The sequence below is a fragment of the Lineus longissimus genome, chromosome 15 (genome assembly GCF_910592395.1).
Source record: "Lineus longissimus chromosome 15, tnLinLong1.2, whole genome shotgun sequence".
Lineage (NCBI taxonomy): Eukaryota > Metazoa > Nemertea > Pilidiophora > Heteronemertea > Lineidae > Lineus > Lineus longissimus.
Window position 1 is genome coordinate 1,814,781 of NC_088322.1, and position 72,089 is coordinate 1,886,869.

At 39.3% G+C, this 72,089-nt stretch overlaps 1 protein-coding gene and 1 pseudogene across 3 annotated transcripts; one reads left to right on the plus strand and one right to left on the minus strand.

The window, feature by feature from the left end:
* Positions 1–3,782: 3,782 nt before the first annotated feature.
* LOC135499873 (CDK5 regulatory subunit-associated protein 3-like) lies at positions 3,783–33,896 on the minus strand. Of its 3 annotated transcripts, XM_064790875.1 has the most exons (7): positions 33,819–33,896; positions 32,740–32,825; positions 32,022–32,116; positions 31,006–31,054; positions 30,231–30,325; positions 29,828–29,965; positions 3,783–4,084 (listed from the first exon to the last, which is right to left on the minus strand). In XM_064790875.1, exons 2-7 carry the CDS (start codon positions 32,753–32,755, stop codon positions 4,079–4,081), a joined length of 399 nt encoding a protein of 132 aa, XP_064646945.1. In that variant the 5' UTR covers positions 32,756–32,825; positions 33,819–33,896; the 3' UTR covers positions 3,783–4,078. The 3 variants fall into 3 exon arrangements, 2 of the variants coding, with proteins under 2 accessions (XP_064646945.1, XP_064646946.1); XM_064790876.1 differs by lacking the exons at positions 3,783–4,084; positions 33,819–33,896 and having other exon boundaries at positions 29,834–29,965; positions 30,139–30,325; positions 32,740–32,863; XR_010449361.1 differs by lacking the exons at positions 3,783–4,084; positions 31,006–31,054; positions 32,740–32,825; positions 33,819–33,896 and having other exon boundaries at positions 29,834–29,965; positions 30,139–30,325; positions 32,022–32,111.
* Positions 33,897–38,992: 5,096 nt separating this feature from the next.
* LOC135499747 (ribonucleoside-diphosphate reductase small chain-like) lies at positions 38,993–49,096 on the plus strand (annotated as a pseudogene).
* The last annotated feature ends 22,993 nt before the right edge of the window (positions 49,097–72,089 follow it).

Below are 72,089 nucleotides of genomic sequence, written 5' to 3' on the forward strand. Positions count from 1 at the left end.
ATCAGAAACTGAGCTATAAGTGTGTGGATACCTAGATACTTGGACACTCTTTTTAGGTACCTAAGTGTCCGGGTGTCCAGGGCCGTATTCACGAAGCACTCTTAGTCAGAGCACGATCTTAGCGTCCTCGTAGGCTATTCAGAAACTGAGCTATAAGTGTGTGGATACCTAGATACTTGGACACTCTTTTTAGGTATCGAAGTGTCCGGGTGTCCAGGGCCGTATTCACGAAGCACTCTTAGTCAGAGCACGCTCTTAGCGTCCTCGTAGGCTATTCAGAAACTGAGCTATAAGTGTGTGGATACCTAGATACTTGGACATTCTTTTTAGGTATCTAAGTGTCCGGGTGTCCAGGGTCGTATTCACGAAGCACTCTTAGTCAGAGCACGCTCTTAGCGTCCTCGTAGGCTATTCAGAAACTGAGCTATAAGTGTGTGGATACCTAGATACTTGGACACTCTTTTTAGGTATCTAAGTGTCCAGGTGTCCAAGGCCGTATTCACGAAGCACTCTTAGTCAGAGCACGCTCTTATCGTCCCCGTAGGCTATTCAGAAACTAAGCTATAAGTGTGTGGATACCTAGATACTTGGACACTCTTTTTGAATATCTAAGTGTCCTGGTGTCCAGGGCCGTATTCACGAAGCACTCTTAGTCAGAGCACGCTCTTAGCGTCCTCGTAGGCTATTCAGAAAATGAGCTATAAGCGTGTGGATACCTAGATACTTGGACACTCTTTTTAGGTATCTAAGTGTCCGGGTGTCAAGGGCCGTATTCACGAAGCACTCTTAGTCAGAGCACGCTCTTAGCGTCCTCGTAGGCTATTCAGAAACTGAGCTATAAGTGTGTGGATACCTAGATACTTGGACACTCTTTTTAGGTATCTAAGTGTCCGGGTGTCCAGGGCCGTATTCACGAAGCACTCTTAGTCAGAGCACGCTCTTAGCGTCCTCGTAGGCTATTCAGCAACTGAGCTATAAGTGTGTGGATACCTAGATACTTGGACACTCTTTTTAGGTATCCAAGTGTCCGGGTGTCCAAGGCCGTATTCACGAAGCACTCTTAGTCAGAGCACGCTCTTATCGTCCCCGTAGGCTATTCAGAAACTAAGCTATAAGTGTGTGGATACCTAGATACTTGGACACTCTTTTTGAATATCTAAGTGTCCTGGTGTCCAGGGCCGTATTCACAAAGCACTCTTAGTCAGAGCACGCTCTTAGCGTCCTCGTAGACTATTCAGAAACTGAGCTATAAGTGTGTGGATACCTAGATACTTGGACACTCTTTTTAGGTATCTAAGTGTCCGGGTGTCCAGGGCCGTATTCACGAAGCACGCTTAGTCAGAGCACGCTCTTAGCGTCCTCGTAGGCTATTCAGAAACCGAGCTATAAGTGTGTGGATACCTAGATATTTGGACACTCTTTTTAGGTATCTAAGTGTCCGGGTGTCCAGGGCCGTATTCAGGAAGCACTCTTAGTCAGAGCACGCTCTTAGCGTCCTCGTAGGCTATTCAGAAACCGAGCTATAAGTGTGTGGATACCTAGATACTTGGACACTCTTTTTAGGTATCTAAGTGTCCGGGTGTGCAGGGCCGTATTCACGAAGCACTTTTAGTCAGAGCACGCTCTTAGCGTCCTCGTAGGCTATTCAGAAACTGAGCTATAAGTGTGTGGATACCTAGATACTTGGACACTATTTTTAGGTATCTAAGTGTCCGGGTGTCCAGGGCCGTATTCACGAAGCACTCTAGTCAGAGCACGCTCTTAGCGACCTCGTAGGCTATTGTGCGAGGGTTGACGAACAATAGTTTGCGTGGACGCTAAGAGGGTGTTCTGTCGCTGTGTGTATCCATCCTGTAAGATGACAACAGGATTGATGTCGATTACAGTAAACTGGCATGGTCATAATAGGAGATGCTGTCTTAACTTAGTTATCAATACCATCTTTGTCTATCTTTGTAAAGGTAGTATTGCTGACCATAGTGATAATGAAATAACTGAACAGAAAATAATGCAACTCTTATGATTCGCCATACACACATATTTATTATTATCAAATATATATTAACGGAATTACTCTTAACGGAATTATTGCTTAACGAAACTAAATGCTGTTCGACGGGAATTCAATTGCCGTTCAACGGTAAAGAAATAACGTTGAACGGGAATAGGGTTATTGTGACCGCAATACAAGGGCGGGGTCATTTTGTTGAATAAAGTGTGAAATAATGCTCAAATCTATGTTTCACTTCAAGTTCAAGAATGTATAAAGACTAGTCTTGAAAGTTTATAGGCCTACTTGATGCCATGTATCACGGCAGCAGCTTGCAAAGGTGAACATTGCATCAATAACGGTTGGAGGGACAGATATCAAACCAGTCCAATGTGTCCGCAATCTCGGTGCATGGTTCGATTGCAACATGTCCATGGAGACACATGTAAACAAAGTGTGTGCTAAGGCCTACTGCGGTCTCTATCGGATACGACAAATCCGAACTTTTCTCTCAGAAAAATCTACCAAGGCCCTAGTACATGCTTTTATCATCGCCCACCTTGATTATTGTAATGCTCTCCTAAATGGTATTCCCACCAAGTTGTCAAACCGAATCCAACGGGTTTTCAATTCTGCCGCGAGAGTTGTGCGTTTGGTGGGAAAGTTCGACCATATTTCCCCAGTGTTGGTTCACCTGCACTGGCTACCAGTCAAGTTCAGGATCCAGTACAAGATCCTGTTTCTAGTATTCAAGTGCTTGAATGTGGAGGCTCCGGGATATCTCAGATCCATGATTCAATTCAGAAGGTTTGATCGCCAAGGCCTTAGATCAGGACCTGCTATGTTCCTTGAGGTTCCTCGATTCAAGTGCCAGACTCTTGGTAGTCGTTCGTTTGCGGCGGCTGCTCCAAAATTGTGGAACCAGCTGCCGCAAATGCTTCGTAACACTGATTCCCTCCAGACTTTCAAGTCAATCCTAAAGGCCCACCTTTTTGCAGAAGCCTTTGGGAAAAAAGCGCTCCAGAATACCCACTCGCTGAGTAATTGGAGCGCTTTATAAATGCCAACATTGATCGATCGATAGCTACTGAATAGGAGCCGATTTATCTTGTAAAAGCCCCCTATGGTCAGAAATTGGTAGCTAGTGCATGATAAATTACGTATTCTTTATATTTATTAGTTCTTGTTATTTCTAAATGGCGGGGGGACTTCGTCTTTGAGAAATTAGGACGTTAAGAATGTAATCCTGCTGTTAGCTTCATGAACTCCTAGGATATACATGTATATTGTAATACAAAATCGTCCTCATATTGGTGTGGTCGTCGTCACCTCGTACTCTTATCTAACTCGGAGGTGCGCATGTGCGGCGGCCAAGGAAAACCGATGAGGCTTCCTATGGGCGGGGCTGCATAGGAGAAGACTCACATTACACTGGAACCTCACTGTTTAGATAGGCCTACAGGTCATGTAAATTATACATTCTGTTTCATTTTAATATGAAGAGCAAATACATAATTGAGACAACGACCATCCTTATACGTTAAAATATTTATTATTATACAATGTGTACAGAATTAAAAATTAAGAATCTTTCTTTTCTTTGACAGTTACACAAAGTTGCCTATAGGGGTCTCTCCTATCTCTCACTACATCAAAACTGTTGTGCTTGTACGAGGAATCAATCATGACCCAGTCCGATAATTGGTCATTACCCAACAGGAAGACCACCAGTTTCACTCCCAACCTAGTCTAAAGTCCTCTTTAAAGTTGATTAAGTTAGCTAGAGGTGCACTCTTTTGGTCTTAAAGAAAACAACCTATCCTGAGTCCTGTATTATTTCATTTCCCTATATTTCACACTTCTATCCTAAATTGCCATCCAGAATAACGATATTGATGAAGTGTTGCTCAACACCACTTTAACCCTTAACTCTCCAGCCTCCTCCGTGTCATCTCTCTTCTCCTCCAAATGACCGCATACTCAGCCAGGTGGATCACGGTCGGCTACTCACCCATGTGGTATTCAAAGATGGTGGTGTTACCTCTCTGCTGGAGGTATCTGATGATCAGGGAGCGACTTGATGTTATATCAGAACTGGAAAAACAATTCAGAACTTGTGTTGGTTGGTAGTCAATAGGATATGCAGTATAACCGCTCTATTAAGGACAACCTAGGGACTGACAAGTTCTGTCCCTAATAAAGAGGTGTCCTGATTAGAGAGCTCAAATTGAATGGAAACACCCAATTTGGGACCAAAACTAGTGACCTTGATATGGAGGGTGTCCTTAATGGAGAGGTGTCCGCTATGGGAGGTTCTACTGTATGTGACCCATCACAGCAAAACCTGGTGCAGGTCTCACAGAAGATGAGCCTAAATGACACCAGGAAGAAATTGATGTGCTCAAATTTTACGACAGGTAGACAACAGAGAAATGAACTCCGTCTCAACCTGCCAAACTCAGAGCGATATGCGCCTGGTATTGACGTGATGGGCCACATTAGTATAAACACAAACATCCTGATCCCTGTGCTAATTTCTTTTTAACTCATGGCACATTTGTATGAAAATGACCTCTGTGACCGGGAAAAGTACATCGTTATAATGTCATGAAGTCTCATCAGAAGTATCCAGAGTGAAATGTCATGATTCTGGCTCTTAGAGTTCTTGACTTACTTTTTCCGGATGAGGAAATTGGGACATGCCCTAACAGACATCCTGTAGCGACACATATTTCACTTAGGATATCACCACTTGAAATATTATCAAAAAGAAATGCTGGGATTTCCAATGGTTAAGTACAAAGTATCACCAAACATAATACTTGAGAGTGATAAATGTCAGGCAAGATATTAAGCTGACAGTTTGAAATTACTTTAAAAAGGTAAGATGACATAAAGTTTTCATATTTTATTTACTTAGGTGTATAGTTCTTTGTATGGGCAGGTCTATAGATTATCAACAAGCATGCAGGACGTCCAATGACGGCATCCAGAATTATTTTGGTGGCATCCAGGCGGCCGCTGGTATTCTGGCAGCTCTCAAAGCTGTTTCTGATTCCACAACATTCTTCTTCCAAAAAATCATCAGAAAGCACGCTGCAGGCTTCTGAAACACTAATTCTGTGGGGAGAACAAACATACCCTCCCTTCAAGTCTTCACTTTGAATGTTTCGAAAGCATTTCGTGAATTTGCAAATCTTAAGATTGAAAATGTCCCACTCCCACAGCCAACCCGACGTCTTCTGAACCTTAAATTATCCAATGTCATTTATGATTTTGAGGGGATAAGAAAATCTCACAAAAATCTTCGAAAATTTAAAATCTCAGATGTTTGATATTTTGCGATTATCAAGAAAGCAGACACAACTTTTGTTGAACTTTCTTTTAGTCAGAGAAGTGACCAGAGCATGATTCCACTCTATTTTAAGATTAATAACTTCATGATTTGAAGAGATAGATTTTTTGTGACATTTTGATGAAGAATTTTACGATTGACGTAAGTGCAGAGCAAACGCTAAGAAGAAGAAAAATTAATAATGATCAAGAAATGTCCCACGTAAAATGGGTCCAACATGAGTGAAGAGAAAGTGAGACACGTCTCAATTGGCGATCAAAGGCCGCCTGGGTGGAAATAGGCTTTGTCGTATTAATAGTCTCTGGCCAGAAAGATGCCTATTTTAGAACAAGCCAGCCAAGATGAGTTTGAAAACATCAGATCACACAAACTCGGGCATGTCTCAGTACACATGTACATATTATCACTGACACAATAACATTTTCATATTTGATCAGGCTGAAGTTTGAGTTTCACTTTACATTCATTTCATTGATCAGGTTGATGGGGAATAATGATTTTTGAAGATGATATAATGTTATTACATCTACCTGTGATAAAAACTTGGTGATAATCGAGTCCCAAGTTAGCGAGATATAACACTTTTTGTGTTTTTGGTCAATACTCTAAACTCTCCGATCTAAGACTGTTTCTGGATATGTAAGCCAAGCCCCCTGTAGATATTATGCGCATTGTCGTTGGATGCCATCCAACATTCAACTCAATCGGGATGGACAGTGGGTGGGTAATAACAATTTGTTCAATGCTTATGCCTTTCGCCATTGGATCAACTTCAAAGTCAGAGTTTAGGCCCTTAAAGATTTCGCTTTATTATCCAATAGTTGATTAACTATCAACACTGATAGAGAGGTGTCCTAAGTAGGGAGGTTATGCCTTTATTGTCCAATAGTTGATTCATATGTATGTTTCATGGGGGGGGGGGGGCTTGGGTCCTTTATATGCACTTTGATAAAAAGAAATCAGTCTTAATTATTGATTATTTCAACATCATTGAGAGGCACATTCGAGAGCATTTCATTATGATACCTTATACCTTATGACTATTCTACTGGAGGCAATTTATAATTACCAACATTGCTATTACATTGTAGTGTTAGTACTTAGGTCATTCTAATTAGGGCATCCTGACAAATATATCTGTCAACCTCGATCCTAGTACCGTACTTCTAATGATTTGTATGAATGGAAATCACAATAAGAAATCTCCGAATCGAGGTTGCATTGCACACCATGAAGGAGACAATACTCTCTAATCATCAGATCAAACAAACAGGGAAAATGTGAGCTACTAAGTGTGTGAAATTCCCAGACTCAAATGTAAGCGACGCTCTGATTGGGTGCACTTACTTCTGCGCTGGCTACTTCACCAAATGCGGGCGAATGTCTCTTGGGTTTGTGGGCACGGTCAGAGAAGCAAACATTAACCCCTGATTTGCTCAGGATGTAACTAGAGAAGCAACAAACATTGAATTCACTCCACCCTTATTAACTGAACACAATGTCTAATTCATCAATTATGGAAACTTCTCACTTGTTAGGCCTAATCAGAGTTGTTTGAAAGATCCGGGCCTAATCAACTTCCTAAGTGCACACGGGTAGCCATTGCTTTTGTTCACTGTCTGTAATTGCAAGGTAATTGGACCAAAAAGTCACCATCGCCATCTCCGCAATTCCAAGTAGATCGGGACTGAACAGACTTGTCTGTAATACAGAGGCATCCGCATGGTAGAGGTGTCCGCAAGGGGAGGTTCTACTGTATTCTTCTAACTGATGGCACACTTTATTCATCAAATATCGTTATGAAGGGTATTTATGGAGGAAGTAGGCTAATTTTGAGACTGATGTTTTTTTTAATCAAAAAAACCCAATGTCACAGGGCAGTCAGAGTAGAAAACGGGTTAAATAGAATGTTGACTAGCAGGATATCGCCACTTCAACTGAGTTCGAAATAGAAAGAATCCACTCAACAAATGGTCTGATTTTTCACGAGACATAAACACTTGAGAACGTTAAAAATAATTCCATCAATAAGTTTTTGAGAAGGTCAGACCAAATATCAGGCACACTGTTTATCTTGGCAAGTAGAAACAGTGGAGGAAATATGCCAACACCTTATAGAAGATTACTCAAAATAATGCCAAGCTCAATCAGGTAAACTGGCGTGTGTTCCTTCCCACCACCAAGACAAGTTCGGTCCGCTGTCATTTCGGCCCATGATCTATGACTAAAAGGACCAATGGGATTATTAAAGGACCATTGGTAAAATTATGGGCAATATTACCAAGCTGTTGGCAGCCCATTCACGACCTATTTTACATAAGTCATTTCCATCAACAACTAACCCAAACCCCTGTCAAAAAATTGCACTAAAAAGAAAAAATTCAAAATCTGACTGAATTATAATGATATTCCGATGTTGACAGCGATTTGAGCCGAGTTAGCCCTCCATGCGTTGATCCTCTCCATGTGGGCCGATGCACTAGTGACACCTTGGCATAACGACGTGATGCTGTAGATATCGATACTTCCTTTGTGCTTAGCAAATCAGGGATTTCCCCAATCAACATGTTACTTGTTATTGATTTAGCAAACTAAAAAGTACACTTTCTACAATCGACATCTTTTCCTAAAATGGCTTCGAAAAGTGTGAATGAAAATGTGTTATTTGCAAGGCTTCAGCCCCAGAAATCACGGCAAAACAATGCGACCTTCACTGGGTGAAATCAAAATGACATCACAGAATTATTCACCAGTTTGAAAAGCAATTCCTGCACCAGGAGTTCATTCACAAAAGTGGGAATTTTGAACAGCCCAATAAAAAGCTTCGGTGGCGATAAAGTCGTTTTGAAGACATGGCCACAGGTGTTTTGGGGGGGGGGGGGGGGTATCCCCCATTCCAACACTTTTTACTCTTTCTCACTTGAAATCTTTCTCATGAAAGAGTTTCAAGTTTCACCGATCAAAGACAGTTTCTTTATTCATGTCCAGCCCCAAATGAGCACATGGACCTTGGATGCCTTCAACAACATGATTTTTTTCCAAAAACAATTGGTTGGGAACATCCCTTATCTGATAGTCATGACGTCCTGGTTTTTGGGTCGATTTTGTAGTAATTAACAAAGCAGTCTAAGATTGCTGGAAGTTTGTCAGAGAGAAAGTCTGACACAAAAATGTAGCATTGCAAAGAAATGACAAAAAACCACACCAAACTCATCTGACAGAGATTAAAGGCAAGATTTGTTTGTTCCATAAAAACTAGAAACTATATATTGAATTTGAGATTTTTCAATTGGGACATACTAGAACAATAATATGAACGAACCATGGCCTTAAAGGGGGACTATAGGCAGGAGCAGAGGGGCTTATTTGGTCATCCTCAGCTGACTAATGTACAGAGTAAGGAAGGGCCCTGGGTCATGTCTGATTCAGCACTATTCCTCATACAAGTATGAATCATTTTGACATACTGTGAGATGTTAAAGACCCCTATTGGCGACTTCGTGTAACTTTATCTTGCCTGCCTAGCTTCTGCCTATATTGTCCCTTTAAATCTAGATCATGTAGAAAGTTGATATAAAGTGAAACTCAAAATTCAGCCTTATTAAAATTTGAAATGTCAATGAGATGATACTGGTACTTATAAAGTGAACCAATCGGTTGGTACAGAAATATTTGCCAATGTGACCTTTTCAAAATCTTGTTGACTGATTTTTTTTTTAATGTTATCTATAAGTTTTGAACATTTTAAGTGTTTTTGTCCATGACAAATCTGTTATTTCATGGTTTGTTTTTCGAAAAATATGTGAAGTTACATGGCTCACCATACCAGCTCCAGGCTGGGACCAGCATCAAGCAACACAGTTTGGCTCACCAAACCAGCTCCAGGCCAGGATCAGCATCCAGCAACACAGTTTGGCTCACCAAACCAGCTCCAAGCCAGGACCAGCATCCAGCAGAGAATATTGGCTCACGAAACCAGTTCGAGGCACAATATTTCTAAGTTTGGATTATACAATTTACACAGTGTTTTGAATAGAACAGGACGGAAATTTGTTTTGGATAAAGGTACTGTACATTCACATGTGATTATTCAAAACCTGATTTTGGATTAATTCCATCAGTTTCAATTCAAATAGCTGCAGACTTGATTTTATCCAAACTGACTGTGATATTTTGGACCAGTGCAAGTAGTGAGGAGGATTGTGGAGCCGCTAGACAACTTGAATGTGGGTAACAAAACTCACAAGAACATTTTAAAGACACGAATGATGGACTTTTGGTTGTGATTTTTTTAATCACTATCAACCTGAGGTTTAACAGTCTTCAAGTCTACACCAAACACAGGTAAAGCAATTATATTTCTACTTATTTTGGCCTTAAAATGCATTGACATTCACAGGTTCATTTCATTTTAACTTACCAGTATTTTTCCTACAAATTTCTTTAGTCAGAAGAAAAAACATTTGCAAATTTGCCTTTCCAGTATTGATCATAATACATTGCTACAAGATTGACATGATCAATGTGTGCATTCTTACAACCAGTTTGAATAGAAACTTGCAAAAGGAATCTTAAATTAGTCTTATATCAGACAACGTCATAAGTAGTCATTTTTTTTCAAAGCCAACTGAAAAAAAAACTACACACTTTGAAAGATCGCCAAAGCCTCTCTCCATTGCGCCAAGGAACATATCAATCAGTGATTATTTTCATTTTCTCAAAAAGTTCTAGTTTAGAGTTGACCTAACAAATTGACCTCTTGGTTATCATCCCAATGCAAGCCAATACAATACCCTAACCCACTATAACAGAAAGGATTGCATAAAAGAACATCAAAATATGTAAGACATTAACCATTTGCTTGGAACGCAGAAAATAATACAAAGTAAGATTCAGTGCACAGACAAAGGTAAACAATCACGAAACAACTACTTCTTCTTCAGACAAGTCAAATAGTTTCACTTTCAGGATTAAACAATTCTGTATCATATCAACGATAAATATATTTAATTTCCATTTTATCAAAATGGCCGCGGCGATAACTTCACAAAAGAGTAGTGGTGAAATGCCACCTGGTGAGAAACCTGAAAAGTATCCTTTACACAAAGCGGCCAAAGATGGCAACTTGGATCAAGTTCAGTCTCTTGTCCACCAGGGGGCAGATATCACCGCCAAGAATGACGAGGGGCGGATGGTGCTGCATTGTGCGGCAATGTCAGGTGAACAGAAAGTTGTTGAGTACCTAGTCAGTCAAGGAGCTGATGTGAACGCCACTGAGGAGGATGGGTGGAATGTGATGCACTGGGCAGCTCTGTCAACCAATACTGATCTTGTAGATTACCTGGTTAATAGCCTCCGCTTGGATGTGAACTGTAGGACTGGTGATGATAGCACCCCGCTACTGTTGTTATCATTGAAGGGTAACCTGGACATGTTCAAATATTTCATCAGTCTCGGGGCTGATGTGAACGCCACTGATGAGGATGGGGACAATGTGATGCACTGGGCAGCTCAATCATCCAACACTGATTTTGTAGATTACCTAGTTAATAGCCTCGGCTTGGATGTGAACTGTAGGAATGGTTATGATAGAACCCCGCTGCTGATCTCATCAATGCAGGATAACCTGGACATGTTCAAACATCTCATCAGTCTCGGGGCTGATGTGAATGCCACTGATAAGAATGGGTGGAATGTGATGCACATGGCGTCTCAATCATTCAATACTGATCTTGTAGATTACCTGGTTAATAGCCTCGACTTGGATGTGAACTGTAGGACTGGTGATGATAGAACCCCGCTACTGATCTCATCATTGAAGGGTAACCTGGACATGTTCAAACATCTCATCAGTCAAGGAGCTAACGTCAACGCCACTTATAAGAATGGGTTGAATGTGATGCATAGGGCAGCTCAATCATCCAATACTGATCTTGTAGATTACCTGGTTAATAGCCTCGGCTTGGATGTGAACTGTAGGACTGGTGATGATAGAACCCCGCTACTGATCTCATCAGAGGAGGGTAACCTGGACATGTTCAAACATCTCATCAGTCTCGGGGCTGATGTGAACGCCACAAATGAGGATGGGGACAATGTGATGCACTGGGCAGCTCAATCATCCAATACTGATCTTGTAGATTACCTGGTTAATAGCCTCGGCTTGGATGTGAACTGTAGGAATGGTTATGATAGAACCCCGCTACTGATCTCATCAATGCAGGATAACCTGGACATGTTCAAACATCTCATCAGTCTCGGGGCTGATGTGAATGCCACTGATAAGAATGGGTGGAATGTGATGCACATGCCAGCTCAATCATCCAATACTGATCGTGTGGATTACCTGGCTAGTCTTGGTGTGAATCCTCAAGGTGAACAATCTAGTTCGACTCCTATTGATATTTCTATCATGAGAAGAGATGAGGACATGGTATCACATTGGATCAAAACCAACCATGCTCACCCTAAATCTTCAATTGATACATGTGTTGGACCTGGATACACCTGGTGTGCAAGAATGATTTTGGATGCAGTGGAAGACGATAATGACCTTGCAACTCCGCTACTTCAAAATTGTCTTAAGTTGAGTTGCACTCATGGATTTATTGATATTGTTCGGTTACCATTACTGAAAGGATTCGAGGAAGCATCTCCTGCAATATGTTGCTTGCCATTTTCTGATTGCATTGATAATTTCAAATGGTTCTCAATTAGCCCAGCAGAGATACTCAAAATGCCAGTGGAAAACTTCAGCCAAGTTCCAGGGATAGGAAGTGTCTTGAAAATACCTAATGCGACGGCACAGAAGGTGCATGATGCAGTTTTGAAATTTATGCCTGACTCCCTGCACACAGGTGAAATGTTAAGGCTATTTGATACCAGCCAGATCCGGAAGGTTTGTGGTAGTGTTGCAGAGGGATGTAGGGTTGGTCTCCCTAATGAATAAATGGACATTCTGTTCCTATATGAGGAGAGGTCAACTCATCCCAAACCATTGCATTCAGGATATGCGAAATATTTTGGAGGCAAAAGAGATTTGCCAAGTGGCAGCAGAGACTTTCATCAATATTTTTTGTATGAATTGCAGACTACTATTGAATCAAAACCGTCTGGATATGGATTGGAATATTACAATTTTTCTGAGTACTTACAGCGTCATCAGGACAAAAATCGAAAAGCCTGTTCTCCCATTTTACTTGGTTGGGAATCAAACCAACTGCGTGTATCAATTGATGCTGTGCCTTGTGTTCACTTTGATGACTGGCGGGAGGAATTCAAACAAAGCACCCGGTTGATGGACCACAATGAACTCAAGAAGTGGGGATACCTCCTGGTACCTAAACCACCTCATGAAAAGAGCAAACTAGCCAAGCAGTTGACGAAACAACAATTAAAGGAACTCTGGCGGATATCGTTTTCACATCTTGAGGTGGAACATATCAATAGCCTAGAAAACAGGATCAAGAATGTGTATATCACAGCCAAATGTCTGAAGAACCCAGATGTGTGCCGCATCATGATTGCTGAAGGTGAAAGACTACCTAAGAATGTTGATGACTACATCAGCAGTTACCACCTGAAGTCCATGTTTCTGATGAATGCTGAGGATTTCCGTAAGTCAAAGCAGAGTCTTGGTGAGATGGTGTGTAAGGTGTATGAGGACCTTGCTGACGCCCTCCACAAGGGTTTCATCCCTACATTCTTTGCACCAGGTCACAATGTCTTGGCGGGACTCAAACTTGATGTTGCCAAGAGTGCAAAAGTGGCCAGCATAATAAAAGCCTTTGTGAGAAGACTGTGCAGAAAGGGAGAAGAAACCAAAGATGTTGGTGTCGATATTGAATGTCAAACAGCAACGGTGAAAGACAATGTAAGGACCTCACATGAAAAGATTGAGGACACTGCAAACCCTGTGGCTGTTTCAATAGAAGATGAATCCACCACAGAAGTGGCGGGGAGAGACCATGCCAGGAGTTGCCTTGGACAGACCAAGGACACCAGAGACCCTGGGACAGTTCCACTGGAAACTATATCCACAGAAGTGGAGGTGAGAGACCATGCCAGGAGTTGCCTTGGACAGACCAAGGACACCAGAGTCCCTGGGACAGTTCCACTGGAAACTATATCCACAGAAGTGGAGGGGAGAGACCATACCAGGAGTTGCCTTGGACAGACCAAGGACACCAGAGTCCCTGGGACAGTTCCACTGGAAACTGAATCCACAGAAGTGGAGAGGAGAGACCATACCAGGAGTTGCATTGGACAGACCAAGGACACCAGAGACCCTGGGACAGTTCCACTGGACACTGAATCCACAGAAGTGGAGGGGAGAGACCATGCCAGGAGTTGCCTTGGACAGACCAAGGACACCAGAGACCCTGGGACAGTTCCACTGGAAACTGAATCACAGAAGTGGAGGGGAGAGGCCATGCCAGGAGTTGCCTTGGACAGACCAAGGACACCAGAGTCACTGGGACAGTTCCACTGGAAACTGAATCCACAGAAGTGAAGGGGAGAGACCATGCCAGGAGTTGCCTTGGACAGACCAAGGACACCATAGTCCCTGGGACAGTTCCACTGGAAACTGAATCAACAGAAGTGGAGGGGAGAGACCATGCCAGGAGTTGCCTTGGACAGACCAAGGACACCATAGATACTGGGACAGTTCCACTGGAAACTGAATCCACAGAAGTGGAGGGGAGAGACCATACCAGGAGTTGCCTTGGACAGACCAAGGACACCAGAGTCACTGGGACAGTTCCACTAGAAACTGAATCCACAGAAGTGTAGGGGAGAGACCATGCCAGGAGTTGCCTTGGACAGACCAAGGACACCATAGATACTGGGACAGTTCCACTGGAAACTGAATCCACAGAAGTGGAGGGGAGAGACCATACCAGGAGTTGCCTTGGACAGACCAAGGACACCAGAGTCCCTGGGACAGTTCCACTGGAAACTGAATCCACAGAAGTGGAGGGGAGAGACCATACCAGGAGTTGCCTTGGACAGACCAAGGACACCAGAGACCCTGGGACAGTTCCACTGGAAACTGAATCCACAGAAGTGGAGGGGAGAGACCATGCCAGGAGTTGCCTTGGACAGACCAAGGACACCATAGATACTGGGGCCGTTATCCGAGAATTGGAATCTATAGATGAGAAAGGGGCATACCTTGCTGTTGACAGTGGCCAAATGACTAGATGGAAGATGAAAAACATTCCAACTTCTCAAACAATGGCTGCATCTCCATGGCAACGCTTTTGCCGACGAGTTCACAAGAGACTGCAGAGGTTTTCATGTGCAACTCAATGTTCTAGTAACGTAAGAACAGGAACTGACTGAATCTATGATCGGGAAATCTTGGGGGAAATCATTAGCAGAGAGCCTCCTTTGTTGATCAAAGTGTAATATCATCTCACTGTACATGTACATCACCATCTAGTTTTGGAAAAATCCTACAATTTAGAAAATAATGACCACTGAGAACTTGCCTATTTAAATATCTGACACTAGAATACACAGATAAGTCTCGGCACCTTTCCTTTGATCCCAAAGCATTCTTGTGTAACTTAGTGGAAGTCTAAATGAAGGTCTTTTTAATTTAGCTACAAACTGAACTGAATTTCTCATGGTGGGCTTACTGGTCTAAAAGCAGACCCGAGAAGCCATTATTTTTTTAATTTACAGTCCGTATTTGCGGGGGATATGATGGTTGGACCAAAAAGTCACTATCTCAACAATTCAGAATAATCTGCCCTACAGAGGTTTTTGCTATTAGAAATGACCTAGAAAATAATTCACGGGGACTTGTCTGTAATGTGGATAGAAAAGGTCTTAGATTGTTCAAACTTGAGTGCTCTGTGCAATTAATGTGTCAAACCAACTAAATGTTCAGTGAAAGAGGACATCGCAGTGTTCATTTCAAGACACTGTGGCTCAGAGAGAAATCTATATAACTCTGTTTTATCTGGATTGTAGGATTGTAGACTGGTAATAGATTATATAATAGATACACAAAACTATAAAAGCTGTATTAACTATTTAAACTGTAGGTACATTAACTATATAAACTGTCATGATAAACTGTTAACTGTATGTTTTGGGGCGCGACTGTGGACATGGCAGAATTCAGGTGAAAGATAGGTGAAGATTTTGAAACCGATATCCCTGTTTCATCTAGATGACAGGGAATGTTGCTTAGTTGAGTAGACTTGTACTAGCAATAGGTTATATGAACCATATGATTATGAACCATATGATTATGAACCACATTGAACTATATAAACTATTTAAACTATTTAAACTGTCAGTACTGTCACAATAAACTTCAAACTGTATGAAACAGTTTGTGAAACCAGAGTTCTCTCTGCAACTACTGGGTAAACCAAAAGCACTTTTCACCAACCTCAGTTCAGTGAAAGTGGAGATTGCAAATTTCATTTAACATGTACAATTAATTCAGGAGAAAACAGGTAAAGAGTTTGAAATCGAGACCCGTCTTATCTGGATGACAACAAATGTTGTTGACTTATACTAATAAAAGATTATAATCAACTGTGTTAACTATTTAAACTGAAGGTTCATTTACTATATAAACTGTAACAATAAACTTTAAACTGAATGAAATATTCTTATGATAAAGAAAGACAAGGAGAGTAGTAGAATTTTGTTTGAAGCTTAAGCTTTCTAACAACTGGTTTATGTGAAGTATATAAACTACATGAACTATATAAACTGTATCAACTATTTACACTTTAGGTACTGTAACAATAAAGTGTAACTGTATGTTTTGGGGTCTGACTTGAAGACTGTAAATCACGATGCTTAAATTTGACGAATTTGCATTTTCACTTGGCGATCGGCTAAATATCATGTTTGCCGCTGAAAGGGTTAATGCATTGAGGTTGAAATTTTCTGGCTTTTTTAATTTGCATTTTATGGTGCAGTTTCGAAAATTTCAGGGTTCACAGTATTCAGAAAGAGTCTTATATCGATGAAACTATGAGTATTTTCTCTGCAATTACAAGGTAAACCATAACCTCTTATTTCACAGACTTCCGTTTAGTGAAAGTAGACTTTGCAGAATTCATTTTAATGCTTTCAGAGGAGAAATGTGTGAAGAGTTTAAAATCGGGAACCCTGTATTATCTAGACAACAGGGAATGATGTTGAGTATTGTAGACTTATCCCAGTAATAGATTATATAATCCACATCGATAAATAGAACTATTGAAAACAATATAAACCACATGAACTATAAACTGTGTGAACTATTTACACTGCTGCAGGTCGTTTACTATATAACCTGTAACGATAAATTGTTGACTACAAGAAATAATATTATAATGAAGAAAGGCAGGGAAGCTGGTAGAATTTTGTTTGAACCTCTAAAGCTTTCTAATAACTGGTTTATAAGGATGTGCATTTTGGTACTTTTGCTTTTCACTCAACTCACTTCAAAGATATCTGTCATAAGACATGCTTATATCTCATAGTTCTGTAAAAGGTTTGGGATGAGGTTTAATTTGGAAACATTTCCAGTTTCATACATCATGTCCTTGGACAGCGTCGGAGTTTGTTATCCATGTCTGAGCCTTCGTCCTTAGTCGGGAACACTCCCAAACAAAGTCACGACGCACCCTTGATTTCCCAGGCGAGGCGCCCCACAGTGCACTCTAAATGTATTCCAATATGCATTTATTACTTGCCGCGTCATCTCAAATTCTGAATTTAAAAGAAATGTTTCAGAATTCACCTCATCCTGGACTGGTAACAGTCTGTATGTTAGCATATTGGAATTTAAAAGAAATGTTTCAGAATTCACCTCATCCTGGACTGGTAACAGTCTGTATGTTAGCATATTGGAATTTAAAAGAAATGTTTCAGAATTCAACCTCATCCTGGACTGGTAACAGTCTGTATGTTGGCATATTGGAATTTAAAAGAAATGTTTCAGAATTCAACCTTAACCTGGACTGGTAACAGTCTGTATGTTGACATATTGGAATTTAAAAGAAATGTTTCAGAATTCACCTCATCCTGGACTGATAACAATCTGTATGTTGGCATATTGGAATTTAAAAGAAATGTTTCAGAATTCACCTCATCCTGGACTGATAACAGTCTGTATGTTAGCATATTGGAATTTAAAAGAAATGTTTCAGAATTCACCTCATCCTGGACTGGTAACAATCTGTATGTTAGTATATTGGAATTCAAAAGAAATGTTTCAGAATTCACCTCATCCTGGACTGGTAACAGTCTGTTTGTTAGCATATTGGAATTTAAAAGAAATGTTTCAGAATTCAACCTCATCCTGGACTGGTAACAGTCTGTATGTTGGCATATTGGAATTTAAAAGAAATGTTTCAGAATTCAACCTTATCCTGGACTGGTAACAGTCTGTATGTTGACATATTGGAATTTAAAAGAAATGTTTCAGAATTCACCTCATCCTGGACTGGTAACAGTCTGTATGTTGGCATATTGGAATTTAAAAGAAATGTTTCAGAATTCACCTCATCCTGGACTGGTAACAGTCTGTATGTTAGCATATTGGGATTTATAAGAAATGTTTCAGAATTCACCTCATCCTGGACTGGTAACATTCTGTATGTTAGCATATTGAAATTTAAAAGAAATGTTTCAGAATTCACCTCATCCTGGACTGGTAACAGTCTGTATGTTAGCATATTGGAATTTAAAAGAAATGTTTCAGAATTCACCTCATCCTGGACTGGTAACAGTCTGTATGTTGGCATATTGGAATTTAAAAGAAATGTTTCAGAATTCACCTCATACTGGACTGACAACAAAATGAATGTTAGCATATTGGAATTTAAAAGAAATGTTTCAGAATTCACCTCATCCTGGACTGGTAACAGTCTGTATGTTAGCATATTGGAATTTAAAAGAAATGTTTCAGAATTCACCTCATTCTGGACTGATAACAATCTGTATGTTGGCATATTGGAATTTAAAAGAAATGTTTCAGAATTCACCTCATCCTGGACTGATAACAATCTGTATGTTGGCATATTGGAATTTAAAAGAAATGTTTCAGAATTCACCTCCTCATGGACTGGTAACAGTCTGTATGTTAGCATATTGGAATTTAAAAGAAATGTTTCAGAATTCACCACATCCTGGACTGGTAACAGTCTGTATGTTAGCATATTGGAATTTATAAGAAATGTTTCAGAATTCACCTCATCCTGGACTGATAACAATCTGTATGTTAGCATATTGGAATTTAAAAGAAATGTTTCAGAATTCACCTCATCCTGGACTGGTAACAATCTGTATGTAAGCATATTGGAATTTAAAAGAAATGTTTCAGAATTCACCTCATCCTGGGCTGGTAACAGTCTGTATGTTGACATATTGGAATTTAAAAGAAATGTTTCAGAATTCAACCTCATCCTGGACTGGTAACAGTCTGTATGTTGGTATATTGGAATTTAAAAGAAATGTTTCAGAATTCACCTCATCCTGGACTGATAACAGTCTGTATGTTGGCATATTGGAATTTAAAAGAAATGTTTCAGATTCACCTCATCCTGGACTGGTAACAGTCTGTATGTTAGCATATTGGAATTTAAAAGAAATGTTTCAGAATTCACCTCATCCTGGACTGATAACAGTCTGTATGTTAGCATATTGGAATTTAAAAGAAATGTTTCAGAATTCAACCTTATCCTGGACTGGTAACAGTCTGTATGTTAGCATATTGGAATTTAAAAGAAATGTTTCAGAATTCAACCTCATCCTGGACTGGTAACAGTCTGTATGTTGGCATATTGGAATTTAAAAGAAATGTTTCAAAATTCAACCTTATCCTGGACTGGTAACAGTCTGTATGTTGACATATTGGAATTTAAAAGAAATGTTTCAGAATTCACCTCATCCTGGACTGGTAACAGTCTGTATGTTGGCATATTGGAATTTAAAAGAAATGTTTCAGAATTCACCTCATCCTGGACTGGTAACAGTCTGTATGTTAGCATATTGGGATTTATAAGAAATGATTCAGAATTCACCTCATCCTGGACTGGTAACAATCTGTATGTTAGCATATTGGAATTTAAAAGAAATGTTTCAGAATTCACCTCATCCTGGACTGGTAACAGTCTGCATGTTAGCATATTGGAATTTAAAAGAAATGTTTCAGAATTCACCTCATCCTGGACTGGTAACAGTCTGTATGTTGGCATATTGGAATTTAAAAGAAATGTTTCAGAATTCACCTCATACTGGACTGACAACAAAATGAATGTTAGCATATTGGAATTTAAAAGAAATGTTTCAGAATTCACCTCATCCTGGACTGGTAACAGTCTGTATGTTAGCATATTGGAATTTAAAAGAAATGTTTCAGAATTCACCTCATTCTGGACTGATAACAATCTGTATGTTGGCATATTGGAATTTAAAAGAAAAGTTTCAGAATTCACCTCATCCTGGACTGATAACAATCTGTATGTTGGCATATTGGAATTTAAAAGAAATGTTTCAGAATTCACCTCCTCCTGGACTGGTAACAGTCTGTATGTTAGCATATTGGAATTTAAAAGAAATGTTTCAGAATTCACCTCATCCTGGACTGGTAACAGTCTGTATGTTAGCATATTGGAATTTATAAGAAATGTTTCAGAATTCACCTCATCCTGGACTGATAACAATCTGTATGTTAGCATATTGGAATTTAAAAGAAATGTTTCAGAATTCACCTCATCCTGGACTGGTAACAATCTGTATGTAAGCATATTGGAATTTAAAAGAAATGTTTCAGAATTCACCTCATCCTGGACTGGTAACAGTCTGTATGTTAGCATATTGGAATTTAAAAGAAATGTTTCAGAATTCAACCTTATCCTGGACTGGTAACAGTCTGTACGTTGGCATATTGGAATTTAAAAGAAATGTTTCAGAATTCAAATCATCCTGGACTGATAACAATCTGTATGTTGGGATATTGGAATATAAAAGAAATGTTTCAGAATTCACCTCACCCTGGACTGGTAACAATCTGTATGTTGGCATATTGGAATTTAAAAGAAATGTTTCAGAATTCACCTCATCCTGGACTGGTAACAGTCTGTATGTTAGCATATTGGGATTTATAAGAAATGTTTCAGAATTCACCTCATCCTGGACTGGTAACATTCTGTATGTTAGCATATTGAAATTTAAAAGAAATGTTTCAGAATTCACCTCATCCTGGACTGGTAACAGTCTGTATGTTAGCATATTGGAATTTAAAAGAAATGTTTCAGAATTCACCTCATCCTGGACTGGTAACAGTCTGTATGTTGGCATATTGGAATTTAAAAGAAATGTTTCAGAATTCACCTCATACTGGACTGACAACAAAATGAATGTTAGCATATTGGAATTTAAAAGAAATGTTTCAGAATTCACCTCATCCTGGACTGGTAACAGTCTGTATGTTAGCATATTGGAATTTAAAAGAAATGTTTCAGAATTCACCTCATTCTGGACTGATAACAATCTGTATGTTGGCATATTGGAATTTAAAAGAAATGTTTCAGAATTCACCTCATCCTGGACTGATAACAATCTGTATGTTGGCATATTGGAATTTAAAAGAAATGTTTCAGAATTCACCTCCTCATGGACTGGTAACAGTCTGTATGTTAGCATATTGGAATTTAAAAGAAATGTTTCAGAATTCACCACATCCTGGACTGGTAACAGTCTGTATGTTAGCATATTGGAATTTATAAGAAATGTTTCAGAATTCACCTCATCCTGGACTGATAACAATCTGTATGTTAGCATATTGGAATTTAAAAGAAATGTTTCAGAATTCACCTCATCCTGGACTGGTAACAATCTGTATGTAAGCATATTGGAATTTAAAAGAAATGTTTCAGAATTCACCTCATCCTGGACTGGTAACAGTCTGTATGTTGACATATTGGAATTTAAAAGAAATGTTTCAGAATTCAACCTCATCCTGGACTGGTAACAGTCTGTATGTTGGTATATTGGAATTTAAAAGAAATGTTTCAGAATTCACCTCATCCTGGACTGATAACAGTCTGTATGTTGGCATATTGGAATTTAAAAGAAATGTTTCAGATTCACCTCATCCTGGACTGGTAACAGTCTGTATGTTAGCATATTGGAATTTAAAAGAAATGTTTCAGAATTCACCTCATCCTGGACTGATAACAGTCTGTATGTTAGCATATTGGAATTTAAAAGAAATGTTTCAGAATTCAACCTTATCCTGGACTGGTAACAGTCTGTATGTTAGCATATTGGAATTTAAAAGAAATGTTTCAGAATTCAACCTCATCCTGGACTGGTAACAGTCTGTATGTTGGCATATTGGAATTTAAAAGAAATGTTTCAAAATTCAACCTTATCCTGGACTGGTAACAGTCTGTATGTTGACATATTGGAATTTAAAAGAAATGTTTCAGAATTCACCTCATCCTGGACTGGTAACAGTCTGTATGTTGGCATATTGGAATTTAAAAGAAATGTTTCAGAATTCACCTCATCCTGGACTGGTAACAGTCTGTATGTTAGCATATTGGGATTTATAAGAAATGTTTCAGAATTCACCTCATCCTGGACTGGTAACAATCTGTATGTTAGCATATTGGAATTTAAAAGAAATGTTTCAGAATTCACCTCATCCTGGACTGGTAACAGTCTGCATGTTAGCATATTGGAATTTAAAAGAAATGTTTCAGAATTCACCTCATCCTGGACTGGTAACAGTCTGTATGTTGGCATATTGGAATTTAAAAGAAATGTTTCAGAATTCACCTCATACTGGACTGACAACAAAATGAATGTTAGCATATTGGAATTTAAAAGAAATGTTTCAGAATTCACCTCATCCTGGACTGGTAACAGTCTGTATGTTAGCATATTGGAATTTAAAAGAAATGTTTCAGAATTCACCTCATTTTGGACTGATAACAATCTGTATGTTGGCATATTGGAATTTAAAAGAAATGTTTCAGAATTCACCTCATCCTGGACTGATAACAATCTGTATGTTGGCATATTGGAATTTAAAAGAAATGTTTCAGAATTCACCTCCTCCTGGACTGGTAACAGTCTGTATGTTAGCATATTGGAATTTAAAAGAAATGTTTCAGAATTCACCTCATCCTGGACTGGTAACAGTCTGTATGTTAGCATATTGGAATTTATAAGAAATGTTTCAGAATTCACCTCATCCTGGACTGATAACAATCTGTATGTTAGCATATTGGAATTTAAAAGAAATGTTTCAGAATTCACCTCATCCTGGACTGGTAACAATCTGTATGTAAGCATATTGGAATTTAAAAGAAATGTTTCAGAATTCACCTCATCCTGGACTGGTAACAGTCTGTATGTTAGCATATTGGAATTTAAAAGAAATGTTTCAGAATTCAACCTTATCCTGGACTGGTAACAGTCTGTACGTTGGCATATTGGAATTTAAAAGAAATGTTTCAGAATTCAAATCATCCTGGACTGATAACAATCTGTATGTTGGGATATTGGAATATAAAAGAAATGTTTCAGAATTCACCTCACCCTGGACTGGTAACAATCTGTATGTTGGCATATTGGAATTTAAAAGAAATGTTTCAGAATTCACCTCATCCTGGACTGATAACAATCTGTGTGTTGGCATATTGGAATTTAAAAGAAATGTTTCAGAATTCAACCTCATCCTGGACTGGTAACAGTCTTTATGTTGGTATATTGGAATTTAAAAGAAATGTTTCAGAATTCACCTCATCCTGGACTGGTAACAGTCTGTATGTTGGCATATTGGAATTTAAAAGAAATGTTTCAGAATTCAACCTCATCCTGGACTGGTAACAGTCTGTATGTTGATCTATATATGAATTTAAAAGAAATGTTTCAGAATTCACCTCATCCTGGACTGATAACAATCTGTATGTTGGGATATTGGAATATAAAAGAAATGTTTCAGAATTCACCTCACCCTGGACTGGTAACAATCTCTATGTTGGCATATTGGAATTTAAAAGAAATGTTTCAGAATTCACCTCATCCTGGACTGATAACAATCTGTGTGTTGGCATATTGGAATTTAAAAGAAATGTTTCAGAATTCAACCTCATCCTGGACTGGTAACAGTCTGTATGTTGGCATATTGGAATTTAAAAGAAATGTTTCAGAATTCAACCTTATCCTGGACTGGTAACAGTCTGTATGTTGACATATTGGAATTTAAAAGAAATGTTTCAGAATTCACCTCATCCTGGACTGATAACAATCTGTATGTTGGCATATTGGAATTTAAAAGAAATGTTTCAGAATTCACCTCATCCTGGACTGATAACAGTCTGTATGTTAGCATATTGGAATTTAAAAGAAATGTTTCAGAATTCAACCTCATCCTGGACTGGTAACAGTCTGTATGTTGACATATTGGAATTTAAAAGAAATGTTTCAGAATTCAACCTCATCCTGGACTGGTAACAGTCTGTATGTTGACATATTGGAATTTAAAAGAAATGTTTCAGAATTCACCTCATCCTGGACTGGTAACAGTCTGTATGTTGACATATTGGAATTTAAAAGAAATGTTTCAGAATTCACCTCATCCTGGACTGGTAACAATCTGTATGTTAGTATATTGGAATTCAAAAGAAATGTTTCAGAATTCACCTCATCCTGGACTGGTAACAGTCTGTATGTTGGCATATTGGAATTTAAAAGAAATGTTTCAGAATTCACCTCATCCTGGACTGACAACAAAATGAATGTTAGCATATTGGAATTTAAAAGAAATGTTTCAGAATTCACCTCATCCTGGACTGGTAACAGTCTGTATGTTAGCATATTGGAATTTAAAAGAAATGTTTCAGAATTCACCTCATTCTGGACTGATAACAATCTGTATGTTGGCATATTGGAATTTAAAAGAAATGTTTCAGAATTCACCTCATCCTGGACTGATAACAATCTGTATGTTGGCATATTGGAATTTAAAAGAAATGTTTCAGAATTCACCTCCTCCTAGACTGGTAACAGTCTGTATGTTAGCATATTGGAATTTAAAAGAAATGTTTCAGAATTCACCTCATCCTGGACTGGTAACAGTCTGTATGTTAGCATATTGGAATTTATAAGAAATGTTTCAGAATTCACGTCATCCTGGACTGATAACAATCTGTATGTTAGCATATTGGAATTTAAAAGAAATGTTTCAGAATTCACGTCATCCTGGACTGGTAACAATCTGTATGTAAGCATATTGGAATTTAAAAGAAATGTTTCAGAATTCACCTCATCCTGGACTGGTAACAGTCTGTATGTTAGCATATTGGAATTTAAAAGAAATGTTTCAGAATTCAACCTCATCCTGGACTGGTAACAGTCTGTACGTTGGCATATTGGAATTTAAAAGAAATGTTTCAGAATTCACCTCATCCTGGACTGATAACAATCTGTATGTTGGGATATTGGAATATAAAAGAAATGTTTCAGAATTCACCTCTCCCTGGACTGGTAACAATCTGTATGTTGGCATATTGGAATTTAAAAGAAATGTTTCAGAATTCACCTCATCCTGGACTGATAACAATCTGTGTGTTGGCATATTGGAATTTAAAAGAAATGTTTCAGAATTCAACCTCATCCTGGACTGGTAACAGTCTTTATGTTGGTATATTGGAATTTAAAAGAAATGTTTCAGAATTCACCTCATCCTGGACTGGTAACAGTCTGTATGTTGGCATATTGGAATTTAAAAGAAATGTTTCAGAATTCAACCTCATCCTGGACTGGTAACAGTCTGTATGTTGATATATATGAATTTAAAAGAAATGTTTCAGAATTCACCTCATTCTGGACTGATAACAGTCTGTATGTTAGCATATTGGAATTTAAAAGAAATGTTTCAGAATTCAACCTCATCCTGGACTGGTAACAGTCTGTATGTTGACATATTGGAATTTAAAAGAAATGTTTCAGAATTCAACCTCATCCTGGACTGGTAACAGTCTGTATGTTGGTATATTGGAATTTAAAAGAAATGTTTCAGAATTCACCTCATCCTGGACTGATAACAGTCTGTATGTTGGCATATTGGAATTTAAAAGAAATGTTTCAGAATTCACCTCATCCTGGACTGGTAACAGTCTGTATGTTAACATATTGGAATTTAAAAGAAATGTTTCAGAATTCACCTCATCCTGGACTGGTAACAATCTGTATGTTAGTATATTGGAATTCAAAAGAAATGTTTCAGAATTCACCTCATCCTGGACTGGTAACAGTCTGTATGTTGGCATATTGGAATTTAAAAGAAATGTTTCAGAATTCACCTCATCCTGGACTGACAACAAAATGAATGTTAGCATATTGGAATTTAAAAGAAATGTTTCAGAATTCACCTCATCCTGGACTGGTAACAGTCTGTATGTTAGCATATTGGAATTTAAAAGAAATGTTTCAGAATTCACCTCATTCTGGACTGATAACAATCTGTATGTTGGCATATTGGAATTTAAAAGAAATGTTTCAGAATTCACCTCATCCTGGACTGATAACAATCTGTATGTTGGCATATTGGAATTTAAAAGAAATGTTTCAGAATTCACCTCCTCCTAGACTGGTAACAGTCTGTATGTTAGCATATTGGGATTTAAAAGAAATGTTTCAGAATTCAACCTTATCCTGGACTGGTAACAGTCTGTATGTTGACATATTGGAATTTAAAAGAAATGTTTCAGAATTCACCTCATCCTGGACTGGTAACAATATGTATGTTAGTATATTGGAATTCAAAAGAAATGTTTCAGAATTCACCTCATCCTGGACTGGTAACAGTCTGTATGTTAGCATATTGGAATTTAAAAGAAATGTTTCAGAATTCAACCTCATCCTGGACTGGTAACAGTCTGTATGTTGGCATATTGGAATTTAAAAGAAATGTTTCAGAATTCAACCTTATCCTGGACTGGTAACAGTCTGTATGTTGACATATTGGAATTTAAAAGAAATGTTTCAGAATTCACCTCATCCTGGACTGGTAACAGTCTGTATGTTGACATATTGGAATTTAAAAGAAATGTTTCAGTATTCACCTCATCCTGGACTGGAAACAGTCTGTATGTTGGCGTATTGGAATTTAAAAGAAATGTTTCAGAATTCACCTCATCCTGGACTGGTAACAGTCTGTATGTTAGCATATTGGAATTTATAAGAAATGTTTCAGAATTCACCTCATCCTGGACTGGTAACAGTCTGTATGTTAGCATATTGGAATTTATAAGAAATGTTTCAGAATTCACCTCATCCTGGACTGGTAACAATCTGTATGTTAGCATATTGGAATTTAAAAGAAATGTTTCCGAATTCACCTCATCCTGCACTGGTAACAGTCTGCATGTTAGCATATTGTAATTTAAAAGAAATGTTTCAGAATTCACCTCATCCTGGACTGGTAACAGTCTGTATGTTGGCATATTGGAATTTAAAAGAAATGTTTCAGAATTCACCTCATCCTGGACTGATAACAATCTGTATGTTAGCATATTGGAATTTAAAAAAAATGTTTCAGAATTCACCTCATCCTTGACTGGTAACAGTCTGTATGTCAGCATATTGGAATTTAAAAGAAATGTTTCAGAATTCACCTCATCCTGGACTGATAACAATCTGTATGTTGGCATATTGGAATTTAAAAGAAATGTTTCAGAATTCACCTCATCCTGGACTGATAACAATCTGTATGTTGGCATATTGGAATTTAAAAGAAATGTTTCAGAATTCACCTCATCCTGGACTGGTAACAGTCTGTATGTTAACATATTGGAATTTAAAAGAAATGTTTCAGAATTCACCTCATCCTGGACTGGTAACAATCTGTATGTTAGTATATTGGAATTCAAAAGAAATGTTTCAGAATTCACCTCATCCTGGACTGGTAACAGTCTGTATGTTAGCATATTGGAATTTAAAAGAAATGTTTCAGAATTCAACCTCATCCTGGACTGATAACAATCTGTATGTTGGCATATTGGAATTTAAAAGTAATGTTTCAGAATTCACCTCATCCTGGACTGATAACAATCTGTATGTTGGCATATTGGAATTTAAAAGAAATGTTTCAGAATTCACCTCATCCTGGACTGGTAACAGTCTGTATGTTAGCATATTGGAATTTAAAAGAAATGTTTCAGAATTCACCTCATCCTGGACTGGTAACAGTCTGTATGTTAGCATATTGGAATTTATAAGAAATGTTTCAGAATTCACCTCATCCTGGACTGGTAACAATCTGTATGTTAGCATATTGGAATTTAAAAGAAATGTTTCAGAATTCAACCTCATCCTGGACTGATAACAATCTGTATGTTGGCATATTGGAATTTAAAAGTAATGTTTCAGAATTCACCTCATCCTGGACTGATAACAATCTGTATGTTGGCATATTGGAATTTAAAAGAAATGTTTCAGAATTCACCTCATCCTGGACTGGTAACAATCTGTATGTTGGCATATTGGAATTTAAAAGAAATGTTTCAGAATTCACCTCATCCTGGACTGATAACAGTGTGTATGTTAGCTGTATTGGACAGGCTTATTCTAAAACACCTCGGTTACAACTTAGTAATGTTTTCAATATAAAATATAAACAGCCTCCTTTTGGTTGAAGCAGTGTTTTGTGTCGCTACTATTAGTATAACTGCTTTGAATGCGACAAAATATGGAAGCAGATTTCTGCAGGGGGGTCTAAGTTGCCGTTCAGGCTCTTTACTACTTACTTTTGCCTTCAACTGTCAATCATACACAGACGGATTTTCAATACAGCGCTGTATGAAATATAAAGCTTGATTTCTACAGGAATATTCTGACATAAATACAGCAGGTGAAATCAGGCAGTTAGTAGCAAAAGGGTTAAATATGTCAGGTGCTGTACACCTGATTGTGAGTTACCTGATTAATTATGCAAACATTCCTGGTTTATAGCATTGATTGACATCCCCAGTGTACAGGGTGTCTGTAAAAAGGTAATCTTGAAATAATGAGTTGATACAAGCTCAGATTAACCTTGTCTTGGGTAGAATGCCTTTATATCCAAAATGTAAGTTTAATGTGAGTGTTTTTGTTCTTTATTTGTGACCCCACCACACCCGCCAGAAGCACTGATGATATGAAATTATGTAGACGTTGATCCACCCTTTAGATTATGACCTCATATGTCTCATGAACAGCAAACCTGCCTTCCACCAGTCAATATGGCAAACATAGAATCCAAAATACATTTCAAAGAAAGTTTCATGAAGTTCACCCAAAGGAAAATGTCTCATGTTTTGTCAGAAAACTTTGATTTCTCCAAACAAAGTCCATAAAAGCTTGTTGTTTCCTCTGAACATATTTATGAATCTCTCAAGCATCAGGAAAGTTCCACAGATGGATTTCTTATCAAAATGTACATAGCTGATTCGCTAAGCTATACGAACACGTGGATAACTCCAATGGCCCCTCAAGCAATATGCTACCCATTTTGGTTTGATGGGCCACATGAGGTCAACAGAGTGAATTCCTCTCACCAATGAGGCATTATCAGAAAGCCGATTGCTGACTGGCCGATTGCTGACTGGCCGATTGCAGGCACAGACCAAAAGGGGGCGCACGGACACATGCACCCCCTCCCCAATTAACCATAATCTTTGAAATAGATTATGAAATTTAGGAACAAACCGGAAATTTGGAGGAGAAATGCAGCGCATGCCTACTTTTTTCTGTCACCTGGATACGCCCCTGGATTGGACGCTGTCAGTGATGATGTCATGGATGATGCTCTGTTACCATGACAACACTGGGGAAGCTCACCAAACTTCTATCGCACAACACACGTCACAGAGCTGACAGATTCTTGTCACAGGCAAGGACCTGACCATAACATGGTAATGCCATCATAAGTTGGAAACTTGTACTAACAGACCCACAACTGTCTGAGTGGACCCAAATATAGCCACAGTCCCCTGTCCCTTGGAGGGACAGCCAAGTATGTGTTGGTTTTTCATTGTGACATCTAGCGAAGCTGCGGTTAGCATACACGGTTAACAACCTTCCCATCTTCAGCGAGTTGAAGTCTCTGCACCTTACCAAGGTATTTGCAGCTGAGAGACTTAATGTCGACACCACAGATTCATCTTGTCAGCCTCTCATGGTTTCATGGGTCACAAGTGATGCAGGTAACTAGTCTTGTAGTATGTTATCATATCCGATCAGCAAAATTTAAGAACAGCAACATCGAGCAGCAAAGATCAGAAGAGGCTGGAATGTTCCAAGGTAAGTATCTCCAAGATTTAGCTTACAATGATCAGGAAATGGTCATTATATTAGATAAGGAGACTTAGCTCTTCTAATAGGGGGATTTGGCAGCCAATAATACGTCATATGCAATATCAGTATCCGACAATAACAGGCTTTATGTCAGTCAAACCAGTACTCACCTTTTTTAATGTGAACTCGATGAACATTTCATACAAGTTGACTGGTTCTTTGAGGTCCCTGGTAGCTGTTGTTATTCTATCAAACTCGGCAGGAAGATGTTTCACTAACGATAACAGCTCTGATTTTATCTTATTGCCCTGAAAAATGAGAGACACAAATCAGCCCTACTTTCACTTCTGAGGCTATATTTCTTGGTTTGACACTATTGCTTGCGATTGTCCCTGAAAGCAAAACTCTTACCCAATGAAAATTTGCAGAAAATTTGTCACCGAGATTAACCACTCGGATGGCAATGCTCAATGTATCTTACCCTGATACCCTGATCTCCATCTATCGACACGCTGCATTATATTTCTCCAGATACTCAGCCTCCCCGCTCCTGTACTCAGACTCCTTCCTCACCATATCCTTCTGAATCTGTTTACATTTCACGATCTGTTTCTTCAGTGCAGTTACCTCATAATTAACATTCCTCATCAAGATTTGCGCGACTTCAGCTGAAAAAACATTTTCAGAGTTTACATAAAGCCCTCTTCCTTGTATAGTCAAGGAGTGTCATAGCCTGAAGGTCATCAGCGCTGGCTACCCTGCATCAAGCCTTCCTTCGATCCTGATGAGAACAACCCGGGACTGTATTTCTCGATGAACCACAAGGCTTTCAAGAAACTATAATTCCTGGCTCATCACAGTCTTTTGAATGAGATGTAAAACCGATGTTCCTTGTATCTGATATCACTGCCAGGGCAGGCAAAAGATGACACCAAGTGAAAAAACATGAGTAGCCTGCGTGGACTCAACCTCTGGGTGAAGACAGAGTCGCTTGGATAATAAATCCAATTGGCACCTAACCGCGGTGGCACATGTTAAGGAACGACCATAGGCGCCACTATTTTGGCTAGAACTTGAAATCCTAAAATAATTAGAACGCCTTCAAAATGAAGTGAATACCAATTTGAAGGGTGTGAGTCTGTTCTGTCGAAAACAATGAACAGACTTCCATCCCTTGAAACTGGCATTCACTGCGTGTTGAAAGTGTTCTGATTGCTTTAGGACTTCAAGTTCTGGCCAAAATGGTGGTGCCCTATGGTCAATCCTTATGCAAAGTTAGACTGGAAGGGTGAATTTGAGTGGTATAAATTCCCTACCCAATCGTCAACTTTATTCACAATCGACTAACCTAAATAAACGCCATCCTTTTCATGTAGTTTGAGAATCTCACACCAATCCTTAAACAACAAAGACACAAACTCTACCGTGGAAATTACTTTGAACATTATTTCCCAGACATGCACACTGCAAACCCATAAATAGTTGTAAGCCTTTTTTGAGCCATTTTTTCATGTTTAAAGATAATCTAGAAACTACACCGCCATGAACAAGAAAATCTGATTGTGAAGGTAGTACTGTTACTAGGTTCTCAAAATGGTGAATAAAAAGTATGAAAAAGTTCTCATTTCACAAAAGCGCAAACAAAATAGCAGCAAATATTTCTGGATTTATTGTACTAGACACATAACAGATCACCATTCAATAGACACCTCTATCTTAAGATGCTGATTTCAATCCAAATTGATCATTATCATTTGGACTTCGGTGACAGTACTCCTCACTTTGAAAGGTTAGCAACTCTCAGGGCCAAAGGTGTCTCAATAGAGAGGTCCTATTGGATATAGAACTTGACATCTGTTATCAGGACACCCATCTGTAAGAGAGGTATTGACAAGACACTTCGCAACCAAGATGGAACTGGGAGAGCCCAGCCAAAAGATGCTGAGACGATTGATGGAGGATGGAAGGCCGGAGCAACTGCCGCCACCAAAACTCTTCTGTAGCTAGAGGTGAGCGTTTGCCAGGACTGTTCCAGGGTCAATCACTTTTTCTCCAAGGAACTGAAGATGCTAAATGTTGGCCAAACCATGGTGCAAACAGGTGATTTTTAACACTGTGACCTGCAACAGTTATCGCTACAATAAACAATATAAACAGATTGCACTCTGCAGGTACAACCAGTAATTCCTGGGTTTGATGTTGTCGCAGGTCCCAGCGATCACCAATTCTTGTCGCAGGTTGCGATGACCACGGCAAATATGTTTTTTGTCGCATGCATTCATGATCACCGGTCGCAATGACGAAATCACTTTTCTGCAGGGCACTTTATCATACCACTTGTTGAACATCACCAACTATACCCACCTTCATGCGCTGCGATCTCCCAAACATGTTTTTACTTCCCGCTTCTGTCTCCTTGAGCAGATCAACGATTCTCAGACAATGAATGTTGTTGATGTCTGAATGAAAGATAAAATGAATTTTATGTTAAATTCGCTAAAATTTCCTAATCCTACAGATGTTTTGGACCAGGTATGATTGTCCTGTTGTCATGAATATGTTGCCAATTGCAGCAACAAAAATTGCCTGTTTGCAAGAATCAGTGTCAGTATTAAATAGCATTTAAAACCGTTTGAAATACATTTTACCTGTGAGAGACCTGCAACACATCAGGTGTTTAAATCGGCTGTTCAAGGGACAAATGTCTCAGCACCAAAACCAAACGTCGGCCATGTTGACGAAAATAACGTCATACCATATAAAGTTTAAGAAAAACATCTGCCAATGGCTGGGCACCTGCAAAAATGACACACCTCATCGCAACAGAGGTGATTATGATGACATATATAATCTTGTGACATCACCCGGTGGACCAGCAGCGTGTGTTTTTTGGTAGGGAATGACCAGCCAAGACAAAAGTGGACCCATTTTAGCTATATGAGGCCTGATATCCACTCGGAAGTTTCTCGGGTTTTTAAATTCCCATCATGGTTACAGTAATGAAGAGCAGTGCAGCTTCTTTAAGAGCATTTGGAAGGAGATGTCAACATAACGAAGGAATCTGATGCAGTTGAAGACTTACACGTTCCCTGCAGCATGGTTGTTATCTCCTCCACCGGAGGCAAGTCTTGGATGGTGTTATTGACCTGGATGACGAGTGTTTCTCACCTGCCATAGCTGGTGGCAGTGATGACGAGTGTTCTCACCTGCCATGCTGGCAGCGATGACCAAGGAGGATACCGCGGTGACGTCACGGCTTTTCCAAGATGGCGCTGCATATTGTAAACAAACTCGATCCACGGCCAAGGGAAAATCAAGTCATCAAAAAAGTTAGATATTTCGCATCAAATCAGAGTTATTAGTACTTTTCTGCTATGAAATACGTCTTCAGACAATAAGCTATCATTTGAATAATGAAAAGTGCTGTTTTGATGGGGAAAAATAGGGTTTTTTTAACCAAATAGCCGGGCACCGATCTTCCAAAATTAGCGATGGTTTCAAAACAGTCTCCCAGATATGGGCAATCTCTTCATTATCATAATGGGATTTGGAGGCATGTTTACAGATTTTACAAGTTCGAGACCTGTAGGACCTAAAACTCGCATAGATCCCCATAGATCCCCTCTATTTGTCGAGTTAGCGCCCCTGTAAGATCATGCATTTTCGGACAATAGAACGAAATCTTCCCGCGGATATCGCGGTTTCGGTGATGATTTGGGACAGAAATGAGTTCATACTTCATGAATACATGAATATATTATGATATGGGCGGGCTTCTAAGTCAAAACAATAACAAACTCAACTGCATCTCTACTGTATATTGCGTAGTGCATTGCCTAGTGTATTTCGTAGTGTATTTTAGCGGAGACATTATTTCCGCACTTTGGCCACGCCAAACGTCTTTTTTATTCGTGGAAGTTAATCTGCTCTGCAAATTTTATTTTACACAGGAAGAATCCATACCAGGTATTGCAATATTTCATGTCTATTGGTGTTTTTGTATGCAGGAGCGCACCAGACAGTGAGACGTGGAGATGTGCTCAGTGCTGGTGCTGTCAGTGGACTGAATCTGATTGGCCATAGCGATCACTAATATGGGTCGGGATCACGTGATGTGACGTCACCGCGGTATCCTCCTTTAGCGATGACGAGTGTTCTCACCTGCCATAGCTGGTGGCAGTGATGACGAGTGTTCTCACCTGCCATAGCTGGTGGCAGTGATGACGAGTGTTCTCACCTGCCATAGCTGGTGGCAGCGATGACGAGTGTTCTCACCTGCCATAGCTGGTGGCAGCGATGACGAGTGTTTTCACCTGCCATAGCTGGTGGCAGCGATGACGAGTGTTCTCACCTGCCATAGCTGGTGGCAGCGATGACGAGTGTTCTCACCTGCCATAGCTGGTGGCAGTGATGACGAGTGTTCTCACCTGCCATAGCTGGTGGCAGTGATGACGAGTGTTCTCACCTGCCATAGCTGGTGGCAGTGATGACGAGTGTTCTCACCTGCCATAGCTGGTGGCAGTGATGACGATTGATTAACCAATCTGAAACAGAATGGTCAAGGTTGCTTAATCTTAATCCCTCCTCGCAAGACTACTGCCACTGACATATGACATGTATGATGTCGACATGCGACCCACCGTCATTGGATCGATGATGGGATCTACCATGGACCATCATAGAATCTATGATGAGATCCGAGTGTAAAACACAGTTTGTTATTAATCATCATAGATCCATCCATGTGCCAATCAATGATCCTATGAGGGAATGTTATGCATGTGAGAATGGTGTGACATATCAAGTAACAATAAATGACTGATGGAAAGTGGAAAGTTAATGGACCCCGACACTGACACTGATGCAGATGAACCTGATGCATGAGCCACGACAGAATACCCCTGATTTTTGTCGGTGGCATGAATATGACTGGACTTACCCAGGAACTTTAATTACTAGACTCACCAAGTAACTATCATGACTAGACTTACAATTATACCAAGTAACTATGATTACTAGACGCACCAAGTAACTGTAATGACTGGACTCATCCAGTAACTATAATTACTAGACTCATCAAGTAACTATAATGACAAGACTTATCAAGTAACTATAATGACTGGACTTTCCAGGTAACTATAATTACTAGACTCAACAAGTAACAATAATGACTGGACTTACCCAGTACCTATAATTACTAGACTTACGAAGTAACTATAATGACTTGACTTACCAAGTAACTATATGAAGGGACTTAACAAGTAACTATAAATGACTGGACTTACCCACTAACTATAATGACTGGACTTACCCACTAACTATAATTACTAGACTTATCAAGTGACTTATTGTAATGAATATCTATTGGAACATTGTCCATGCTTCTTCCCATGCTGTAGCTGGAATGGAATAATTTTAGGTTTGAATTATGTGCTCGTCATTTTTGGAAGAATTACGAAAAAGAAATGACGTATTTTACTCTTCTTGTCAAGTAAACATTCATTCGGTTATCGGCTAATCTTCATCACTGATCTGGGTCATGGACATTTCTTTCAAACAACTGGTAACTGATCTTAATTTACTAGAAGTAGAAGTAGAATGACTGTGGCAATTAATGATAATTCACCAATTGACTGATCAGTGACATTTCGAATATATTTCTGTCATCATATAATATACACAGTCTACGCCTATGCATACCAGAATCCCAGGACCAGAAATCTGCAGAATTACGACGGGGACACTTTATTGATGTCATGATGTTGTTGTTGCTGTTGTTGAAAGTAATGTCACTGGCGTCTAATCTCACACACACGAGACAGAAGTAAGCGTTAGCTGCTGAGCACAGAGCTACTGTTGTGGATCTGGGTTTCAGGGGGGGGGGAAGTATTAACTAAAATATATATGCATATTCAGTGCAATATGCAGTGTTTCCTTGGGTTGATTTTATTATACTCATTCTGGGATGATCCACAGCCAAATGCATGTAGTTAGGTGAGGGAACGTATATTTCTGCTATTATGGGATTATATGGAGATTATAAGCCATTCACTTTGTATGTAATACATGTCTGGTACAAGGTGTAGTGTACATAGTTTGACATGGCATTTAGGATGAAGTTATGTAATGTAGGTATTGTCTGAATGAGTAGGGGCCGTTTCGTCACCCTTGAACATGGGCTATTGTTCAGGGTGTCAGGGGTTGGGGAGGGCCTGAGACTAGGGGTTTTGTTATGCCACGAGACACGAAGAGAGAAAGACCTAAAATATACCTGTCCAGAGAAATAACCGAATTGCCTGAAGAGACCAGCTACATCGCTGTAAACAACCTAACTTCCGCCATCGGCATCATCACCTGACGCAGCGCCAGCTGTCGGATTACCTGCTAAGTAGCGCCGCGCCAAGTGGCTAGTATTCATATACGCCCGAAATTACAACACTGGTGTCAGTTAAAAGAACCCGTTGCTAGCCATTTTTACCGCCATATTTTTACTGCAGCGTACAACACATTGCACTGCAGTGCATTACAAACACTGTGGATTATTTTGTACATGCAAAGCACAACGTGTATGTATAGTACTTAGGCCTATACTGCATTGCATACACACACACATGGGTATGAAAACCAGGAGAGAGCCCTGAATGTTAAAATCGTATTTGTATTGTGGAGTGCAATTAATACACTAGTTGTTTAATTGTCTCCTGGACACTACTTTTTTCATAATTTGTGCATTTTGACACAGTCATGGTGGATTTCTGCCAGGTCCAGTTGTTGATGAATAGCGACAGCCATCTTGTTGAACTTTAATTTCGCACATTCGATTCGGCTTGCGTCCCAATTAATTAAGTTTAATTATATTTGACTTCTGTAACCATAAGTATTGACTGGAAGGACGTTGCCCCGTCTTACTTGTGTTTTTGGGTTGCATGATATTCTTTTTATGTGTTGAAGTCAAATATTGGATTTAGGCAAGTTTAGTGTGTGCGTAGATTGTAGTCAAATGGTGGCGCGAAATTCAAAACGACCTGCATTTCATTAACTCTTTAGTGTTGAATCATTTTGTGGTTATTTGGAAAAAGTGAACTGAATACATTTGTATAGTGACATTTAGGGTGTGTCCTTGTGCATATTTTCATGGTGTCAATTTTGCTGGTGTTTGTGCGGAAAATTATGGTTTGAGCAGACGATATAAAATAGGTGATACCGGTATTAACAATATTTGGTAATAAATTTTGAAAATAAATATCGGTTGACAATATTTTGATATAAAACCTAGTCGGTGATATCATAATAATTCTCGTATTATTAAGAGGAGTGTAAAGTGTTCTAAAGTGCATTTATTTATTCTCATTTTGTGACTGAAATAGAAATTTCTGCTAAAATTAGGAAATAAATTAGATATTGCACAGCAGAAATAAAGATTAACGGTGAAAAGTGTTTTAGTAAATAGAGTGAAGTTATAGTAAAAAGTGAAATTCAACATTGTTGTTTTCTTTTTCCTTTCATCCTAAAATAACAGAGGAATAGTGGTATATCAATTTATATAAATTATTCGACATTCTGGTATTTGGTGAATGAATGTAGATTCATAGATACCACATTGTGTTGAAATTAAATAGTTTTTCTTGTCTCCATTACTATAGCTAACCGTGTATTCTTTTTTTCACCTAAAGTTAGTGATTTAGTCTCATTGGTTAAAATTTAAATAGATCACTCACTGCGGATAGATTAACCCTTGTTTGCCAATTGAAATATAATATTAACCCCTGGATATATGTTTACCGTTGGGTCAAATTAAATTTTATATTGGTTAAATTAACCATTGGCTACTTTCTGGTATAGGAAATATAGTTAACCCCTTGAGGTCTATTTTTCAATAATTACATTAACCCCTTTGGGACATAGTAAAAACTAGTATATTGCTTGGCATTGTGGTTTTTTTGTGTTAAATCGTGCAATTACGGTACTTGTCTTTTCCTAAATTAATCTGTGATTTACGGCATTAGGATTTGAATTGAGGAGAGTTTTTTTTGTGATGAGGTAGGAGATATACAGTATTTTGATCGTGCTTAGGCAAAATCCCTACCTTGTTATATTGTACAGTTCTCTGCTGACACGTATAGATACCTGATCAGATTATTATATAGATACCGAGTGTATCACACCTGATTCTTGCATAGATTTAGATGATACTATACTTGGTTCTTATAATCTATACCGATACAATCTATACCAGGCATCCCACAAGGCCTGAAAACATAATTTCAATACCGGGACTTGACCATTACCTTGATTCTTCTGATACTTGAGATCTGTCCAAATCAGAATGTCGGATCAAAGGAAGTCTCCTATTTCCGCTAAGCCGGAGGACTCGCAGCCCCACATGACTACGTCAGAGATGCAGGAACCTATCACATTGGTTCGTCAGCCACATCCACTTAGTGTTCCAGAGGCTACAGTCCTTGACCTCCTACAGCTAAAAGGGATTGGTGAAACCCGTGCCGGCACCGTGGTTAACTATTGTCAGGATCGACTGCGTGAGGGAAGAGACTAGAGAAGCAGGTCCAGGACAGATTGCCGCGAAAATTTATAAATAGTTCGGGAAACTTATAACATTCTCTTGCAGCATCCTCTTGCAAACAGGGCCTACTCCTTACGCATCTTTCTGATTGAGGGAGTAAACATATCGAGGCCACATATCGAGTGATCGATGGCCGGATTTGTCAGGATGTCAAGCCAGCTTCCCAAACTATTTATAAATTTTCGCGGCAATCTGTCCTGGACCTGCTTCTCTAGCCTCTTCCCTGCGTGAGGGTAAGCCTTTCATCCTAGATGAGTTACGGCTGCCATCTATAGGTGGAAATCGGAATACCTGGATCCAATATTACCTGGAAGGTAAAATCGAGTTATACTTTGATACCGAACATCACCATGCCGTACTCCTTGCACCACCGCCAGGGGGTTCTGTCTCACATTGCGGAGAATGCATTCATCTGAAAAATCAGTTGGATACCTTGATGAGAAAGAGTGATGAAGAAAATGGGCCGTGTAAAGAATGTGCCGGATTGAGAAGCCAGTGTGTGCAGCTAGGACTGAAGATTGAGGAGAAGAAAAAGGAGTTAGAAAACCAGAAATATACGAAGGTCCAGCAGAGGGAGAAGTTCTTGACAGAGACGGAGAGGCGCCAGTCGGATCACGTTAACGGGATGCGAGAGCTCAATGAGAGACATGATTCGTCAACCAAAAAGATAAGGTCTTACTTGGAAGTAGCGGAGTATCGCCTGCAGGCCAACGAGGAAGAATTCGAGAAACAACAAAATACCAATCATTCTCTCCAGGAAGAGGTTGGGTCCATGAGTAATATAATAGGTCTTTTGGAGGAGGAGAGAGACTCCTTGGTAAGTTCTATCGATTGTCAGACAAATGAGTTTGAGAAATTTACGATGGAGAGAGAGAAATTGTTAGGACAGAATATTTATCTCGAGGGTGCTCTCAATGAGGAGAAAGAACAAATTGCAAATATGCGACACGCTCTGACAGAGTCGGAAAATCAAAAGAACTATCGGCAGAAAGCTTTGAATGTTGAGAGAGAGAAAACATTAAAAGCTATTGATTCAGCCAAGAGCTACCTGGATAGGATCTCCAGTTTAGAGAAGACTGCTCAGAACGGGACGATGCCACCAAAGCATGAAGCAAACGAGCCATACCTGAAACAGTCACAGGATGTCCGCCAAAATAGCCAGCAATGTTATCCGGAGTCTTCGCGTGGACCACCACAGATGCAGGACACCAGAAAAGACTGCTATCAGCAAAACTGGACCGAGACCTCCCAGCGGCGAATAGAACAACGGGATGTAAGATCACATCAGTTACCACATGGTCGTCAACGGTCTTCTTCCCGAGGAAGGGGAGGAAGAGGGTACAGCAGAAATTCTTATTCGATCGATTCGCAGCCACCATACGTCCAACCCAGGGGTATTTCAAACCATTGGGACCAGCTGTCAGCTGATTCTCAGCCAGGATTCGCTCCAGTGAAACAGGAAATACTTCCCGACACACGAGCAGAGGGATTCTTTGCAAGCCGCCATGACACAAGAATAGAGGGAACATTCTTCGGTCCACCTGAACACCGATTTGAGGGAAACTGTCCTGAGTTCGGAAATGAGAGAGCGGCGTACCTGTACATTTCTGGACCCTCAAAGAAGAAATCACCATCCTCTAGTTCCAGAAGGAGGTCTAGGACAAGAAAGGAGAAGCCAAAGAAGCGTGTTAGCCATAGCAACTCAGAGAGTGATTCCGAGTCCGAGAGTTCAAGAGACACCGAAAACTCTGCCTCAGAATCAGAAAGGTCGGGAAAGGGACAGAGACGGCGGTCTCCACCTCGTAACAAGCTTCCAATGTTCACAGGTAAAGAAAACTGGGGCACTTTCCTGTTTCAATTCCGGAAACAGGCAAAGCGGTACAAGTCGGATAAAGAGGAAAAAGCTGATCGCCTATACGACTGTTTAGCAGACCAAGCGCTGTTGTACGCTATTCAGATGAAAGCCCATAGCTATAAACAGCTGACGAAACATCTGTCGCAACGTTATCAGAAGTCAGTCGCACCCTCTATTGCCAGGAGAGAGGCCATGACGTGTAAGCAAAAGGAGGACGAACCTCTTGAAGACTTCGGCCAACGTGTGTTACAAGCTACTATGGGAGGTTATCCAGATGCCCAGAAAAAGACGGTAGACACCCTAGCTGTAGAAGTGTTTTTTCGAGGAATGAGAGACAAGAAAGTAGCTGAGATAGTGGTGGAGAAGCAACCTGTAGATCTTTTTGAGGCCCTAAAATGCTCCAAACAGACAGAGGCTAATCTGATGACCCTCTATGGTACAGGCCGGCCTTCTCTTCGCCACGTGACCTTTTGTGAAGAGGATGACAATATTCCGGTAGTTCGGGCTGCACGAGTAGAGGATCCTAAATCCGGAAGTAGTGATAAGCCTACAAGACCGTCTACCCCCAAATCTGATGGTACTTCAAACACTCAGGTGACGAGCCCACAGTCCATGAATGACTTGATTCCACAGCTGTTGGCAGCGGCCTTGGGTGATTACTTTCACAACCAAGCACCTGGATTCCAAGGATCAAGGAACAACCCACCACCATTTCGTCAATCCATGGACAGAGGAAGCTCACCATCACCGGCTGGAAATGGACGTTCGTTTTCTAGTCCTAGACGTGAACGGACCCCGTCTCCGCGTAGAGGGAATAATTGTTACAACTGTGGAGAAAACGGACATTTCTCCAAAGACTCCCCGAGACCTCATAGACCATCCACTTGCTACAAATGTGGAGCCGAGGGTCATTTCGCCAAGGACTGTCCGGTGCCTCTGAATTGTTATAATTGCGGACGAGAGGGCATTTTGCGAAGGAGTGCCCCCAGCCAGTGAACCGAGAGAAAAGGTCACAGAGTCCGTTAAACGATTCCGGGCGACGCTAAGCGGTCAGGCTGTTGCCCCAGAAGGAAGACGAGACCGTAAAACCATCATAGCCATAGAGGACATTCCAACGTGGCCAGATTATGCGGCAGACCAGCGTATCCATGTGTCAAGTGGAGATGCCAGTCTATTTCCCTTAATTCCAGACATAAACAGCAAAGTATCACTGTGGAAAGGGGACATAACTCAATTGAAGGTGGATGTCATAGTCAACGCTGCCAATCAGTCCTTACTTGGAGGGGGTGGAGTTGATGGCGCTATCCACGATGCAGCTGGACCGGGAATTCGCCAAGAGAATGCCGGACATGGGGGATGTCAGTGTGGCGAAGCAAATATTAGTGGAGGATACCAGTTACCTGCTCGATATGTCATCTCTTCAGTAGGCCCTCAGGATAAAAGGGAAGACAAGTTGACAAGCTGTTATGACAAGTCTCTAGAACAAGCTAAAAAGCATGGACTTGGTTCTATAGCGTTTCCATGCATAGCCACAGCGCTATACGGGTACCCACCTGAGGAGGCCGTTCGGGTAGCTCTACGAACAGCACGCCGATTCCTAGAGAAACACGGAGACTGTATAGATAGAATCATATTCTGTGTTTTCCAGGACAGTGATGTCAAGCGATACACCTTGATACTACCCACATACTTCCCATTGACAGATAGGACTACCAAGTTAATTAGACGAGTTTCAGTAGACGAACCTGAAGACTCTGAAGATGACCAGACTGATACACAACCGAGTGAGTTACCTCCGGCCATGACAGAAATTTCGAGGGATGTATCGCGCAGAGATACGCAACCTGAACTTAACCCTTTGAAGGATGTCACCCCATCATCAGCCGGCCCAGACGTTGGTGTTAAAGAGCCAGTCCGAGACAGTGAACTAGGAGATTCTTTGGCATCACCTTTATCGCCGGCACAGGACGACATTCCGGGAAAAATGGAAGATACACACCGGAGTACCAGCGGAGCCAACCAGAGTAGTCCCACGGAGATTGGAAATCTTTCTACAGATAGTACCCATTCATCCACCAACAGGAATTCCACCTATGTCAGTGCCAATCGAGTTGAAGGCAGCAAGATAGCATCATTGTCGTTACCCTGCAAGATATTTGGAGAGAACATTAATGCAATTGTAGACACTGCGGCGATGATTACCATTCTCAGCCAAGAATTCTATGACAGTCTTGACAATCCTCCTCCACTTGGGCGAAGCATTGACATTAAGGGTCCAGGAGAGGGAGGCCGTATGAAGGGTTACTTGATTGATGACACTGAAATCACTATTGCTGATCATGACTTTCCCATTGATGTGTGTGTGGCACCCATCAGCGATACTATGTTATTAGGGATTGATTTTCTGGATGCTCATGAGTCAATTATCAATTTTAAAGATTATACCGTGAAGCTGGACCAGGAAACAGCACCCGCCAGGATCAAGAGACATCCTACGAAGGGGAATTTTGTCAAGACTGTTCAAACAAGCCGAGATACTGTGATTAAACCGAACTCAGCCACTTTCTTCTCTGCCCGAGTCATCAGACCAGTGAGGAACAACACTTGCGTGGTTTTCCAGCCTGACAATACCATCGATGGTCTACAATTTCCTGCAGTGTTAGCCAAAAATGGATCCACCATTTCACTACATGCTGTAAACCTGACGGACCGCTACATTACCATCCCAGCTCAAACTCAGATCGGCATAGTCACAGAGGCTCTAGAGATAGTGGAGGAAGACCCTGAGGACGAATGTACTATCAGAAGCGTCCGGACCTCCGATGAAAAATTGGATTTAGCGAGTATCAAGCGGATAATGCCCTCACACTTAGTCGACCTTTTCAGTAGATCTTGCACTAACTTGACGGAAGAACAATCCATCTAAGTAGGGGAGTTGCTTATCGAGTACCAAGATGTGTTTTCAAAACACGATCTCGATATAGGATGTGTTGAGGGAATAGAGCATAGCATCGACACTGGCAACCATGCTCCAGTGAAGCAGCGGATGAGGCGTACCCCCATTGGCTTTGAAGAGGAGGAGGAAAAACACTTAGATAAATTACTCGCTCAAGGAATCATCACCCCTTCGAGTTCTGCTTGGGCATCACCTCCAGTCTTAGTCCGAAAAAAAGATGGTTCTGTGAGGTACTGCTTAGACTACCGGGTCCTGAATGCCTGTACCGTGAAGGATTCGTTTCCTATTCCATCGATTGATCAGTGTTTAGACACAATGGCTGGTATTTATAAAAACCAAGCATATGCTTATTCTTGGATTTTCAAGTGTTAAGTACGCTGCATATTCATAAAACCTAAGGTAATGCTTGTACCTGTAACCTTATGCTTCAAGTATAAGTGTCTGCTTTTCAGGCATCTTGCCAAAACTTAAAGTCTAAGCTTCTGCTTCTTTCCATATTTATAAACACGAGTATTAAGCATATGCTATAAGGATATCCTTAGATTTTTTAAGGTAGCTTCAGACCAGGCTTGAACTTCGAAGTAGGAAGACGTGTTTGACATGGCAGCTTTTCTTGCACTTGCGGGGCGACATCCAAAGGAGTACACCCCAAGAAAATCATGTTGCCCAGCATTTCATCGACGATTTTATCGATTTGATGAGCAAAATGTTGAATGGTAAGCTGATCATTTTTTAGAAGATAGTGGAGAAACTCGTGGCGGGGCACTGACAGTAAAGACACAAATGGAGACTTTCCTTCGATATATATCGGACCCAGGGTTTCAGATGGGTGTTGCTGAGGATGTTGGAATTTTCCAACCCACCGTGTCAAGAACATTCCACGCAGTACTCGACAAGATTGTTGAAAATGCAGGACTGTGGATACATTTCCCAAGCACGGTGCATGAAATGCAGTCAGCAATGGACAACTGGCAAACGACCTATGAGATGCCTTGTGCGATAGGTGCTGTCGACTGTACCCACGTCCGAGTTCTGAAGACACAAGGGAGGCATGCACATGGCGACGAATACGTAGGCCGGAGTGGAAAGGCTACGTTAAACGTTCAGAGAATTTGTGATGCAAAGGAAACGTTCACAAGTATTGTAGCCGAGTGGCCAGGGTCTGCACACGACAGTAGAATATGGAGAAATTCGGTAGTTTGTCATCGTTTGTCCACTATGAGGACGGATGCATTACTGCTAGGGGATAGTGGATACGGCATTGACCCCTGGCTCTTTACACCTTATGGGAATCCTCAGCAACCGGAAGAGGTAACGTTTAATAGGATTCTAACAGTTGGTGTACAAACCAGAAGGTTTACATGCACTAAGGACAGGCATGACTATCCGTGACCTCAATAACAAAGGATTTCCCCCTTCCCAGGGCAGCAATGATTGCCATAATCACGAAACCGACCAGCCTTACACCACAAATACCACATGGGAAATCTAATTTCACCCTGTTATGCAGTATGAGGAATTAAGCATAAGCTTAAAAATTACAAGCCAAGCATCATCCACAAATGCTTGTTTTATAAATATGAAATCAAGTATAAGGCTATGCTTCTACTTAATTCTTTAAGTATTAAGTACATGCTTAAAGAACATGCTTATAAGCATATACTTGTTTTTATAAATACCAGCCATTGGCCGGGAGTCTGTTCTTCAGCACCCTTGATCTGTCTTCTGGATATTACAATCTGAAAGTGAAAGAGTCAGACAGGCATAAGACGAGTTTTCTTTCGAAATTTGGGATTTTTGAACATGTCCGGCTCCCTTTTGGGTTTTGCAACGCTCCAGCTACGTTCCAGAGAGCCATGGAACTCGTGTTGAGAGGACTAACCTGGAAGACAGTGTTGGCGTATTTGGATGATGTGATCGTCTTAGGAAAATCATTTGAAGACCATATGGAAAATCTGAGCGAAGTGTTTCACCGTATGAGAATCAACAATCTGAAACTCAAGCCAAAGAAATGCAATCTATTTCAAACATCCGTTGACTTCCTAGGGAAATTAGTATCATCAGAGGGTATACAGATCAGCCCCACAAAGCTGGATGCCATCAGGGAATGGCCTCCCCCTAAGAGTCCAAAAGAAGTAGCTTCATTTGTCGGGTACGCTTGTTACCACCGTGATTTTGTCTCGCGCTTTGAGGAGAATGCCGCCCTCTTGCGCAGACTCATTGCCGGAGGTAGAAACAAAGAACCTTTCGAATGGACTGATACCGAACAGCGCGCCTTTGAGAAAATAAAGGAAGCCCTAGCATCTTCGCCATGCCTGGCATACCCAATGCCAGACGGCAACTTCATACTAGATACAGATGCCTCAGATTCCTGCGTAGGAGGGGAGCTGTCCCAGGTACAAGAAGGAGTAGAACGGACAATAGCGTATGCGAGCAATGTCTTGACAAAAGAACAGAAGAAATATTGCACTACCCGTAAAGAGTTACTAGCAGTCATAAAGTTTACCAGACAATATCGGCATTACCTTATAGGGAGACCATTTATACTCCGGACGGACCATGGCAGCCTGGCCTTGTTAATGCGTTTCAAGGATCCTCATGGTCAATTAGCCAGATGGATTGAGGAGCTACAACACTATGATATGACCATAGTACACCGTCCTGGCAGGTTGCATATTAACGCTGATGCTCTTTCCCGGATTCCTTTGAAAATGGCAGAGTGTGATTGCTACCGTGCAGGAGAAAGCCTGGAAGATCTTCCTTGCGGAGGGTGTGAGTACTGCACACGAGCACATACAGAGTGGGAACGCTTTGCTGCAGACGTGGATGATGTAGTACCCCTTGCTGTTCGATGTGTTACAACCAACCTTGGAGAAGAAGTTTCCATTCCAGAGGACCAGGAGCCGGTTGTTATATCTGAAAATGAAGAGGAGATTGGTGAAGAACATGTGATTGTTGAAGGTGAAGAGAGTCCGAATTGGGTACAAGCTTATACTCAGCAGGAGATACGTCAAAAGCAACTGGATGACCCAAATCTTAGCCCCATTTTTACTTGGATTGAAAATGAAGAGCCGTCAGAAGCCGAAGTTTATCTCAATTCTCCAGCCACCAAATGCATGTGGAACAGTAAGAAACAACTTCACCTGAAGGAAGGAGTGTTATACTATAAGTGGGAAGCTGGCCAAGACTCTCGAGACCTGTTGGTAGTGCCTGAGTCACTTATGGAAGAAATCTTTCTTTGGGCACATGACAAACGCGTTGCAGGGCATCTGGGACAGAAGAAAACACTCACGCGTATCCGTCAGTCTTTTTACTGGTACAAAGTCACCCGGGATACCATGGACTACGTAAGATCATGTGGCACCTGCAATAGATACAAGAAAGCTAGAAAGAAGAAAACTAATCTCCGGGCCTGTCATGCTGGTTACCCAATGGAGCGGCTACACATAGACATCCTTGGTCCATTCACGCCAAGTGATAAGAACAACGTCTATGTTCTGAGCATGATTGATCAGTTCACCAAGTGGATAGAATGTGCCGCCTTACCTCAACAGAATGCGCAGGTGGTGGCAGAAGAACTGTTAATCCGCTTCATAACCACTTTCGGATGTCCACTTCATCTACACTCTGACAGAGGGCTTCAGTTTGAGGGACAGTTATTCCAGGAGTTGTGTCGAGTTTTAGAAATCACCAAGACCCGGACAACCCCTTACCACCCTTCCGGGAATGGACAAGTTGAACGTTATAATCAAGTGATCCTCCAAATGATAAGGTGTTTTGTGGAAGGGAACGTGACTTCCTGGAATGAGGAGCTGCCACTTTTAACCATGGCATTGCATGCAACCGTCCATAGACAGACTGGATTCACCCCAAACCGCTTGATGTTAGGACGGGAGGTTCATCTGCCTATAGATCTCATTTTAGGCACGTACAAACGAGGTTTAGTAACTCCGCAGGTTTGGGTTAAAGACCTTCAGAGGAAACTTACGGAAGTTCATCTCCTTGCCAGGGAGGCACTTAAGAGTTCTCAGAAACGTCAAAAGAGGGACTATGATGTGAAGTTGCTTAAGTCCACTTTTCACCCTGGGGATGTGGTATACTGAGTGAACGATGCAAGTACCTTAGGTGTTGGTAGAAAGCTGAAGCCCCCGTGGGCAGGCCCTTACCTGGTGACGGAGTCCCGCCCTCCTATCTACAGAATAAGATTTCCAAAGCGAGAAACTTTTGTTCATCATGACAAGCTGAAGTTGTGTCACGACCGGACTCTGCCTGTCTGGCTAAAGAGAGTCAGACATGAGTTATTGAACTCACATCTCGACCCAAGCAGTGAGGGAGAACCACATGAACCAGGAGCGGGGGATCCCGGAGCGACAGAGGAAGCGTCGACCACAGACAAACAGCGAGACTCTGAAAATAGACAAGATGGTGAGAGGGATGGTTCTGACCAGGAGTTGAGGGAACTTTTGGAACAGAGTGAAGTGCTAGAGGAATGTGACGGATCATTGGACGACAGAGGCGACCAACAACTTCCTAATTTTGATGAGGGTGGCCTTTCAGATGATAGCGCCGATCGATTACTTCAACACTTGGAAGGTTGTGAGCTCCCACGATTGTTCGAAGAGAAAGTGACCACAAGGCATGGCCGTAAAGTGAAACGCCCTGCCTGGATGGCGGATTATCATTGCAACCAGTAACGTCCCTTTGTATGATGGAGGGGACTGGTCCAAACTGTCCCAAGTTGAAGTGTTATCGCATTTCCTTGGAATATGCTGGGCCGACTGTAGCGATAAACCAGTCAAACTTAACAAATTGACAGAATAATATTTTTAGAATTCTTTCAAGTTAATAGAGTTATGAAGTTCCTAATCATGTACATATATACATACTTATTTTTCTTGGTTCGGTTCGGAGTGTCTCAAGTTGAAGTGTTATCGCATTTCCTTGGGATGTGACAAACTGGCTGTAGTTTTACCTGAACAAACTTGATTGGAATATGGTAATGTTGGCGACAAGGATGTTTCCACTTATATGTATGTACATAGATTGAGCCTGTTTTTATTTCTGTTGATAGGACTTACCATGGAACTGGAGCCACTATTGAAACCAAATCCAAAAAGATTTGTGGTCTTCCCAATTCAATACCCTAAAATTTGGGCCATGTATAAGAAAGCTGAAGCCTCATTTTGGACGGTGGAGGAAGTTGATCTGGCTGACGATATGGCAGACTGGAATCGGCTGAAAACAGAGGAACAAAGCTTTATCAAACATATCCTGGCATTCTTTGCAGCGAGTGATGGGATTGTCAACGAAAATCTAGTGGAACGGTTTAGCAAGGAGGTACAGGTGACTGAGGCTAGATTTTTCTATGGATATCAAATAACTGTGGAAAACATACATTCAGATATGTATGCTCTCCTGATAGAAACATATGTAAGGGATATAGAGGAAAAGAATCATCTTTTCAATGCCATTGAGACAATGCCCTGTGTGAAAAAGAAGGCGGAGTGGGCATTGAAGTGGATCAAAGATCAGCGTGCCACTTTTGGGGAGAGAGTTGTTGCGTTCATGGCAGTGGAGGGGATATTTTTCAGTGGGTCGTTTGCCGCCATCTTTTGGTTGAACAAGAGAGGATTGATGCCGGGATTGACCTTCAGTAATGAGCTGATCAGTCGGGATGAAGGCCTGCACTGCGAGTTTGCCTGTTTGCTCTTCCAACTTCTCGTTAATAAACCTGAAAAGAGTAGGATTTTAGAGATAATCACAGAAGCAGTCAAGATAGAAAAAGAATTTTTGTTGGAAGCCATACCTTGTTCCCTTATAGGTATGAATGGTGATCTGATGGGAACCTACATCGAGTTTGTGGCCGACAAATGGTTAACAGAGTTGGGTTGCCACACTCATTTTGGCTAGGAAAATCCATTTCCGTTTATGGATCAAATCTCGATGGAAGGGAAGACAAACTTTTCGAGAAGAGGGTGGGAGAGTATCAGAAAGCTGGAGTAATGGATGGTCAGTCCTGGGAGTTTTCTTTAACTACTGAGTTTTAATTTTAAAATGGTGTTTGAATTTTGAGATTTTGAGATGTGTCACCTCGTTTGCTGCACAGGACCGCCCAATTGTTGTGTTAAGAACTGTAATACTTATAACACATATTTTATACACTTTCTGATCGTTATGCCAGTTGTCATGTTTGGAATTGAAAACTTTGGATGTCCCTTTTTATATCTTTTCACTCAGAAGGTGGTATGGGTCGACAGTCAGTGGTAGTTCGGTTGAGGAATGTTTTTGCATTTATCCCGACTCCATTGCCTAGAGACAGTCATACCACAACTAAATTGAAAATTCTTTGAATCATCTGATTAGGAATTTAGGAAAGTATGACAACTGGTATGGCGATCTCGTATTCATATATTTACAACATGCTTCTGTTGGGGTTAACAACCAAGGTTGTTTTCGTCTCTTCGTTACTAGATGGACGATGGAATTTGTGGATTTGTGCCAGATTATGAAGATGATCTTGAGACAACCCAGCCGCCTCCCGCGAAGAGGGCAAAGAAGGCCCGTTTAATTGTCTGCCCGGCCTGTGACAAGATTCTACCGTCCAAGTTGGAACGTCATGTCTGGTTGCAGCACTGCCCGACTGGCCTTAACTTTTGGCTAACCTGTTTTAGTTGTGGGACAGTAGAAATGTCGGCAAATCAATTGTCCTATCATAACACTTGTGCCCAGGATAAGGATGTTGCTTTCCATCAGTGGGCTTCCATGATGGAAGCATCTTTAAACCATTTTGTAAAGGCTTTCGACCTAGCTTCGCCTGAAGCACTGCTTCAGTTCGTTTGTAATGAAAACCTGTACCCCAAGTCTGTTCCAGTAGTTCCCCAGCAGCAGTTGGAGTTTTTGTCTGCTCTGGTGGGTGAGGTGAAGATTTATGATGTGCAGTTTGCACCACCCACCAGACCAGAATACCTTTTCCATTGGAGGACAATCATTAACCTCATTGGGAGAATGTCTTCAGAGGCTCGGCTGGAATTCGTCAATCTCCAGCCTACCTCTTCTCTTGATAGTCCTGTCCTTTTTTTGGACTCCCATTTTCATCTGGATGTCATGTATACAGAGAAATCAGCCAGTTCTCTGTATACGGTAGGGCCAGGCACCAATTCTGTTTTACGATTTAAGATGTTCAGTGGCATTGCCAATTACTGTCTTCTCCCACTTAACCGAGCGCGGCTGAATCGTAAAATGACTAAGTCCAAATGAATAGGCCGATTTTACTGGTGGCAGGCGAACATTAGAAAGAACAGCCACAGCTGATAATTGACTCCCTTTTCGTGGGCAATGCCAATGCCTTCCACGTAAGTGGATAAAAGACATGAACATTGACATGGGGTAGTCCTGTACTGAATGAATGAATACAATACAACTAGCGTCCTCATTTTATGCCTATAGTGTTCGTTGACCAGAAATTTCTAATCTGGGGTCTATAATAAATCCAGCTTCATGGGTCTGCAGAATGTCCCAATAAAGAAGTCTTGCTGTTAACGAATAAATTAAAGAAAAGATTTACTTATCAATTTACCAATCAATTTTATTATCCAAACGGGATTTACACGTCATCATCAAAAACATCATCATCCTTTTCTCCTTCTGAAAACTCAATCCCCCCAACAAACTGCTCAAGCTCATCATTTACCATCTCTACCCCCTCCCCGACTTCGTCATCGTCCTCAGGAACTAGGCCACTGGCTCTCCAACCGTTCATAATCGTCTGTTGTGTGACCCTTTCCCAGCCGAGGCTGATCATCCTGACCACATCCCGCCTGGTGATCCGCTCACAATGTCCTTGATCATCAGTGTGGCCGATTTTCCACACTTTCCAAATGGTCCTCAGGTGACACTTGAAGCTCCTGTTTACGGTCAAGTCCAAGGGCTGCAGCAGCGAAGTACATCGTCCTGGAATGAAAGTGTCTGTCCCATTCTCTGCGGTGATTGCATCACGAAATTGCTGATTTCGATGCGCCGGATACCTGTCTAAAAGTAACAGGAACGTGGCCCCTGCTACAAATGGCACAACCAGGGCCTGCAACCACTCGATTAGCGATTGGTGTCGGGCCAAACCCTGTGGACTACCAGTTACCTGGAAAAATAAACAACAAGTATGAACATTTACATTACTTTTCTGAACAGTCAGACACGCACAATGTTTTGGTTGCATCCATGACAAACCTACAACAGTCTTAGTCAAAGAAGTTCTGATTTTCCTAAAAAATACTACCATTAACTAGAATAACCGTCAATGACAACACTGATGACGTCAGGTACATGTCCTGTACTACAAGCACGGACTTGTATTCTATGCCAATACTCACTCGCACATTGTCTGGAGCATCCGCCTGAAGCTGCCGAATGACGTCACCATCTGGTGCCAAGCCTCTGAAGTTGACCTCGGCTCGTCCTTTTCGTCCGTCTGTCGTTACTACTAGAGTCACCGTGCATCCAAGTTTCGGGTTGCCTTGGGATGATCTAATGTCAACATTCTGAGACCCAGTCGCTTCCATTGTTGATCTTGGCACCATATCAAACAACACGAACGTCTCATTCATGTTCATGATGACATCAAAATCAGCGTCTCTGATGAGGTCGGTAAAATCTCCCAGGTAGTCGGCAACCAAAGCCTGGGCGTTGTCAGGAGAATATATGTATTGCGGTGGTAGGAACTAGGTTATGTTTTAGGCCCTTTTGACCAAAGACCTTACAGGTCTTTTGCCCCAAATTAGCCTACAACCCCAAAGAACCATCCACCGCAATACATATATTCTATCATTCATGAGATTCCCAGTGAAGCGTTGCAATGAAATGGTCAGTGAAATGGTGAGGGAATACTAGAGCTCAATGGGTTAATGTAATCATGACTTACTGTATTACAACAGAAAGTACACATCAATAGCTTTCCAAGGATACCTCATTTGCAAATATCCGTTAAAAAATAGCAGAGAAATGAACCCTTGAAGTTCGCACATCTTGACAGTCCCAGCGTATTCCAATAAATGCTGTAGGCCTACAAGACAGCTGATACAGTGATTAATCATTGTTGCTTGAATCTATTGAAAATATTGTTGACAGAGTCTGCATGTACATGGTAACATATGCTGACCAAACAATACTCACGTCCCAAAGTATTACAAAGCTCTATTGTTCGTTAATGCGTTTATCCGACAGAATTTCGAGAAATTATTTTAATGTCGCAAAAATAATTTTCAGCGCTGAAAATATTTTCGAAAATTCTGTCGGATAAACGCATTAAGACACAATAGGCCTTTTCATGCCTTTGACAAGCAAAAATAATTAATGACTGCAACATCTGATATGGCCATTGTCATTTGCAAGCACAAATAATTAATGACTGCAACATCTGATATGGCCATTGTACAACTGAATATCACTATGGTTTAAAGGCAAATGTTATTCTGATGAAATATCTAGTGGTTTTTAGAGGCCTTAATTTTGCCTGGAAAATGTAACATAATTTTACTAGTAAATAAATAAAAAATGTCAACAGGATATTTATTAAATACCGAAAGGGCACATAAGATTCCACTTGGTTTGAAAGCTGATAGGCAGCATCATATCATTACTCATAACCCCTCATCTGCTAACCCCAAAGAAACACTGTATGTTAGAATACCGGCATTGCGAGAGAATACATTCTTTGTACCTAAATCTCTTTATCTGTCTGCTGATGTAACCATTTCTGGTGATTCTAAAAATAGTGTTGTAAATAATCTTGGTAGAAACCTAATCTCAAAGATGGTGGTTAAGTGGGGAACAGAGCAGATATTTGACCTTGACGAATACAGTCATTATTCTACATTTAAAGATCTGTGGCTAACAGAAGAAGAAAGAAATGATAGAGTTTTTCAGGGTATTCAATCAGAAAATCTTAGAGAATTAAGATCAGGAGTAGCTGAAGCTGATGTCACTGGAGAAACAGCTAATGAAAAGACATTAAAGAAAGTGTTTGACAAGAAGTACAAAATACCGTTAGATTTTGAATTATTTCACCATCATGCTCCATTTTACAAGTTTCCAATTCAAGAAGATGTTATCATTGAAATCACATTAGCACCAAAGGAAGAGATCATAGTTACCGCAACCACAGCAAGTATGGGCTACAAACTAGAGAATATTTGTTTTGAATATGACACCGTAACCAACAAAATGATTGCTAGTCAATTGAGTAACAAGTACAATTCTGGATTCTCAATATTTTATGATTGGGTAGACCATTTTAAGACAGTCAATGTTACTGCTAATGAAACACTAATTAATGAGAACATCAACTTTCCAAGAATGTCTATTAAAGGATTATTATTACTATTTGTGTCTGACTATGTAGATGGAGCTAGAGATTCAGAGAAGTTTGAAAACCCTAACATAAGTAAAGTGCAGATCACAATAGAGGGTGTTGCCAATCAGGTGTTCCCAGAAGGAATGAGAATGATGGATCAATGGGAGGAGATCAAGAAACATTTTATGTCTGAAGATTTGAAGAAAACTCATGACTGTAACATGACCATGGAGAAATACTATGGTGATTCTAATCACTATGGTTTATGGTTGGACCTGAGAACTTCTGAAGACAATCGTCTACACGGATCAGAAAAGAAGCTCCAGAACACAAAAGATGGTATTCAATTATCTGTTACAAAGAAATCTGGAAAGGGACCATACAAAATGCACATATTCGTGGTTTCTGACGCCCAGGTTAACATTCAGAATTCTCAGATTGCTTCACTCCAACACTTAGGTGTTGCAAGAACAAAGTTCGCTCCAGCACTGAGGTGCTGCAAGAACAAAGTTCGCTTCAACACTGAATACTAGATAAATGAGTTTTACTAGTGATTTTCTAAGTAATTAAATGGATACACCAGGAAAGAAAGATATCATAAATACACTGTATCAAAGTTTACTGTTGGCATCAACAACAATTGGTTACTCTATGCTACTGAAAAGGTTCTTGAGAATCAATATTGGTCCCCCAAGTAAGGCCAACCTAGAGGAAATTCTTAAACTGGGCGGAACTGTAGCTATTAGTAATGGAACATTAGAGTACCTTTACGATCAAGGAATCCTACCCAGAAATATTATGAAGTAAGAATAATTTACTTATTTGATAAAAGGTAAATTTGAAAACGAAAATTTACTTAACTAAATGGTTACTGTAATGAACATAGATTCAAGTGACTATCCAGATCAGAGTTCAAGTGATTTAACAGACAATCTCAAGACTGAAATTCAGGATGCATGTAGCATCACTTTAACTTTTGCAGTAATACCTTGTACATTCTACAACATAAGTGCAGCCAGGGAGAATAACCGAATCAAAGTTAAGGGGTTTGATGTGGCAGAGATTACGCTACCAGATGGTCTCTATGACCTACAGAGCTTTTCAAAAGTATTTGCAGATAAGTTGAAAGAAAATAGTATGAGTAGAGGTGCTGTCAGATTTGACCTTGAAAAACCAACAGGTAAGGCCATCTTACACTTCCTAAAGAGAAAAAATGAGGCGCATTATCAGATCTATTTTCTTGGTAAAAGTAATGAATTATTTGGCATGAAATCAGAATGGCCTTACCCTTTAGACAATAAAAGTAAGGATGATGTTGTAAGCGAGAAACCCATCAATTTTAGACCAATTAACCATTTTGTTTTTCACTGTGACATAATCGAATCTAATAGTGTATTAAGTAATGGTGAAGCATCTGATGTGCTAACCACAAGACCAATAAAGGAAGCTAATTTTGGAGATTTAATAGCATATACATTTGAGAAACCAATAGCAATTCCCTGTAAACCAAGATTCAATAAGCTGAATATTCGCTTAACTGATGAAAAAGGTGACATCATCGATCTTAATGGTCATAATGTACAGTACCAATTGGTATTAACTCGAGCTATGCTCTCAGCGACACATCATTAAATTCACTGGAATTAACATTTTCACTGGAATTAAATGGCTGGCATTGGTATGTTATTTGGATCTGCAATAATCAATGGATAAGCATTCACTCGATCCGGTTACCTTTTCAAGTCACTAGACAAAAACGGTTACGAACATGAAGTGAAAAGACATGATTTGGCTCAGGAGCAATTACAGAAGGCCTCCACAGAATGGGAGGAGCATAGAAAGAGTACTATTGACTTTGTTAATCTTGAATTAAAGAGAGAAAGAGACGCTTCTATTGATTTTAACAATACTGATTCAGCACTTACTGTTTACAATCATTTACATCCAGAAAGAACTATTGTACTACCTCAGCGACCACAATTAAGTGATTACTACCAACCTAGTGATGAAATGAAGAAATACGAGTACCTATGGATTATCCTAGGACTTAGTGGTTTAGGGTTAATAATTTATTATTTTACTAGGGTTAGAAAGACTAAGACCACTGATCGGACACAGTCCTGATGATCAGAAGCGGGACTAAGATTTTTGATGGGAAAGAGTAAATCCAAATAGATGTTGTAGTCTAATGATCAGTTTTGATCCTTTTTTCATCTTAAGTTCTTCTATGTAGTACTGTCTTTTCTCCTTAGGAATAACACTGTTTTCTTCTAAGGCATCTTTCATGGCTGATTCATCCTTGTTAAAAAATAATACTAAAATTCTTATGTTCTCTCTGTAGTCCTTGACAACTGAATTGTACTTCTGAACTAGTAACCAAACAGTGAGATTGTAGTGCCTGCCGGAAAAGGCAAGATTACATAACTCGGACACCTTCTTTTTTGTGTCTCTCAAATTAGCACAGTCATCAATGAGGAATAATGTGTTAGAACCAGCAAAGGTCAGAGTAGCAAACTGAAGCACAAGGTCCAAATTACTGGCCACAGCTTCGGGATTAACTATGTAGACGTTCTTGTCTTGGTAAATCCATTTCCTTTCATATGTCTTATTGTTGAAATATGTTGGACAGAAAATGACTATGTTCTGGAACTTGTGCCGATACTCCTTTTCTAAGAGGTCAAGGGGAAAATATGTCTTACCACAATTGGTAACACCAGAAATTAACATATTGTGTGGCTCGTAAATAAATACTTCACTCATCTAAATGAATGTAAAGGATGACACACAGCAGTATCTAAGGGATTTGTACTATGACCCCGAGAGTCCCGTGGCTTACAGTTCTTTGAGTAAAATCTGGAAACAGGTCAAGGAAGATATGACTTCGTCACGAGAGCAGAGCTCAGAAAAAATTATTAAACAAAAAGAAGTGAAAGAATTTCTAGAAACACTACCAACTCACCAACTACACACACCGGCCATTAAGAAATTCACCTTCAGGAAGACAATGGTATCGTACATCGATCAACAGTGGCAAGCTGATCTGGTTGACATGCAGAAATTCGAGAGTAAGAATAAGGGTTTCAGATTCATTTTAACAGTCATAGATCTATTTAGTCGTTTTTCTTGGGCTCTAGCAGTTAAGAGTAAGAGGGGAGAAGAAATCAGAGATGCATTTAAAGTGATATTTGAGGAAGCAAAACCAACGAAAATCCAGTTTGATGACGGTAAAGAATTTTACAACAAACACTTCAAGGAACTCTTAACAGAAAATGACATAGAATGGTTCTCCACAAAATCTGATAAGAAGGCAGCAGTAGTAGAGAGATTCAATAGAACCCTTAAAGAAAAAATGTGGCGTTATTTCACCGCTAAGGAGACTGACAAGTGGATCGACGTTCTGGATGACCTGGTCAGCGGCTACAATAACACATTTCACTCATCAATAGGTATGAAACCTGTAGACGCCAGAAAGATGGAAAACGAAGGAACAGTGTGGTACAATCTTTACGGTCTTCACCTCAAAGAGACATTTGGTAATCCAAAGTACAAAGTAGGTGACAGTGTAAGAATTTCAAAGTACAAGTCCATTTTCGGTAAAGGTTACATGCCCAACTACACTGAGGAGGTGTTCCAAATCAAACAGATCATCTTTACTCACCCTATCGTCTACAAGCTTGAGGATTACCACAAAGAAGAAATTCAAGGATATTTCTATGAAGAGGAATTGAGCTATGTTCCTAATCCTGACCAGCTAGAGTACAAGATCGAGAAAATCCTAAGGTACAAGACCAGTAAAGGCAAGAAATACGGATTAGTGAAATGGAAGGGTTACAGTGATAAGTTCAATGAATGGTTACCAGTTTCTGATATCAAATCATTGAAATGAAATAAAGTCTCTAAAGTGACTTAAGTCACAAGAACAAGTTCGAAAAACGTAATTTAAAAAAAAAAATGTCCTACTAAATAAAGAAAGAAATGGAGGGAGCAATATTTGATAATCAAAATGGTATGATGAATCAGAATAATATGATGAATCATGATAATATGATGAATCAAAATATTCAGAAGTTTTTGTATTATTTGCATCAAAATAATATGTTAAATCAAAATATGATAAATCAGATTATGTTAAATCAAAATATGATAAATCAGTTTATCTTAAATCAGATTATGTTAAATCAAAACATGGAAAATCAAAACATGGAAAATCAGAATAATATGATGAATCAAAACATGGAAAATCAACCTACAATTTATTGTGTTAAGTGCTGTGAAAAGAAACCTGAAATTAATTTTGAAAAGAACAGGCGTAATAAACTACTTGATTACTGTAAAGAATGTGGTTCAAGTAAAATCAAGGGATGTAATAAATGTTATGAAATTAAATTACTAAGTGATGGTGAATTTGGTAAAAACGGAAATAGAGGTAACTGCAGATCATGTTTTAATTCATATTACAAAAAGGATTACCTTGACCAAAATGGTAATAGAGACAGACACAAAATTAGAGTTGGTCTAAACCGCATTTCTAAGGGAGAGTGTAACGGTAATTCCTCATTTAATCTAGGATGTACAGACAGTTTCTTCCATCAGTGGTTAGAGTACCAGAGGAGTCTATCTCCAATAGGACAAAGTCCCGAGAACAGAGTTCGAATAGAAGAAGAAGAGTTGGATCATGTCTTACCAATCAAGGAATTCAAAGATAAACCTGAACTGTGCTTTGCTTGGTTCAACATGAGACCAATGGAAAAGACAGAAAACAGACATAAGAGTGCTACAGTAGACTACACACTATTTAAGGATCAATTGGATAGGTCAATGGATTTCATGGTAAAGATGAGAAGTGAAAACTGGTTTGTCTTTCGAGACCAGAATGTAATACCAGATTGGAAAATAGTGATATCACAGCATTTCGGGGATTATCTTCGTGATGAAAATATGATTCTGCTTGATAGATTATCGAATTTAAATAATAACATGAGAATGAACCAGAACATTAACATATGTCGTCAGACAGAAATCATAAACGAGATGATTAAGTTGAATAATAGACTTGAAAGAAATTTACTCTTTGCAGTGAATTGATTTTATTCCACTTAATTAAATGAATAGAACTTGGGGTTACACAAAACGACCACGTAATTGGAAAGAAAGATTAGAACGATTTCATAGAGAATTAGAGGCAGAAGTAGAGTCAAAGTTGGAGCCTGGTCCCGAAAAACCTTTAAAACCTGCTGGGCCTGCTGGGTCAGAAAAACCTTTAAAATTTAATGTACTTCAAAAACCTGTAGTGTCTGCAAGATCAACACTAAACACTAGAAATGACAGAACAACTGATTCTAGTTATTCCCACTAATTAAATGGATGGAGACAACAAGGTTTATCCAGATTTAAGTAATTTAAACTCTGAAAGTCAATTAAACTATGAAAGGTCTGAAAAGCATACAGAAAGTAACCCTCAGGCTTTCAGACTACAACAAATATGTGAGGTTAAGAGTTTCTTAGAAAGCGAGATTGAATTTAGAAGAAAGATATTTTCAAAGTACAAAAAAGCATTTAGCGTAATTACTGGCATTAGTCATAGTCTTAATTTTGCCAGCGTTGCAGCTGGCTCAGTTGGTATTTCAGCATTAGCTGGTGTCATCACCGCACCAATAGGTTTTGCACTTGGTGGAGTGACCATTGGTAGCGCCCTTTTTTCCTCATTTCTAAGTTGGCAGAAGAAAAGCATACTTAAGAAAATTGAAAAACATGAGAATATCAGAATGTTGGCAATTTCAAAACTGAACACAATCAATGATTTGGTCAGTAAAGCCTTAACCGATTCTCACATATCTACAGATGAGTTTACTTTGATTCTCAAGGAGAAGGAGAAATACATTTCGATGAAAAATGCCATTAGGAAAAAACAAAGGGAGGCAAGTTCAGCTGTCGATGTAGAGTCCCTTAAAAAGACTTTTTTAGAAGAATGAAAAAAGATAGCACAGATAGAGATGCTAGAAAAACTAATAGTTCAGTAAATCATACAGGACTCGAGCTATGCTCTCAGGACAAAGTCCGACTAGGACAAGGTCCCGAGAACAAAGTTCGACTCGAGCTTTGCTCTCAAGACGAAGTCGGACTAAATAGTCCTAATCCTAATGTGGTTATTCACTATCACTATTATCATTACTTTGGTGTTAGGGATGAATTTCACCAAGTAACACTACCATCAGCACCACCATATTCATTAGTTTAATAGAGCTATGCTCTCAGGACAAAGTCCGAATAATGATTTTGCACTCGAGCTATGCTCTCAGGACGAAGTCCGACTAGGACTACGTCCAGAGAACAAAGTTCGACTCAAGCGAAGTTTGAATCGCTGTAATCTATGTAGCCTTCATAATACATTCCAAATGGTAAAGTGCTTATTCCATCTTCAAGTATGAACCTCTTGTCATCAAAAGGACTGAGGCTTTTTTGTCAACTTCTTCCAAATAGATTTGGTGTTTATCTGATCTTAAGTGTCTCATCTTGTGGTAAAATGACCTACTCTTTTCAAGACAATCAACATAGTCATCAAATGAGATATTTCTCCTTACTACATTCTTGGCAATACCCTTCAATTTCTTAAAAATCGTAATCTTTTGTCCTGTCAGCGTACATCTTACTTCTCAGGGCAATGAATTCAGTCATCTCTACTCCTCCTAGCTCATCCTTAAAGTAGCCTGGTACCTTCTTTTTACTGGTATCATAGAGTGTATGATCTTTTGGATAATTACTGAAATCAAAATAGTGTCTCAACTCCTTTAAGTCTTTAGTTAAGTCATCAGTATTAATGTTAACTACGAAAGAATCTGTATCTAGAAACAGTAGTTCAATATTTTTCTCACCAAAATATGGTTGAAGAACAGAATATATGTATTGTGGTGGTAGGAATCTAGGTAATTCTAAGCTATTTTAACAAAAGCCCTTACAGGCCTTTTTGTCTCAAAATAGCTTAGAAACCCCTAAGAACCAGACACCACAATACATATATTCTATCATTCATTAGATTCCCAGTGAAGCGTTGCAATGAAATGGTCAGTGAAGCGTTGCAGTGAAATGGTAAGGGAATACTAGAGTTCAATGGGTTAATGTAATCATGACTTACTGTATTCCAACAGAAAGTACACGTCAATAGCTTTCCAAGGATACATCATTGCAAATATCCATTGAGAAATGGCAGAGAAATGAACCCTTGAAGTTCGCACATCTTGACAGTCCCAGCGTATTCCAATAAATGCTGTAGGCCTACAAGACAGCTGTTACAGTGATTAATCATTGTTGCTTGAATCTATTTAAAATATTGTTGACAGAGTCTGCATGTACATGGTAACATATGTTACCAAACAATACTCACGTCCCAAAGTATTACAAAAGGTCTATTGTTCGTTAATGCGTTTATCCGACAGAATTTCGAGACATTATTTTAACGACGCAAAAATAATTTTCAGCGCTGAAAATATTTTTCGAAAATTCTGTCGGATAAACGCATTAAGACACAATAGGCCTTTTCATGTCTTTGACAAGCAAAAATAATTAATGATTGCAACATCTGATATGGCCATTGTAATTTGCAAGCAAAAATAATTAATGACTGCAACATCTGATATGGCCATTGTACAACTTAATATCACTATGGTTTAAAGGCAAATGTTATTCTGTCCATGGAGACATGATGTTAACGTCACACTTCCTCCATCTGGTGAGATTATTCCATTAAAATAAATGGCCTTTTTACTGTCTTCATTAACCAAAATTCAAGGAAAAAAATTCAAGTAAATTAAATGTATTATCCAATAGCAAATCAACATAAAAGTAAATTCACCTATGACTTCTTTAATTTAGAAGTAACTGTTAATACTAATAACTTCTTCAGAGTACAAGAAACTAAGATAACACCTGGGTTTTTGAGCCTGAAAAATAAGAAAGACTGTCTGCGACTGGAAAAGAATCCATTATCGTTTTACCAGAACCAATTTAACATGGCTGTTTGGTTTGCTACAACAGGTTGTGGTATTTCAATAGACGATCACTTGAATCACAGTGACCCATTGTTAAGGTCAATTTACAGGTTTCATGTTTACTATCAAATATTGAAGATCATGAAGAATCTAGAGATACCAATTCCAGGTGAAAGTGATTTTAATGAGACAAACAATAACATTAACCATAGGAAACTAGGAGGGTTATTGAGTGAATTTGGTTTAAAAGACGAGTACGATTTCTCGGTGTTTGAAAATAACGGTGGTTGGAGGTCATGGAGTGTACCGGATTACAACCCGAACATAACTGATCCCGGATATTACATCAATGATTCTAAAATCAATTTCTTCCTCATGCAAGTTCATGAAAATAGAATGCCACCGATGTTCAGTAAAGACTGGGATGCTGGAATGGCTAATTTCAAATATCCAGATATTTTCATCAAGGATCATGTCAGGAGACACAAGAATGTATTTGATGTAATTACACAAAATGAATGTCAAACCTATCAACAATTCATGATATTTAAATCAAATGGTTTCTCTAATCCTGGAATAGAGAGGTTGAATGACACAATAAGAACATATGTTTACTGTATTCTGGGTGCTCAGGCGTTGACCAGAACACCAGTAATTGGAGTACCGGGTACAGAATTGGATGCACAGAAGGAATTTAACAAACTATTAAAGGACTCGATTAATCAACATCCTGATATTCCCACTTCAATTCAAAGATATCAAAAAGCAGTGAGTGACACTCATACAAGACTAGATTATGTAATATCACCAGGATTGTATGTCATAGGATCAAATATGGTACTCGTTATTGGTAAGCTGGATAACTACAATAATAACATTTTAATAGCACCAAAAAATGCTAAACCCGGTAAGAATGACATTAACCACAAAAAGACCTTACCACCACCACTGATGGAAGGAAATAGTTCTAAGAAAATAAGAGTTAAGAGTAGCGTTGGTACATCAATGACGGACTTCGTCCTGAGAGCAAAGCTCGAGACCAGTCATAAACCAAATAGTAATGTTGATACACCAAAAACAACTGAAACCTCAAAGAATACTCCTACTACTACTAAACTTGACACCAAAGTTGAGAAGGTGGATGATACTCATAAAACAATTAAATTCATGCTTTACTCAGTTGTTGGTACATTGATTGTTTTTATGGTTAGATAAATAAGTAATTATGGCTGAAGGAGGTGAAAATTATGAAATGAGTGATTACGATCCACAATCATCATCATCATCATCATCAGGAACTTTTGAACAAATTCTAGAAATGAGAAAGGATGATTTAATTAATCAATATTATCACGCAAGATACAACACAGGTGAAACCAATAGAACTTTTCAAGATGCCGGCACAACATACAACACAGGAGGTGAATATATCCAAATGGATGAGATAGATCCTAATACAAGTGAAACCAATAGAACTTTTCAAGATGACGGCACAACATACAACACAGGAGGTGGAAATCTTACTACTGAAACTTCATTCAGTACACCAGAAAGAGTAAGAGGTATTGTCCCTGAATTGATGGAAAAGGAGTTAAGTTACGATACAATAGAGGATAAACTTGATACAGCATTGGGAGGATCAAACTGGAATTATGACAAGAAAAAATTGAGTAATCTTGCACCACACATTAGTTACAATGGAAACAAACTTTATTACGATCCGAAAACAAAGTATGAAGTTGATTTGATAAAAGGTAAACTTGAAAACGAAAATTTATTTGACTGGCGTAATAAGGATAAAACCATTATTATCAAGTTAATTCCTTTAACTAAGGATAATGGAAGCTTCTTTGCTGAAGGCACATTAAAGACTAAGTTTGGTACTAGATTTGTTGACATGATTAGAGGTATGATTGCACCTGACCCACCAGTAAGGGAACCTACATTAGTAACCCCTGAAACACAGGCAGTAATTAATGAGGTAAACAGTTCAAACAAACCAATAGATAAACTGATAGATTCTAATGATGATGAACTTAAATCACTGGGTTTTACTGAATATGCCTTGAGAGAACTTAGAGGGTTAAAACAGGCTGGTGATAAACTAGCTGCAGTAAAGAGGGATAAGGACATGCAAATACAAGAACTAGAAAATCAACTTCATAATTTAACAAGAGACTATGTAAAGTCTGTAGAAGAAGATTCTAAAGACACGGGGGAGTTGAAAAAGCAAATAGATGAACTAAATGACAAATTGCATGAGGAACAGTCAAAGGTATGGAGGTTAGACAATGACAGGGAGTCACAAACTAGAAGAATTAAACGTTTAATTGTTGATGTTCTAAAGAAACCAGATTCAACTATTCCTCTGAAGGACAGAATAAAGTTACTTTTTAAGACGTATGGTGTAACTATTAGCGCCATAATAACAGCTGTTGTAATGACATTTACAACTCTAGGTCTCAGTATCAGTAGTGCTTTAAGTGGTGCCACTAAATCTGTAAAACCAACTCCAGGACCAGGACCATCTCCAGGACCAGACCCAACTCCAGGACCTACACCAGAACCTGGACCAAAACCATCAATACCAGATAAAGTAAAAGAAGGTCTCAAGAAGTTTGCTGAATGGCTAAAAGAACTAGCCAAGAAATCAGCTGCGGCTTTACCGGGAATCATCGGTTCTATCGTATCATTTCTCCTGAAAACAATTGGTGCAGTTGTTGGCTTTCTAGCCGAACATCTGATCATAGCAGTTATTGCTATTGTGAGCTCCATAATTTATGGTTTAATTGGGGGTGTTAAAGCCTTAAAATCACGTAAAACAGTAAAATCACGTAAAAGGTCTTAGGTGACCTTCTATCAAAACAATGTTTAAAAAAATAATTATTATGTAAATATGAATAAATACATCTCATTAAAAGACTATTATTCTAGTGAGTCGGACTTTGTCCTGAGAGCAGAGCTCGAGTGGAACAATGAGAATCTTAAAGGATACATTCGTCCTAGGGTTATGGATCGAGCAGAGCTCTCAGGACGAAGCTCGACTAGGACAAAGTCCAGAGAGCAAAGCTTGACTCGAGCAGAGCTCTCAGGACGAAGTCTGACTAGGACAAAGTCCCGAGAGCAAAGCTCGACTGAGACAATCAAAGTAGTCCTGCCAAGAATGAAAGAATATGACGTCAGTACCAACACTAATGCTCAATTCTGCCGTAATTGTAAAATGTGGACACTTTTTGAGTATCAAAAAAACTTGAATTCAGCAAGGTACGCAGCTAAAACTGTGAAGTATCAATTCTGCACCAATTGCAATTCGACTACTTACGACGATGATTTTAAAACTCTTGAGATCAATATTGACAACAAGACACGTTACTTTGACAGTATTCTAAGGAAACTTGGATGGAGTCGGCTGTCCGAATCGGCAGTTAAGTATTTAAAGGACTTTGTGGAAGGGTATTTACAGTGCTACTTTTCAAGTCACAGAAAATGTCTTAGTAAGCAGAGATATGAAAGTACTCTTCAGTCAGCCCTAAAAATGGGTATTAACACTCTCCCCTCTAAGTTATGTAACCAAGGGTTACATGGTGAAGCCATGCTTTTTAAATTTCACTGTGGGGAATATGATTGGTTTCTTGCCATTGAATTTATTAACAGGGCAATTGGTAAACCGCAATTAACCGATGAGAATATCACTGACCTTAGACTAGTGTACTATGCTTTCCTTAGATTTCTGCATTACTGTGGTGTCAAGGTCACCATTAACTACAAGGTATTTTTACACCAAGCCTTTAAAACGCTGAAAATTGATTATGTAATATTTACACCTTTTTTAACCAACAAGGAGCGAGTAAATGATTTGGAGAGATTATGGTATGATTTCACTCAAAGTATTTTCTTCCAGAATTACAAGGTTGAGAAGGAATATGACCAGGATATTGACAAGCAGTTTGACGTTTTACTGAGTGCCAGTGCAGGTCGAGACATTAACTGCATCAGTAATATCAAGTTTACACCAGCCGGACTTCGTCCTGAGAGCATAGCTCGAGCCGGACTTCGTCCTGAGAGCACAGCTCGATCTAGTGTTAAGATGCAATAAAGTTGTGAAAACAGCATTTTGCACTTAACAGTCATTTTTCCATAATTTTAAATGAATAATCAGCAAATGAATAATCAGACATCTGCAGTGATTGAACAACAGATGAAACAGATTGGTGTTATGAGTCCTGAGAGCTTAGCTCGAGTTGGGGCTTCTAACCAACAGAATACTGGTAGTTACCAACAAAACAGAACTAACTTTCAACAGAACTGCTCTACAAATCAACAAGTTTCAAACAAGCAGTTGATAGTTCAAATTTTGTTAATCCTAGTCAAGGAATAGTTAATCCCAGTCAAGGAATAGTCAATTCTAGTTGCCAACTAGGCTCAACTCGAGCTACGCTCTCAGGACAAAGTCCGACTAGCAATCAACAAAATTTGAACTATTTGACTGATAGTGGCCTTAAAGCCAAACAAGACTTAGATATTCTAGTTGCAACTGGTAAAAGCAAGGATTTCCTTAATAAACAAATAACTTTTAATGACTTAGATAATATGACTGAAAAAGAAATCTTAAAACACCATAGAATGTATGAAACAAAGATGGCTGCCAGACTTAATGATTCTTTGGGTAAGACAGTAATTAAAGCTTACACTAAATTATCAAGGTGGTTATTACCAAAAGATGATGAAGATAATCTTTATCATGATCTTAGAAATGATTATTTGATAACTAACGAGTTGGATAAATGGCTTGGATGGTTGAGTTTGAGAATGGGACCATTAACTGCACTTGCCTCAACAACACTTATTACTTTAGGTCATTGTCATGAGGAATCATCTATGACTGCATCGAGTATGACTGCATCAAATATGAATACACCAAATATGACTGTCTCTGAATGTGACAAATCAATAGATGAAAGTCTAGATATCACAGGTAGTGATGATAAAGAAGACTAAATTAACCTGGTCATGAGAACATAGTTCGAATTAAATTCGGCCAAGATAAATGGAACTTGAAACTGTAACTGATACTACTAAAGTTTCAGTGTCTAAGAAACCTCGATCAGAGAAACAATTAGCATGGTCTAGAGAACTGGGTAGAAGATCTAAGGAATTTAAGAGGATAAAAAAGGATAAGACGACATTTAAAGTACAGGACTCCTCACCAAAAAACAGAGTTGTGGAAAAGGAGGAAGAAGAATTAGAGGAAGAAGAACCACAATCTCAAAATACTGATGTATCACTGCGTGAATCTAGTAGTAATACTTATGTCTATGTACTAGGTTTAGGTGCCGTTATTTTAGCATCATTCATTATGTTTAAGAAACTTCCTAAAAAAGTAAGTAAAGAGCAGCGATCAGGCTTGAATCGAGCTCTGCTCTCAGGACAAAGTCCGAATGAAGCAGTCATGAAGGGATCAATTAACCCTCTTGTTAAACCTGTAGTTAAAGAGAAGAAATGTACTATTCCTTTAATGGAATGATCTCATCAGGTGGTCCGACTTCGTCTTGAGAGCTCTGCTCGAGTCGAACTTTGTTCTCTGGACCTTGTCTCAGTCAGACTTCGTCTTGAGAGCAGAGCTCGATTCTTAACTCTAAAGAAACCTCTGTTCCTCTGAAATTAACTAGCTTACCATTCTCATCAGTGATTTCGAATTTTATGTGATTAGTACACTTATTTATCGTTTTCTTACAATTCGGTTCGTATCGCTGCATTTTTATTTGGTCACCATCTTCTACAGGTATGATGCAGAAAATGTTAGATGGTTTATTGTTGTAGAGGGTCTTAGCTTTGTCAACCAAATTAGCTTGCAGGAATAGATATTTCCTGTAAAAGTTGAGTGGTCTTGTGGAGTAGTATTTTCCTTTCTTGGTGAATTTAGTTTGCTTAAAGCCAAACCACTCATTCACCACTGTGAGCTGTTTTTCTATCACCTCTCTTATGGTTTTGCTTATTTGAAAACCTTCTGTGTTTCTCTCAATCTTGATTTTTTCATTTTTATCTAACTTGTCTACTTTCAGAGGGTACACTTTATCCTCTGTAAGTTCAAGGGTTATGTAATTATTGTTATCACAGTAAATTTGCACATGGCTTATTCCAATTTCTTTTATGTATTTTTGCCATACCTCACAAAACTCACTTAAACTAAAATGTCGAGAGTATGGAAATGTGTATTGAGTAATGGTGTCTTTAGTTGTGGTAGAATCATTTTCCAAATGCCGTTCGCAAATTTTCATGACTTCCTTTTCAAGTGTATCTGTTTCAAGTCCAGGAGCAAATAATGTCCTACACCATAATTGTTTATCTAAGGGCTCATGTTTTGTAATTCTGGTTATTTTGACTAGAAATGAGAAAATCCTTACTCCCTCTGGTAGAAAATCACCTGTCCACCATGAATTGTAAAAGGTTATCGATTTCAAAGTAATGGATTTTATGTCTAATTGGTCTGTTAAGTAGTACTCAAATTTGGCTTCATTACATTCTTGTTCATTGATTATGAAGTCCATTTCTATTTAATTCAAGAGATTTATTGAATTTAATAAATTTTAATCTAATAAATAGAATGACTGATAAGAATCAGAAAATACTTTGCACTACATGTGACAAGTACATATCCTACAATAATATGGCTATTCACAGGAGAACCAAAGGTCACTTAAGTAAATTAAATCCGGATTATGTCCCTATTGCTCAACCCCGAGCCCCATCACTGATCCCTAAAACTATGGATAAGAAACTTGCATTTGAGGAAAATGAGCTAGATGGCATAAAGAAAGTGAGTGGAATAGAAATAGTAAAACAATTTGGCAAGCCTGTAGTCACCATTAGTTTGAAGATTGACAGAGAAGCTAAACAAGTGTATGAATACAGAGATAAATTAGAGGAGGTATTATTTCAACTCAATGATTACCATCACAAAATTAGCATATCAGTATTTGCTCAGTTTGATCGTCAGGGTGAAAGTGTAACACACCCCATACAGTCTCCAATGGAAAGCATAATTTCAAGGAACCAGGCAATTTATGCCATAACCAACCAGTTAAACTACATTAAGACACAGATTGAGGAAAGGTACTTTCAAGGTTCTGGACTTACTTTAAATAAAATAGAGTCTTGTAACATGACCATCTGTTCTTACAAGAGGTAAAAAGGTGGTCATTACACTAAATTACCATTTAAAACAAAAGCAGTAATAAATGTGGAATCAAATGACAATAAATGTTTTCTCTGGTCTTTATTGGCCGCTAAATATCTGAAAGAAAATCCAGAGACGGACTTTGTCCTGAGAGCAGAGCTCGAGAGTACATTCAATATCACTACCGATATGCTACAAATGACTTCGTCACGAGAACAGAGTTCGAAAACTACTGATATCAAAATCAAATCATTTCCTGTATGTATTCAAAAGGATATACCTAAGATAGAGAGTGATAATAATCTCAAAATTAATGTGTTCAAGTTAGAGAACGAATGGGCTAAGAGCACCTGTGAGGCAAAACTAGAACCTCTCTACCTGTCCAAGAATTATGATGATGATGATGTCATCGATCTGTTGTATTTCAAGGACCATTTCATGTACATAAGAGACATCAATCTTTTCTTCAGGACACTAGCTCATAGAGTGTATCTTTGCAGGAGATGCATGAATTACTTTTACAGGAAGTCAACACTAGATAAACATAAAAAGAAATGTGGAGAACACGATTACTGTAAGATTACTTTGCCTCCACCTAACAGTAAATGGTCACAAATTAAATTTGAAAAACACTCATTCAAAAATAGAGTTCCGTTTGTGATCTATGCTGATTTCGAAGCGATAAGCGAACCTTGTTCTTCTGCCAAAGGCAACATACCAGTAGTATCAGTAGAGCCACCTATGATGAAAGAACCGAGTTCAAAGAAACTTTTTAAACAAAATGCATCAGCTGTTGGTGTTTATGTTCACTCAGACTACACACACCTTTACAGTAGCCAGTATGTGTCTCACAGGGGTGCTGATGTTGTAGATGTGTTCTGTAATTGGTTAATCAGGATGGAAGAACAATTCTCTAATTTATTGAACTGTAACTTTCCTCTAACAATGACAGATGAAGACTGGCATAAATATCAATTAGAAACACATTGTTACTATTGTAATCAACCTTTGGGTTATGACAAGGTCAAGGATCATGATCACTACTGTGGTAGATATCGAGGTGCTGCTCACAACTCGTGTAATTTGAATGAAAAGAAAGCTATGTTTGTTCCAGTGTTTTTTCACAATCTCAGTAATTACGATTCTCACTTATTTATTAAAGAATTAATGAATAAGCTACCGAAGTACAAGAAACTGAAAATACTTGCCAAAACATCAGAGGAATACATCTCATTTCAGTTCGGTTGTTTCAGGTTTTTGGACTCGTACAGATTCCTGCAGTCCAGTTTAGACAACATAACCAAATCAATGTTGGATGATGATTTTAAAATTACCAGACAGCTGTTCCCAAATACCACTGACTTTAAGCTATTGAGGAAGAAGGGTTCAGTACCTTACTCTTTTTACACATCACATGAAAGCTACAATGTTACTTACCTAGAAAAGTCTATGTTTTTTGACGAATTGAAAAATGAAATGGCACCTGATTCTGCCTATGATGAGGCTAAGGTAATATGGGATCATTTCAAGATCAGGAATCACGGTGAGTTCATTGACCTCTACCTCAAAACTGATGTGATCCTTTTAGCTGATTTATTTGAGAAATTCAGGGATGTCAATTTGAACTACTTTCAGATAGATCCATGTCACTGTTACTCGGCACCAGGCCTAACCTGGCAAGCTGGTTTGAAGTACACAGGAATAAACCTAGAACTACTGACTGATACCAACATCTTACTTACTTTTGAGAAAGCAATACGAGGTGGAATTTCGGGTGTTATGGGAACAAGACATGTCAAGGCAGATGAACACCACAAACTACTCTACGTAGACGCAAATAATCTCTACGGCTGGTCCATGATGGAACCTCAACCCTATGGTAGTTTTGAAATGATAGATATTGATCCACTCGAGCTATGCTCTCAGGACAAAGTCCGACTTAACATGAATGTTATCAGTAAAGAGCAGATTATGGCAATTCCAAGTGATAGTGAAGTAGGCTACTTCTTAGAGGTTGATTTGGAGTATCCAGGAAATATTAAATTTAAGTCAAGGAACTTTCCATTCTGTCCCGAATCTCTCTTTATTGAAGATGATGAATTAAGTCCTTACCAGAGAGAGTTACTGTGCGATGATAAAAGATCAAATGTAGAGAAACTAATACTAACACAAAAGGATAAAACTAATTACATAGTGCATTACAGAATGCTACAATTTTACCTCAAGCACGGAATGGTACTTAAGAGGGTTCATTCAGTGATAAGCTTTAAACAATCAAAGTGGTTAGCACCATACATTGATTTTAACACTAAAAGACGTATGGATTCTAAGACTGATTTTGAGAAAGACTATTTTAAACTGATGAACAATGCGTTCTATGGAAAAACTTGTGAGAATGTAAGGAACAGGGTTGAAATTGAATTTGTATCGGACGGGGAGAGAGCCAGGAATGTAATGGCCAATCCCAGGTTTTCATCGATATGCGTATTTGACGAACATAATGCTGCTATTAGCATGAGGAAAACATCAATGAAATTCAACAAACCAATCTACATAGGAGCTTCAGTACTTGAATTGTCTAAATTATTAATGTATGAATTCTATTATGAAGTTCTTCAACCGTACTTTGGTGAGAAAAATATTGAACTACTGTATCTAGATACAGATTCCTTTGTACTTAACATTAATACTGATGACTTAACTAAAGACTTAAAGGAGTTGAAACACTACTTTGACTTCAGTAATTATCCAAAAGATCATGCACTCTATGATACCAGTAAGAACAAGGTACCAGGCTACTTTAAGGATGAGCTAGGAGGAGTAGAGATGACTGAATTCATTGCCCTGAGAAGTAAGATGTACGCTTACAGGACCAAGACTATGTCTGGAGAGCAAGGCTCGACAAAAGATTACGATTCTAAGAAATTGAAGGGTATTGCCAAGAATGTAGTAAGGAGAAATATCTCATTTGATGACTATGTTGATTGTCTTGAAAGAGTAGGTCATTTTACCACAAGATGAGACACTTAAGATCAGATAAACACCAAATCTATTTGGAAGAAGTTGACAAAAAAAGCCTCAGTCCTTTTGATGACAAGAGGTTCATACTTGAAGATGGAATAAGCACCTTACCATTTGGAATGTATTATGAAGGCTACATAGATTACAGCGATTCAAACTTCGCTTGAGTCGAGCTTTGCTCTCTGGACTTTGTCCTAGTCGGACTACGTCCAGAGAACAAAGTTCGATTAAACTAATGAATAGGGTGGTGCTGATGGTAGTGTTACTTGGTGAAATTCATCCCTAACACCGAAGTCATGATAATAGTGATAGTGATACACCACATTAGGATTAGGACGTAGTCCGGGTCCTGTTTGATTTACTGAACTTTTAGTTTTTCTAGCATCTCTGTCTGTGCTTGTTTTTTTCCTTCTTCTAAAAAAGTCTTCTTTAAAGACTCTACATCAACAGCTGAACTTGCCTCCCTTTGTTTTTTCCTAATGGCATTTTTCATCGAAATGTATTTCTCCTTC

What these genes read in the sequence shown, in the direction of transcription:
- LOC135499873 (XM_064790875.1), bottom strand. An exon ending in GGAGATCGCAGCGCATGAAG is followed by an intron (nt 31,055 to 32,021) that starts GTGGGTATAGTT and finishes TTGTTGTTTAAG; the next exon opens with GATTGGTGTGAGATTCTCAA. An exon ending in AACAGATTCAGAAGGATATG is followed by an intron (nt 29,966 to 30,230) that starts GTGAGGAAGGAG and finishes CTCATTTTTCAG; the next exon opens with GGCAATAAGATAAAATCAGA.